Here is a 72,089-nt window from a genome sequence, read left to right on the forward strand (position 1 = left end):
ATTGACTTGTTTGCTAAAGGATTAGTAATAGTGAAAATGAACCTAATTATTTTAGTAACTAGTGAACATGAATAAATAAATCAGTGTGTGCAATTGTCTATGATTTTAAGATGTAATTTGTCTAAACCAATGTACCTAAAGATATTTGTCTTAGGTTAGTTTATCGAGATTTGATGTTTAGTCGATTGTTTGAGATTTAATTCAATAAATCCTTTCTTTACTGCTTTTGTGTGTTTTATGTAACCTATAATCAAACATTCTAAATTAATTCACCACCTTTCCCCTTGTGTTCGACATCCTTGCTTATCAAAGCTATACTATACTTGATCGGGTTCACTACCTGTAAGGTGTGGTTTAGATGCGATAAACTAGGAATTATAAATAAAAAACTAGTGCATTAAATATACACATCAACTATCATTGGAGGTGGTCATGAGATTAAAGGGGGAATAAGTTCATGCCTTGGGCATGTCAGTCAGGATTGTGGAAGAGTATTTCTTTGTTTTAGGTTGAGGACCATTATGGGCCGAGGCAGAGTCGACCCTGTTAGCTCTAGATGGGTGGGAGCCATGGGAGAGGCCGCTCCGTGGTATAGTTGGTTGGGACCCGTGGGCGAGGCTTGTGTGATTATGGAAATATAAATGGGACCTGGTGGAGACTATTCATTCAAGGTTTTGGATCTTGAGTTGTAGAATTAAGTGGGTGGTCAGTGTATGACGCATTAGGGTTTATAGGTCGGGTAGCCATGTTATTTACACTCTTGGGAACCTGGTGGTTTGACCAAGTGCGAGACTGGTAGTCTCAATGATGGTTTCGGAACCTTAATATCCCAGTCTAGTGAGGGGTTGTCGTGAATCAAAAGGTTTTGGGTGAAATGCAAGTGCAGATTCGTGGATCTTAGACTATGAGTTGAGTATCAGGTTGGTTTTTGGGTGAGATCTCGAGTTGGGAATCGTGAGTGTTTCTGTGCCAGATTTTATTTTCAGTGGGATAAGAATTGGGGTATCTATATGCCGAGGGAATCATTCAAAGGGTTCAAGGGTAAGGAATGGATTCAGTTTTGATGATAGATCAAGCCCTTGTGCTTGTGTCTTGGATTGGTTCTATCTGTAAAGGGAATCAAGATAATTCAAGGTGGTATTATTGATTGGAACTCATATATGGAGTCGCTTGTTATTCGGAGGATATGTTAGGTTACTTGTAGTTTGGATTAGATAATATCAGAGTAAATGATTTGACCCTGTTGCGTAGCTCTCGTCTGAGTCTAACTGTTGCAAGTATAAGTCTTCTACTTAAGGATTATTATTTGAGCCTTCTGTCAAGTATAAGTGTTCGGCATCAATAATTTGTACATGATTCTGTTTTCTAGTAGGAACCTCAAGTTATTAGATGTTGAGTAGTCAGTTGGGAGATAAGTGGAATGGATTTAGCAATGGTTCAGTATGGGCAGTTTGTCGGGGAGACAGACCATCATGAGACTTCAGATTTTAGGTTGAGTAGAGGTGTTTATTTTGCAAGGGATTATCTTCAGGTGGAGAAAGGATTCGTTCATCTTCGAATTGGAGAGCCCTGCTAGGGTTGGTTTCGGTTGCCTTGGGAAGGTTGTGTCCATGTTGCTCAGGTTGTCAAGCGTGTCGGGGATGGTAAGTAATGATTTTGAGGACGAAATCTAATTTAAGTGTGGGATAATTGTAACGCCCTGTTTCAAATCGTTTCCCATTTTGGGGTGGTGATAAAGGAGTGGGTATTAGCATACTTAGAACCCTTAAATAATTGATATTTAGACTCATTTGGTGGTGGATGATGTAATTTGGATGATTCGGGTTTCTGGTTTGTGTTTTGGAGCCAAAGGGTATTTTGGTAATATGTAAACTCGGGCTTTTATGGAAATTGGATGTTTGTTCGGGAAATTATAAGGCAGGTATGAGTTCATTAAAGCGTAGAGCTTATTGTTACCTTTTAATGGATATTAGGATTGTCGGAATCGAATTTATAACGAAGAAGTTATGGCCTTTGGAGTACTTTAGGGTTTAAAGGGAAACCCTTGTATCTGAGGCGTACTAGTGCAAAGAATAGTACACAAGGCGTAATTTTGTGTACGCTTAGTGTACTGCAAAGGAAGAATCAGGAGTGTGAGGCCTCATATGCTGGGCGTACAAGGAGTACGCGAGGCGTACGAAGTGTAAATGAAAACCCTAATTTAGGGTGTTATACCCTATATAAGCACTTTAAGTCTTTAGGGAAGGCCTCCTTACCAGCCTCCGAGTCCCCAAAACCCTAGAAATCGTCCCTTAGCCTCCATGGTGGTGTTTTTGAGCTCATTGTGTGCATCTTGGTGTGTTTTGGTTCATATTCAAGAATATGGAGTTTGGTGCAAGAATGTGGATCAAGGAAGAGCTTGTGGATCTTGATTCTCTACATCATTTCTAGCTTTTTTGAGGTAAAAAAAAGCTATGAACTTGTTCATGAATAGCTTAGATCTATTATATATGAGTTTCGGTTCCTTTTGGACCCCAAGAATGAGATCTAGTGGTTTCATACCACTCTAGGAGCTATGAGTTGCCACTCTTGATGTTTCAAAGGTTCAGGATTCATAAAGTTGTCTCCTTTAGGGTTTTTAATCCCCCATGCATGACTGTGTGCCCATTTGGTGGAAGTATAATGCAATATCTTGAATTTGAGTTCTTTTGGGCAAGCAAGGTCACCAAGTCAGTGGCTTTATGGTTCTAGACTCTTATTAGGACTCAGATCTATGGTTTGGACTTCTAGATTTATTCATTAAGAGCTTAATGAAGAGTTTGGCTTAATGGATGAGAACGTTGGGCATACAAGTTTGTATGCACATCGTACAACCCAAATAGCATGTACACTTAGCGTACAGGTGAGTACGCCCCACGTACTCAGTCAGGTGGAATTTTGAATTTTGGGCCTTGGTTAATTATTTGGCTTTTGGGCCTTTTAGATTGATAGTTTATGCCTTAGTCTTGGTCCAAACTAGATAAGGGGTAAACTGGTCATTTACCCTAGTAATGGTCTGATGGTTATTGATTGGAACCTAAATATTAATTGGGTGTTGTTTTGATATTGATAGTTCGGGGATCTGTCAGCCATCAACCATGGTTTTTCTGTGCGATTCGGTAGTGCGAGGTGAGTTTCCTGACTAGGTTTAGTGGGTCGAAGGAACCAATGTCGGCCCTTGGTTTATATGTTAAGATGCTAGACGCGTGCGTGACTCTTGCACGTGTTGTGTGATGGTATGCTTACCGGGCAAGGACCGATGCCAGGCGGAGCATGATGAGTAGATTGTATGCTAGTCATTAGTATATTTTTTTATGCTTACCGGGCGAGGCCCGATGCCGAGCGGGGATCGATGACTGTATGGTATGCTATAGTCTTTTTTATTATTCCATGTGATAGTAAGGTTATATGTTTATATGATTATATGGTTATATGACTATGTGTGTATCGAGTGGGACCCAATGTCAGGAGGGGCCTGGTGATTGACAAATCTGTAATCCGAGCGAGGCTCGATGTCAGGTAGGACCCGAGGCCAAGTATGACTCAAGACCGGGCGAGGCACGATGGAGAGCGGCAGGGGGGGAAGTATGTGATTTATGTATGTGTGGTATGTGGTATCTTAGGTAACTCACTAAGCTTTGTGCTTACGGCTATTAGTTTATGTTTTAGGTACTTAGGGTTTCAAATGGAAGAGCTCGGGACGATTGTAGAACATGCAACACATGTTTCCGGATTCTGTGATTTACTCTGATTTGATGATGTTTTGATAAATCTTGATTACCTTGGTTTTATGGAAATGATATGTATTAATGATTTATTAATTTAAAAACAAAAATTTTATGTCTTTATTTTTAGGACGTTACAAAAACCGAGATAGTGAACATAGATAACATAAAAACCAAAATAAAATCAAGAAAAATGAAAAACATAAGCACCCCTTACAATTTACATGTATCTAAAGGAACTAAAGAGAAATGGACATACAGTGTTTTGAATCAATTAGGGTTTCTTATGGTGAGAGAGATTGTAACATCCCAAAATCCAAGACAAAAAATTCCATTTTTAATTTAATAATTCATAAACCAGATTATTGAAAACATCATTAAGTTATCTCATATCATAAAAACCTATAAGTCATATGTCTAAAAACATATCATAAGATAATAATGTCAGAGTACAAATCCCAAGAACATCATAGTGCGGAAAATTGTGGTGTGATTTGTTGCTATCGTGTCGTCTCCTTTCGCTTCGAAGAAGAAGGACCTGAAACAAAAACTGAAAACCGTAAGCACAAAGCTTAGTGAGTTCCCCCGTCATACCACATAAACACATACTATCAGGCATATCTGGGTGCCCGACCTACCCTACTCAGCATACCTGGGTGCTCAACCTACCCATGTTGGGCATACCGGGGTGCCCAACCTACCCCTGTCAGACATACCGGGGTGTCCGACCTACCCCTATCAGGCATATTTGGGTGCCCGACCTACCCTTCGGTTTATCTCAACCCGGTTACGTGGATTATTTCACCCCCTACCACTACCACATAATAACATATGATAAACATATTGTTGGATAAGGTGTCTAAGTCCATTACTTATTTGGTATATACTTGACCCGACCGGCATGGTCCATTTGGGTTGCATCTCATCCAAACTATTATGGATAATTTTATGAGAGTTATACACATATGTTTATTAATATATTATAAGTTATAATATATTAATATGAAGTTATGTTATTTAATTAGTCTTAGTCTTAAATTAATTATGAATTAATTTAGAGATTAAAAGGAAGACTAATTAGATAATGGGCTATTGATTTTATATGGTGTGGGCTAATACTCATTTGTTAATGGGCTAGGCTTACATAGAAGTCCATGGATGATCCATGGAGCTTTTAACCCATGGATCCTTGGAAAGGAAAAGACATGGGTTATTAGGGTTTCACCCTAACCATGCACACTATATAAGCATGCTTATGGAGCATGAAATGGAAACTAGTGAACTAGTGTGTGAGCTTGTGTGTGGCCGAAATTATACAAGTGTGTATACTCTCTCAAAGTTTTCCAAGAGTTTGTGGTGTTTTGTGATTCCATTTGAGGCATTCACACTATTGGTGCTTGGCCCTCAAACTCCTTAGAACCAAACTCATCAAAAGGTATGTAATCTCTTCTAACTCTTTTATGTTGAAATGTTCCCCATGCCATGTTAGATAGGTTATAAACCTTGGAAAATTATTATTTTGCATGTATTTAGACAAACATAGATCCAAGGTTTATTAGGGTTGCATGCACACTTAGGAAGTGTTAGATTGCTCAAAACCCAACAGTGGTATCAGAGCCTAGGCTTGCTTGTTTGATACTTGATGCAAAATAGTTGAAAAAGTCGAAAAACTTGCTGTCTGACTGATGAACTCGCCGAGTCCATGGGGGGACTCGCCGAGTCCATGTGTATCTTCAACCTACTCGTCGAGTAGGTTCATGCACTCGACAAGTAGGATCGACAGAGTGCAGATTTTCGACTTTAGCTGTTGGAAATGGACTAGAAACATTACCCTAAATTGTTTTGGTGTTTTAAAACTTATTTTAGTTGGTGTAATGGTTGTTCTAATCCTTTTACAATAGCATATATCAAAATTACATGATTTTTATGTGTTCATATAATTCTTGAAATTTTGATGATCATGTTCATGTTCTTATGAATTTAGAAGATGATAGGAATTATTTGCTGAATTGTTTAGAATTAATTCTTGATCATTTATGTGTTTTAATGGAATCCATAATTTGTCCTCAAGTTATGGATATCCAAAGGTCACTTTCTTTAACACACACATTTAAACACATAAGTTACATGAAAGTGAAGAGTCTTCATTTTATGAACCTTTAATTCATAAGTTATGAAATGAAAAGTTTTGGATAGTTACAAAACTTGTCCTCAAGTTTTGGAATTTGTAAAGTTTCACACACTTTAATAAACTTTAATTCCTACCCTTAGAGTTTTAATAGTTAAAATTCAACCCTTATACTATTTATAACATTAATGGTTAATTATTATATATATGTATAAGAATAAGTCGTTCTACCGTTAGTAGGCCTCATTCACGAAGCCGGTCTATAAGGTGGGTATAAGGTTGTTGCCTATAAAATGGTGACTTAATGGGTGTCCATTCTCACCCACCGCTTGCTTGACTGGTGGAGGGTCGTTAGCCGAACGGGTAGGACAATGACTTTAAATCCTCATTAAAAGTATAATGATTATTATAAAGTAACTAAACCTTTTAATTCCCAATCTTAGTTATTTTAGGAAAAATATGAACATGGTGCTAGTCCATGGAATTCACACTTTGTACCTTACCAAGTCGTTGGTGGAGCGTGTGTGGTTAACCGGCACACTAACTTGGACTAGTAAGGATCACGAAGGGTGACTTAATGTTTGTCATAGATCAATGAAGCGTGTGTGGTTAACCGGCACATTGATTAGGTGATAATATTAAGGGTACAAGTGAATTAGCATGGTTATTCACACCTTGTTTTGTGATCCTCGGCATCCCAGTCACAAAACATGAAGGGCACAATCGAGATTGAAACATGCCATTGAAAAGTTCAATGAATCTCAAAGGAATCTAGGAATTTCAAATCCAATTAAAACCTAATAATACATTTTGTTTTTCATGGTGGAAATTGGTGAATCGTCATTCACCTACCTTTCAAATATATTATTACTTAGATTACGGCATCCCTCTTCTAAGTATAATATATTGTGATTGGGTCCTAGCCTTAATATTACATTTGGGTGTCTTATTAAGGATTCTATATATCTAATCTAAACTTGCTTTCTTCTTTCAGATGTCTTCCAACACTAATGCTTCAGGCTCTAACCCAACTGGTTCTTTCTCTCTCATGAATCTTTGTGGGAGGGTCATCTTTGATGGTTCCAACTTCATGGATTGGATTAGGAACATCAGGATGGTTACTCGTTATGAGGACAAGGAATATGTCCTCGATAAGGAGTTAAAAGAACTTGATGAGTCTACTGCTACTCCTGAGGAGATCGTTGAATTCAGGACACATGAGAGAGATGCTACTAAGGTGGCATGTATCATGATGGCCACGATGACAGCCAAGCTCCAAAAGTCTTATGAAGATTATTACCCTTTTGAGATGCACCAAGATCTGATGGAAAGGTACCATCAGAGTGCTCGTCAGGAGCGGTATGAAATAATCTCCTCCATAATAACTACCCGCATGAAGGACGGTGATTCCGTCACGGCTCACATGCAAAAGATGCAAAGGTATGTGAACCGTTTGCTGAAGCTGAATGTGAACATCCCTGAGGAGTTGGCAATTGACATCATTTTTCACTCCTTACCTTCTTGTTATGACCATTTTCGTATGACATATCATATGAACAAGGAGGAAGTTACCCTCAGCAAGCTTCAAGGACTCTTGAAGACCGCTGAATCCGGTCTTAAGGGCAAGGCGGTTGTTACCTCTCCTACTTCTACTCCAACATCTACCCCTGTTTTAGCTATCGGGCAAGGCAAAGGGAAAAAGAGGAAGCACCCTTCGAAGGGTACCAAGGGAAAGTCTCTTGAAGGCTCCTCATCGAAGACCAAGAGCGGTTCTGTCACTCCTTCTGCCATTCCCAAGGATGCTGAATGCTTTTATTGCCATGAAAAGGCACACTGGAAACGAAACTGCCCTAAGTACTTGCAGGATTTAAAGGATGGGAAAGTGAAACCCACCCATGCAGGTATTTACACTATATTGTCTAATTACTCAACATATTCTAACTCTTGGGTGCTTGATACAGGATGTGGTATTCACATATGTTCTGATTTGCAGGGCCTAAGAAGAAGTGAGGATGTGGAGCACGGGAAGATAAACTTGATCATGGGGAATAGGAAGGCTTCACCTGTTTCCAAGATTGGAGTTTATACTTTGTTGCTTAATAATGGGTTAAAATTATATTTGAATAAATGTGTGTACTCGTCTGATATGGCGAGGAATATTATTTCTTTTCATGCTTTGTACAAACAAGGTTTTACCTTTTCGTTTGATAATGAATGTGGTGGTATTAATGCTTTCTATAATAATGTGTTTTATTTTAAAGAGTTACCTTGTGATGGTGTGTATGAAACTGTGTCGATTGTAGACAACTTAGGAAATAATGTGTTGTATATTGATTCTTCTACTAGCCTAGATAAAGCATCATTGTGGCATTGTCGTCTTGGACATGTAAACAAGAAACGCATAGGCCAACTCCAAAAGAGTGGAGTATTGGAATCATTCGACCTTAAATCGGATGATAGTTGTGAATCTTGTCTACTTGGAAAGATGACAAAATCACCCTTCACTGGAACTTGTGAGAGGGGTGAGGGTTTTTTGGACCTGATACATACTAATGTATGTGGGCCATTCAAAACCGCCACAAGGGATGCTAATCGGTATTATGTGACTTTTATTGATGATTTTAGTAGATATGGGTATGTCTACTTAATCAAACATAAGTCGGAAACCTTTGAAAGGTTTAAGGAATTCAAACAGCAAGTAGAAAATCAATTGGGCAGGAACATTAAGATGCTTCGATCCGATCGAGGTGGTGAGTATCTTAGTACCGAATTCCTTGACTATCTTAAGGAGTGTGGGATTGTCTCACAATTGACTCCTCCCAGGACACCACAGCTGAATGGTGTAGCTGAGAGGCGTAATCGAACCTTGTTGGACATGGTTCACTCTATGATGAGTCGAGTTTCGCTACCAATCTCTTTTTGGGGGTATGCCTTAGAGACTGCCGCCCATATCCCTAATTTAGTCCCTACAAAGAAGGTTACCAAAACACCTCATGAGATGTGGACTGGGAAGGTTCCCAATTTAGACCACATCAAGATTTGGGGTTGCGAGGCTTTCGTGAGACGTGAGACTCATGATAAGCTCGAACCCCGAAGTGAAAGGTGTATTTTCATCGGCTACCCACAGAAATCCTTTAGTTACCTCTTCTACATACCCAGTGAGAATGTGGTCTTTGTAGCAAGAAGAGGGGTCTTTCGTGAGAGAGAATTTATAAGCCAAGGAGACAGTGTGAGGCAAATTGATCTTGAAGAAATTCAAGAAGCAATTGGTGAAGGAACCTCAGACACTAGCAATCAACCTGAGGAGGAAACTCCTATTGAGCAAGCTGACATGTCTGTACCTCCGAGGCGTTCCACACGGGTTAGGAACACACCTTCGTTTTATTATGGCTTTCATATTACTATGGAAGGTGATACGTTTATCAGTGATAGTACACTGGTAAATTTGGATGAACCTAGCAGTGTTAAGGAAGCCATGGCAGGCCCGGAATCTGCTAAATGGAAGGAGGCTATGGACAACGAGATACAGTCCATGTATGACAATCAAGTTTGGAACTTGGTTGATAATGTACCAGGTCGTAAAACAGTCGGGTGCAAATGGATCTTCAAGAAGAAGACCGACATGGAAGGAAAAGTGCATACTTATAAGGCTCGACTGGTTGCGAAGGGTTTTACTCAAACTCAAGGTATTGATTATGATGAAACTTTCTCGCCGATAGCAAAGATTAAGTCTATTATGGTTATGCTAGCCATTGCAGCATTTCATGATTATGAAATATGGCAAATGGATGTCAAAACCGCTTTCCTTAATGGAAAGTTGGCTGAAGATGTGTACATGAATCAGCCAGAGGGTTTTGTCAGTGCAGAGTACCCAAATAGAGTATGCAAGCTTGAGAAATCCATTTATGGATTAAAACAAGCATCTCGTAGCTGGAATCTTTGTTTTGATGAGAAGGTAAAAGAGTTTGGCTTCTCGAGAAGCGAAGATGAGTCTTGCGTGTATGTCAGAGCTAGTGGGAGTATAGTTAGCTTCTTGGTACTGTATGTGGATGACATACTACTTATAGGAAATGACATCCCAACCTTGCAGGAGGTTAAGTCCTGGCTTGGGAAGTGCTTTGCTATGAAGGACCTAGGGGAGGCTGCCTATATCCTAGGGATAAGGATATTAAGAGAAAGGAGTAAAAGACTAATTGGACTTAGTCAGAGTACGTACTTGGATAAGGTGTTGAAAAGGTTCAACATGGAGAATTCCAAGAAAGGAGATTTACCGATCCAAAGCAATACCAAACTGAGTAAGACTCAGAGTCCGAGTACAGAGGCAGAGATAGCTGAGATGAGCCAACTACCGTATGCTTCCGCTGTTGGCTCGATCATGTATGCTATGACTTGTACCCGCCCTGATGTGGCATTTGCTTTGAGCATGGTCAGCAGGTATCAGGGGAACCCTGGCAAGGCTCATTGGACCGCGGTAAAGAACATTCTCAAGTACCTGCTGAGGACTAAGGACTGGGTCCTTACCCTTGGTAGGAGTGATGACTTGAGAGTATTAGGGTATAGTGATGCTAGTTTTCAGACTGATAGGGATCATTTCCGCTCTCAGTCGGGCTGGATCTTTACCTTAAATGGAGGGGCAATTTCTTGGAAGAGTTCCAAGCAGGAGACGGTGGCTGATTCGACTTGTGAATCAGAGTATATAGCAACGAGTGAAGCGGCGAAGGAGGCGATATGGCTAAAGAACTTCATCGGAGACCTTGGAGTTGTACCAGCTATTAAGGAACCTATGGAGATTTTCTGTGACAACAATAGTGCGGTTGCCTTAGCCAAGGAACCAAGAGATCATGGCAGATCCCGACACATTGACAGAAAATATCACTTCATAAGACACAAGATTGAAGGACTCCTCGTGGCAAGGAGGATATCGTCGTATGAGAACCCTGCAGATCCCCTTACGAAGGGACTAACGAGGGTTAAGCATTTTCAGCATGCGAGGCGCATCGGGCTGAGGGACGATATTAGTTTTACAGATTAGATAGTTTTTCCTGGAACTTGTAAAATGTAATCAACGTTTGATGATGAATAAAATTTGTGATTTATTCATGAGTAAAGTGTTACTATCATTGTCAATTATTTACTATTGTTTCAGTTTTGCATGTTTTGACTTCCAGAATAATTAATTTATTCAAACCTCCACAATCGATCATACGTCGGAAGTAGGTATGAATCAAGATTGTCATGAATTGGGTTTGTAGATGGCTAAAGGTGTTTAGACATGGCAATGGTTGCTGCAACATTCATGAGTACTCATAAGTTATGAGTATTGGTATAAACCCACGCTCACTTGTATCACTTCATGGAATTTATCTCGAGTGATCGTGAGACGATAATATAATATAAATCTTTAAACCTAGAGATATGAGTTGTTTCCTATGAGTTGGTTGTGCATTGATTGCACGTAAACGCATCAGTAACTTGATGTTATAAAACGTGCCTTTGTGTACAATTCAACAAGTAGTAGAACAAGCATATGAGTCGAAGTTTATCTGTTCCTTCTAGAAATAGAAGCGATATCTGGGCCCCTCGATGATTTTGTGTTGATCCATGTACCGGGCCCGGTCAGAACTAAACTGATGTGTTCAACAAAGTTCTTTGTCAAACAAATCGGAAATCGAGAAACAACTGCCAGACAATAAGCAAGACGTAGTTCCATGTGTTTGTCCGGCTGATATCATGAGAGCAGAGGATTATATGATCACTTGTCTTAAAATGGCGCTTCATAGTTCGACGGAGTTTTCGAGAGCTACGATTGTTGGTTGGTTCCTGAACTTATATAGGCAAATAGAGTTATTAGACTTATCCAATTGGGAGTCTGTTGGATAAGGTGTCTAAGTCCATAACTTATTTGGTATATACTTGACCCGACCGGCATGGTCCATTTGGGTTGCATCTCATCCAAACTATTATGGATAATTTTATGAGAGTTATACACATATGTTTATTAATATATTATAAGTTATAATATATTAATATGAAGTTATGTTATTTAATTAGTCTTAGTCTTAAATTAATTATGAATTAATTTAGAGATTAAAAGGAAGACTAATTAGACAATGGGCTATTGATTTTATATGGTGTGGGCTAATACTCATTTGTTAATGGGCTAGGCTTACATGGAAGTCCATGGATGATCCATGGAGCTTTTAACCCATGGATCCTTGGAAAGGAAAAGACATGGGTTATTAGGGTTTCACCCTAACCATGCACACTATATAAGCATGCTTATGGAGCATGAAATGGAAACTAGTGAACTAGTGTGTGAGCTTGTGTGTGGCCGAAATTATACAAGTGTGTATACTCTCTCAAAGTTTTCCAAGAGTTTGTGGTGTTTTGTGATTCCATTTGAGGCATTCACACTATTGGTGCTTGGCCCTCAAACTCCTTAGAACCAAACTCATCAAAAGGTATGTAATCTCTTCTAACTCTTTTATGTTGAAATGTTCCCCATGCCATGTTAGATAGGTTATAAACCTTGGAAAATTATTATTTTGCATGTATTTAGACAAACATAGATCCAAGGTTTATTAGGGTTGCATGCACACTTAGGAAGTGTTAGATTGCTCAAAACCCAACACATATTGCTAGACATATATAGGTACTGTCTACTCCTTCGGTCTCTTTCAACCGGTAACCAGGGACTATTTCAACCCTGCTACCACTATCACATAATATGATAACATACTATCACATAAAACATAACAGATAGCGGCATACCAGACAATTATCACAAAGACAATCATCTCAAGTATAAACAACTAATAGTGGGCCGACATTCGTGCCTTCGACCCACTTCTACTGGAAGGTAACTCACCTCGATAACTGCGAATAGCTGCAAAAACTCTTGCTCTAAAATCAACCCCTCTCAAACTCCTACAAATAAACATTTCCTTTAATTACCCTTTTCATACTCACAACCCCCCCCCCCCCCCCCCTCTCCTTAAGGGTCAACTTTGGTCGAGGTCAAAGTCAAATTAAACATCCTGGTCAAAGTCAACATTCTGGTTGACTCAACTCGCCAAGTTAGTCCATCAACTCGTCGAGTTTCAAGAATCATAAAGCCTTGAAAATCGTGATCCAACTCGTCGAGTTTTTACATGAATTCATCGAGTTTCTCCCTATAACAGAATCGGGACTTCTCCAATCAACTCGTCGAGTTTTGCCCTTTACAGACTTGGGATACTTCGACCCAACTCGTCAAGTTCCTTTATGGACTCGACGAGTTCTCAGTCTGTTGAGCCATCTTAATAGATTAATCTCTTATCCTTCAGATCTAATCCCCATACTTCATCCACATACTGAAAGTTTCCTTTTAAGGGTAAAGTTTCCAACTTTACCTGTTAATATCCTTACTTAATGGGTTTATCCCAAACCCTAATTCTTTAAGACTAGATCTTCATCCAAAAGCCACAATACTTCAAACTAAAGCATAAAAACTGAGATCTAGACCCTAGATACCGTAAGAACATGTAAAGTCCCTGACTTTCTTTCCATGCATGGCCTTTTGGAGCATAAAAGGCCAAAATGGCATCCCAAAGCTTGCATGGGACTTCCGTGGCCATGATGTTTGCACCTTTATGCCATGAAAGTTCTTCTAGACCACAGATCTAAAAGAGTAATCACTTGGGACATCCAAATCTCAAAAGCTAGCAATCTTTGACCAAGACATAGGGAAATTGCTCCAAAACTAGATCTAAACATTGAATAGACAAGATAGGAGCTTTATACCTCCAATGAACCAGAAATGGAGCTCAACTTCTGAATCTACTCTTCTCCTTCACATCATTGCTCCTTCTTTAAGTCTCTTCTTCTTCCAAATCTTAAGAATGCACCAAAAATGGCTCAAAACTCTCAAAAACGTATTAGGGTTTCGTGGCTAGGGTTTGGGATGAGGAGATTGTAAATGAGGCCATCCTTTGGAGGTTAAGGTGTAACGCCCGTAGATCAGGGCTAGTCAATTTAGAAACAATAAGCGTCAAAAATGACTTTTTGATGGAAGGTTATCTAGAAGGATTAATCTTAACCAAGTTGTAGTATATGTCACAAGGTTTCCGTGCATATAAAGAACGCCAAAATCCGAGTTATAACGAAGAAGTTATGGCCCGTCGAAGTTTCGCGACAGAACCGGCACGACGCAATGCAACGTAAAAAGTGAATTTACGTTAGAGCGGTATTTAGCCGAAGCAATCTAAATGAGAATCGAAGATCTCATTGTTGGTATCGAAGCGATAAAAAGTTAGGCGAGAACGGACGTCAAACGAAGAAGTTATGAATTTATAACGAAAGTTTATGTCGCGGCCTATTAAAAATAATTAATAAAAATAAAGTCAAAATTAGCCGACGGAGTCTAAACGAAAGTTGTAGAGCGTAGTCTCACCTTCGCGTGGATATAAAGAACGTCGAAAACGGAGTTCGTATGAAGAAGATATGAATTTCCGAAGATTATTAAATAATTTGTATTTATTTTTAATCTTTAATTCGGAAGCATTATCCGAAGGAGTCACCGGTCTGATCCGAGGTACGCGCCGCGTACTCGAGTACGCCCCGCGTACTCCGAAGTGTCGACATTCGCAGCAAGTGGCTTCGGATGACGCACGCAGTGACGTTTTTCGGACCAGTACGCCCCGCGTACTGGCGTACGCCCCGCGTACGTGCGAGGCTCAGCCTCTATAAAAGGAATCCGAAGGCAGCCGATAGTTTTGCCAATTTCTCCTCTTCTTTCTCCCATTTTGCATCGGTTTGCGTGCCAGAAATACCCCGAAGCCCCGGTATTATTCTCTAGCCCCGAGGCGAGTCCCGAGATCCCGAAGATCCCGAGAAGTGCGGTTCCCGAGCCGAAGCTCTGCCCGCGAGAAGTTCGATTTTTGAAGAGATCTTCCAGATCTGCTGAGGAATACTACTTCTGCAAGTCGTAGTGCTGTCCGATCATCTTCTGATCAAGTGAGTGTATACTACCTTTCATAAACACGATAATAATACAAGTATGGTTTGAGTGTATTAAGTATATTGTTGTTTATATGTGTGGGTGTGTAGTTGCTTTCTTCTAACACATCAATATGAAGTATTTTATACGAAATACGTGTTATGTGTATAGTTTTGTTGTTATGTGTGTGAATGTATATTCACTTTCTTCTATCTCATAGATCTGATTTATTCTCTATGAAATACGTGTTATGTGGGTGTGCCTCATCTGTTATGTGGAATAGGTATTGAACGAGAATGTTATACAGGGTTCAAACTATGGATAAAAATATATATTTTTATCTACTAATATGTTGGGTAGAACATGGGGAGACAGTTGATGTGTGATAAACAGATGAGAGGCCCCGATGTTGTTGTTGTTGATCTAGTTAATCAGCGAGTATGGATTAGATCAAGAGGTTAGTTTAGATCCGTGAGTAGGGATCAAATCAAGAGGTTAGTTTAGATCCGTGAGTAGGGATCAAATCAAGAGGTCAGTTTAGATCCGTGAGTAGGGATCAGATTTAGAGGTTAGTTTTAGATCCGTGAGTATGGATCAGGTAAAGAGATAAACTTGCTATTAGTCCGGGAGTATGGATTAAGACTAAGTTAATTGTCCCTAGTCCGGGAGTATGGATTGGGCACAGTTATAGATCCGGGAGTATGGATCAGATATGGATTAAGATTAAGATAATTGTCCCTAGTCCGGGAGTATGGATTGGGCACAGTTATAGATCCGGGAGTATGGATCAGATCAGGATTAAGGTATAGTTAATTGTCCCTATTCCGGGAGTATGGATTGGGTACAATTATTGATCCGGGAGTATGGATCAGATCAGGAGGTAGTTTTAGATCCGTGAGTATGGATCAGGTAGTTTTAGATCCGTGGGTATGGATCGGGTAGTTTTAGATCCATGAGTAGGGATCAGGTAAAGAGGAAAAATATTAGATGTGAGAGTTTAGATCGTGTCATTGTGAGGATCAATGGGGTGGGTTAAGAGTTGTCTTTATGTGGTGAAATTGTGCAGGTTTGAATGTTCTATATTTATAAATATATGATGTAACATTGTGGGATGAAAACCCTATATGCTCACCAGGCTCCCAAGCCTGACCCACTCAGTTTTCTTTTCATTACAGGTAATGACACAAGAGTATAAGTCGGCGGACTTGACGAGAGATTTTGGATTATAGATCAGTAGTTGAATAACTATTGTAAGGTCTATATTATGTTGTTTATGCTTTTGGTCTGTAACGAACATGACATCCCGAGGTTTTATTATTTAATAAAAATACATTCTTTTCGAGAAATGTTTTGATAAAATGGTTATCATATTTTATTTTGGGAACAAATTCCGCAACCGTTTTCTTTAAACGATCACTCTGATTTTGAAAACAAAGCATAAACAAATCGGTCTTTTCTGGCCGTGAAATTGGGGATGTCACAGTTGGTATCAGAGCATTAGTTTAAGCGAACTAGGAATTTGTAGGAAATTTCTAGACTTAAACTTAGAATGCTAAGTAATGATTGTGAGGAGTGTGTCTAAAATATGTTAGGTAGTACACCTAAATTGACACAAGCACTAGTTCATTTTAGGAATGATGCCTAAAATGCTTTTATGTGCTAAATGTTTTGTGTGATAGCTATATTGACGCTATTATTTGTTCGGATCTATGGTCTATTGCCGACCAGATCTGGAAACCTTATGTGTTTAGGATTCTAAGCGTACGTCTACGATATTAGAACTAGCATGTAAACGTTTCGGAGTGATAAGGATGATTTGAATATCTATCGTGAATAAGGATCTAATTTCACCTTATTGGGTGTGTAGATCAAAAATGGTGAGAACAAGAAGTGGGGTTGGAAATGCTGATGAAAACAGGAATCAACCACCTGTGGTTGAGCAAGCACCTGTTGTAGCAGCAGCACCAGAGCCGATGACAATGGCTGGGGTGCAAGCGATGATACAGATGATGTTGGATCGCCAAATGGAGGAGACAAGGCGATTACTCCAACAGAATCGTGAGGAAGTGTCACTTCAAGTGGAGGAGCCTGAAGTGAATGGAGGGCATTCAGAGGGAGGTAACTACAGTGGGACGGTTGGACGAGCAGAACCCCCAGTAGTAGAAAGGAATGACCCAGAGAGGGAAAGAAACAGGGATGGGCGTATGTATAAAAATTTCTTGGGCGCCAAACCGCCAAGTCTTTCTGGAAGCCCAAAGCCTGTTGAGATTATGGACTGGATCTCCGAAATGGAGATGGTGTTTGAGAGTTGCGACTGTAGCAACAAACAGAAGACTGTCTTTGCAGTTAGACAACTAAAGACCGGAGTCTTGAGCTGGTGGAAGTTACTGGCAGATATGATGCCTCGAGGGGAAGCCCTGAAGATGTCTTGGGAATCATTCCTGGAGCAGTTAAAGATGCAGTACTGCTCAGAGATAGATCTGATTGATCTGAACAATGAATTCCAGAACATGAAGAAAGGTAAATTGAGCATTGATGATTATGCTACTGCATTTACCGAAAAGATGAAGTTATTTCCATACTTAGTGCCATCTGAACTCTCAAAAATTGAGAGGTTCGCAAATGGACTGCCTGCCGACTTTGGCCCAACGGTCAAGATGGCAACTACTTTGAAGACAGCAGTCCGAGCAGCTAAAAATATGGAGACCCAGTTAAAGGAAAGGGGTCTGGAGAGAAACGAGGTGGGTGAGAAAAGAAAGATGGAAGGATCTTCAAGGTCCGATGAGAAGAGAAAATTTTCGAAGTATGATTCGAAGAAGCTCGAGGGAGGAGCACAATGGTGTGACAAGTGCAAAAGGAAGCACATTGGTGAATGCTCTAAAGAAATGACCTGCTTTAAATGCGGGAAGACTGGTCATTACGCCAGCAAATGCCCAACCAAAAGAGAAGTCTGCTTTAAGTGTGGCGAAGAAGGGCACTTCAAGCAAAACTGCCCAAGAAGAGAAGAGGCTATAAGGCCAAATGCACCACCAAAACCAAAAGCATTCCGCATGATCCTTGATGAAGCAGATGGCAATGCAAGGAATCAGGAGTGAGGATTTTATATCCAAAGATCAAGATATAAAGTAGCGATATGAAAAGTAACATGTGGTGTAGCCTATTAGAGGCATGGTATAGGGTGAACTTGAACTTTTGTGTAACCGTTTCAAGGAAATAATATAAACCCTAGTTTTGCTATCTGATGTGTTGATTGATTATGTGATTTTCTTGTATGGTGACTTGGTCGACTGCGGGACAATACTTGGGACAAGTATGAGTAGGTGTGAAAGGTAGTAGATGCATATACTACCGGAAGCACAGGACTCGCACTTGGATCAGGGAGAGTCACAAGGTTACCAAGAAACTAGTGATTGATTCCATTTTATTCTGGTATGTCATTACCATTGTTTCGGTGATGACTAGTAAGATGGTTCTTGTTCCGACCCTAGTGGTCATGTTTAATTTGAGTTCGACGGCGAGGAGTATGTACGTGGTCTAGAGGACCGAGTTAGATGTAACATCTGACTTAAGTCAGAAGGTTGAAGTTAATGCGATTGATAGTGTCGCTCTCGTTGTTAAAAGAAGTTTGTAGGCAGAAATGTTACATGCTAAAATGTGATTATATCACATTAGAATATGAAGGAAGGTATATTCCATTCTGGAATTTAACTTTATTAAAAAAAAACCGAGTCTAAGCGTCGCATCGTGCGATGAGAGGTCGATAGAGCACGACCCATCGGTTTGTTACATTGGATAAAGGAATATATTTATCCTAAGAAGAAGAAAGAGTTCGCAATAAGGACTTATTTTGTAACTCGAAGGTTATGATTGAAAGTCCAAGATAGTACGAAGAGCAGATGCAGGATTGAGCATCAAGGTTATTACTTAGAATGGAAAGATAACTTATGGAGTCAGTATGCGAATCCTATTTCGTTGATGATTCCGGGACGTAATCATCCTAAGGGGGAGATAATTGTAACGCCCGTAGATCAGGGCTAGTCAATTTAGAAACAATAAGCGTCAAAAATGACTTTTTGATGGAAGGTTATCTAGAAGGATTAATCTTAACCAAGTTGTAGTATATGTCACAAGGTTTCCGTGCATATAAAGAACGCCAAAATCCGAGTTATAACGAAGAAGTTATGGCCCGTCGAAGTTTCGCGACAGAACCGGCACGACGCAATGCAACGTAAAAAGTGAATTTACGTTAGAGCGGTATTTAGCCGAAGCAATCTAAATGAGAATCGAAGATCTCATTGTTGGTATCGAAGCGATAAAAAGTTAGGCGAGAACGGACGTCAAACGAAGAAGTTATGAATTTATAACGAAAGTTTATGTCGCGGCCTATTAAAAATAATTAATAAAAATAAAGTCAAAATTAGCCGACGGAGTCTAAACGAAAGTTGTAGAGCGTAGTCTCACCTTCGCGTGGATATAAAGAACGTCGAAAACGGAGTTCGTATGAAGAAGATATGAATTTCCGAAGATTATTAAATAATTTGTATTTATTTTTAATCTTTAATTCGGAAGCATTATCCGAAGGAGTCACCGGTCTGATCCGAGGTACGCGCCGCGTACTCGAGTACGCCCCGCGTACTCCGAAGTGTCGACATTCGCAGCAAGTGGCTTCGGATGACGCACGCAGTGACGTTTTTCGGACCAGTACGCCCCGCGTACTGGCGTACGCCCCGCGTACGTGCGAGGCTCAGCCTCTATAAAAGGAATCCGAAGGCAGCCGATAGTTTTGCCAATTTCTCCTCTTCTTTCTCCCATTTTGCATCGGTTTGCGTGCCAGAAATACCCCGAAGCCCCGGTATTATTCTCTAGCCCCGAGGCGAGTCCCGAGATCCCGAAGATCCCGAGAAGTGCGGTTCCCGAGCCGAAGCTCTGCCCGCGAGAAGTTCGATTTTTGAAGAGATCTTCCAGATCTGCTGAGGAATACTACTTCTGCAAGTCGTAGTGCTGTCCGATCATCTTCTGATCAAGTGAGTGTATACTACCTTTCATAAACACGATAATAATACAAGTATGGTTTGAGTGTATTAAGTATATTGTTGTTTATATGTGTGGGTGTGTAGTTGCTTTCTTCTAACACATCAATATGAAGTATTTTATACGAAATACGTGTTATGTGTATAGTTTTGTTGTTATGTGTGTGAATGTATATTCACTTTCTTCTATCTCATAGATCTGATTTATTCTCTATGAAATACGTGTTATGTGGGTGTGCCTCATCTGTTATGTGGAATAGGTATTGAACGAGAATGTTATACAGGGTTCAAACTATGGATAAAAATATATATTTTTATCTACTAATATGTTGGGTAGAACATGGGGAGACAGTTGATGTGTGATAAACAGATGAGAGGCCCCGATGTTGTTGTTGTTGATCTAGTTAATCAGCGAGTATGGATTAGATCAAGAGGTTAGTTTAGATCCGTGAGTAGGGATCAAATCAAGAGGTTAGTTTAGATCCGTGAGTAGGGATCAAATCAAGAGGTCAGTTTAGATCCGTGAGTAGGGATCAGATTTAGAGGTTAGTTTTAGATCCGTGAGTATGGATCAGGTAAAGAGATAAACTTGCTATTAGTCCGGGAGTATGGATTAAGACTAAGTTAATTGTCCCTAGTCCGGGAGTATGGATTGGGCACAGTTATAGATCCGGGAGTATGGATCAGATATGGATTAAGATTAAGATAATTGTCCCTAGTCCGGGAGTATGGATTGGGCACAGTTATAGATCCGGGAGTATGGATCAGATCAGGATTAAGGTATAGTTAATTGTCCCTATTCCGGGAGTATGGATTGGGTACAATTATTGATCCGGGAGTATGGATCAGATCAGGAGGTAGTTTTAGATCCGTGAGTATGGATCAGGTAGTTTTAGATCCGTGGGTATGGATCGGGTAGTTTTAGATCCATGAGTAGGGATCAGGTAAAGAGGAAAAATATTAGATGTGAGAGTTTAGATCGTGTCATTGTGAGGATCAATGGGGTGGGTTAAGAGTTGTCTTTATGTGGTGAAATTGTGCAGGTTTGAATGTTCTATATTTATAAATATATGATGTAACATTGTGGGATGAAAACCCTATATGCTCACCAGGCTCCCAAGCCTGACCCACTCAGTTTTCTTTTCATTACAGGTAATGACACAAGAGTATAAGTCGGCGGACTTGACGAGAGATTTTGGATTATAGATCAGTAGTTGAATAACTATTGTAAGGTCTATATTATGTTGTTTATGCTTTTGGTCTGTAACGAACATGACATCCCGAGGTTTTATTATTTAATAAAAATACATTCTTTTCGAGAAATGTTTTGATAAAATGGTTATCATATTTTATTTTGGGAACAAATTCCGCAACCGTTTTCTTTAAACGATCACTCTGATTTTGAAAACAAAGCATAAACAAATCGGTCTTTTCTGGCCGTGAAATTGGGGATGTCACAGTTGGTATCAGAGCATTAGTTTAAGCGAACTAGGAATTTGTAGGAAATTTCTAGACTTAAACTTAGAATGCTAAGTAATGATTGTGAGGAGTGTGTCTAAAATATGTTAGGTAGTACACCTAAATTGACACAAGCACTAGTTCATTTTAGGAATGATGCCTAAAATGCTTTTATGTGCTAAATGTTTTGTGTGATAGCTATATTGACGCTATTATTTGTTCGGATCTATGGTCTATTGCCGACCAGATCTGGAAACCTTATGTGTTTAGGATTCTAAGCGTACGTCTACGATATTAGAACTAGCATGTAAACGTTTCGGAGTGATAAGGATGATTTGAATATCTATCGTGAATAAGGATCTAATTTCACCTTATTGGGTGTGTAGATCAAAAATGGTGAGAACAAGAAGTGGGGTTGGAAATGCTGATGAAAACAGGAATCAACCACCTGTGGTTGAGCAAGCACCTGTTGTAGCAGCAGCACCAGAGCCGATGACAATGGCTGGGGTGCAAGCGATGATACAGATGATGTTGGATCGCCAAATGGAGGAGACAAGGCGATTACTCCAACAGAATCGTGAGGAAGTGTCACTTCAAGTGGAGGAGCCTGAAGTGAATGGAGGGCATTCAGAGGGAGGTAACTACAGTGGGACGGTTGGACGAGCAGAACCCCCAGTAGTAGAAAGGAATGACCCAGAGAGGGAAAGAAACAGGGATGGGCGTATGTATAAAAATTTCTTGGGCGCCAAACCGCCAAGTCTTTCTGGAAGCCCAAAGCCTGTTGAGATTATGGACTGGATCTCCGAAATGGAGATGGTGTTTGAGAGTTGCGACTGTAGCAACAAACAGAAGACTGTCTTTGCAGTTAGACAACTAAAGACCGGAGTCTTGAGCTGGTGGAAGTTACTGGCAGATATGATGCCTCGAGGGGAAGCCCTGAAGATGTCTTGGGAATCATTCCTGGAGCAGTTAAAGATGCAGTACTGCTCAGAGATAGATCTGATTGATCTGAACAATGAATTCCAGAACATGAAGAAAGGTAAATTGAGCATTGATGATTATGCTACTGCATTTACCGAAAAGATGAAGTTATTTCCATACTTAGTGCCATCTGAACTCTCAAAAATTGAGAGGTTCGCAAATGGACTGCCTGCCGACTTTGGCCCAACGGTCAAGATGGCAACTACTTTGAAGACAGCAGTCCGAGCAGCTAAAAATATGGAGACCCAGTTAAAGGAAAGGGTTCTGGAGAGAAACGAGGTGGGTGAGAAAAGAAAGATGGAAGGATCTTCAAGGTCCGATGAGAAGAGAAAATTTTCGAAGTATGATTCGAAGAAGCTCGAGGGAGGAGCACAATGGTGTGACAAGTGCAAAAGGAAGCACATTGGTGAATGCTCTAAAGAAATGACCTGCTTTAAATGCGGGAAGACTGGTCATTACGCCAGCAAATGCCCAACCAAAAGAGAAGTCTGCTTTAAGTGTGGCGAAGAAGGGCACTTCAAGCAAAACTGCCCAAGAAGAGAAGAGGCTATAAGGCCAAATGCACCACCAAAACCAAAAGCATTCCGCATGATCCTTGATGAAGCAGATGGCAATGCAAGGAATCAGGAGTGAGGATTTTATATCCAAAGATCAAGATATAAAGTAGCGATATGAAAAGTAACATGTGGTGTAGCCTATTAGAGGCATGGTATAGGGTGAACTTGAACTTTTGTGTAACCGTTTCAAGGAAATAATATAAACCCTAGTTTTGCTATCTGATGTGTTGATTGATTATGTGATTTTCTTGTATGGTGACTTGGTCGACTGCGGGACAATACTTGGGACAAGTATGAGTAGGTGTGAAAGGTAGTAGATGCATATACTACCGGAAGCACAGGACTCGCACTTGGATCAGGGAGAGTCACAAGGTTACCAAGAAACTAGTGATTGATTCCATTTTATTCTGGTATGTCATTACCATTGTTTCGGTGATGACTAGTAAGATGGTTCTTGTTCCGACCCTAGTGGTCATGTTTAATTTGAGTTCGACGGCGAGGAGTATGTACGTGGTCTAGAGGACCGAGTTAGATGTAACATCTGACTTAAGTCAGAAGGTTGAAGTTAATGCGATTGATAGTGTCGCTCTCGTTGTTAAAAGAAGTTTGTAGGCAGAAATGATACATGCTAAAATGTGATTATATCACATTAGAATATGAAGGAAGGTATATTCCATTCTGGAATTTAACTTTATTAAAAAAAAACCGAGTCTAAGCGTCGCATCGTGCGATGAGAGGTCGATAGAGCACGACCCATCGGTTTGTTACATTGGATAAAGGAATATATTTATCCTAAGAAGAAGAAAGAGTTCGCAATAAGGACTTATTTTGTAACTCGAAGGTTATGATTGAAAGTCCAAGATAGTACGAAGAGCAGATGCAGGATTGAGCATCAAGGTTATTACTTAGAATGGAAAGATAACTTATGGAGTCAGTATGCGAATCCTATTTCGTTGATGATTCCGGGACGTAATCATCCTAAGGGGGAGATAATTGTAACGCCCGTAGATCAGGGCTAGTCAATTTAGAAACAATAAGCGTCAAAAATGACTTTTTGATGGAAGGTTATCTAGAAGGATTAATCTTAACCAAGTTGTAGTATATGTCACAAGGTTTCCGTGCATATAAAGAACGCCAAAATCCGAGTTATAACGAAGAAGTTATGGCCCGTCGAAGTTTCGCGACAGAACCGGCACGACGCAATGCAACGTAAAAAGTGAATTTACGTTAGAGCGGTATTTAGCCGAAGCAATCTAAATGAGAATCGAAGATCTCATTGTTGGTATCGAAGCGATAAAAAGTTAGGCGAGAACGGACGTCAAACGAAGAAGTTATGAATTTATAACGAAAGTTTATGTCGCGGCCTATTAAAAATAATTAATAAAAATAAAGTCAAAATTAGCCGACGGAGTCTAAACGAAAGTTGTAGAGCGTAGTCTCACCTTCGCGTGGATATAAAGAACGTCGAAAACGGAGTTCGTATGAAGAAGATATGAATTTCCGAAGATTATTAAATAATTTGTATTTATTTTTAATCTTTAATTCGGAAGCATTATCCGAAGGAGTCACCGGTCTGATCCGAGGTACGCGCCGCGTACTCGAGTACGCCCCGCGTACTCCGAAGTGTCGACATTCGCAGCAAGTGGCTTCGGATGACGCACGCAGTGACGTTTTTCGGACCAGTACGCCCCGCGTACTGGCGTACGCCCCGCGTACGTGCGAGGCTCAGCCTCTATAAAAGGAATCCGAAGGCAGCCGATAGTTTTGCCAATTTCTCCTCTTCTTTCTCCCATTTTGCATCGGTTTGCGTGCCAGAAATACCCCGAAGCCCCGGTATTATTCTCTAGCCCCGAGGCGAGTCCCGAGATCCCGAAGATCCCGAGAAGTGCGGTTCCCGAGCCGAAGCTCTGCCCGCGAGAAGTTCGATTTTTGAAGAGATCTTCCAGATCTGCTGAGGAATACTACTTCTGCAAGTCGTAGTGCTGTCCGATCATCTTCTGATCAAGTGAGTGTATACTACCTTTCATAAACACGATAATAATACAAGTATGGTTTGAGTGTATTAAGTATATTGTTGTTTATATGTGTGGGTGTGTAGTTGCTTTCTTCTAACACATCAATATGAAGTATTTTATACGAAATACGTGTTATGTGTATAGTTTTGTTGTTATGTGTGTGAATGTATATTCACTTTCTTCTATCTCATAGATCTGATTTATTCTCTATGAAATACGTGTTATGTGGGTGTGCCTCATCTGTTATGTGGAATAGGTATTGAACGAGAATGTTATACAGGGTTCAAACTATGGATAAAAATATATATTTTTATCTACTAATATGTTGGGTAGAACATGGGGAGACAGTTGATGTGTGATAAACAGATGAGAGGCCCCGATGTTGTTGTTGTTGATCTAGTTAATCAGCGAGTATGGATTAGATCAAGAGGTTAGTTTAGATCCGTGAGTAGGGATCAAATCAAGAGGTTAGTTTAGATCCGTGAGTAGGGATCAAATCAAGAGGTCAGTTTAGATCCGTGAGTAGGGATCAGATTTAGAGGTTAGTTTTAGATCCGTGAGTATGGATCAGGTAAAGAGATAAACTTGCTATTAGTCCGGGAGTATGGATTAAGACTAAGTTAATTGTCCCTAGTCCGGGAGTATGGATTGGGCACAGTTATAGATCCGGGAGTATGGATCAGATATGGATTAAGATTAAGATAATTGTCCCTAGTCCGGGAGTATGGATTGGGCACAGTTATAGATCCGGGAGTATGGATCAGATCAGGATTAAGGTATAGTTAATTGTCCCTATTCCGGGAGTATGGATTGGGTACAATTATTGATCCGGGAGTATGGATCAGATCAGGAGGTAGTTTTAGATCCGTGAGTATGGATCAGGTAGTTTTAGATCTGTGGGTATGGATCGGGTAGTTTTAGATCCATGAGTAGGGATCAGGTAAAGAGGAAAAATATTAGATGTGAGAGTTTAGATCGTGTCATTGTGAGGATCAATGGGGTGGGTTAAGAGTTGTCTTTATGTGGTGAAATTGTGCAGGTTTGAATGTTCTATATTTATAAATATATGATGTAACATTGTGGGATGAAAACCCTATATGCTCACCAGGCTCCCAAGCCTGACCCACTCAGTTTTCTTTTCATTACAGGTAATGACACAAGAGTATAAGTCGGCGGACTTGACGAGAGATTTTGGATTATAGATCAGTAGTTGAATAACTATTGTAAGGTCTATATTATGTTGTTTATGCTTTTGGTCTGTAACGAACATGACATCCCGAGGTTTTATTATTTAATAAAAATACATTCTTTTCGAGAAATGTTTTGATAAAATGGTTATCATATTTTATTTTGGGAACAAATTCCGCAACCGTTTTCTTTAAACGATCACTCTGATTTTGAAAACAAAGCATAAACAAATCGGTCTTTTCTGGCCGTGAAATTGGGGATGTCACATAAGGTGTTTAAATAGGATGCTAAACCCTGAAAATTAGGGTTTCATTGTGGCAGCCCTACTCGTCGAGTTGAGTCCCTCAACTCGTCGATTAGAATTTAAGTTCCATGTCCAAAATCCATTCCTACTCGACAAGTTTGGGGCCTCCAACTCATCGAGTTCCTGTACAAAAATCAATAAATTGATTTAAAATACATACCGGGAACCGGGCGTAACAGAGATAGATCAAACCTGAAGAGATGGACCATGGATGAAAATGAAATTCCTTGTTCTTGAAGATGCACAACAAACAAACATACAAATGTCAGATTTGTAAAATAAGAACGAAGCCACATACAACACAATCAAGCCTCTTGGTTCTTTTGTAGCGGCAAATATGGGTGGAAGAAGGTGACTTTATTGAGTATTTCCACTTGACCAATTCCATTGGCAAAACTTGAGGAATACTGGTTCATCTTTGACTATTTACCAGTTCAATTTGAAGATGAGAGCCAACACATATTCAAAACGTGCGTAATTCAATAACCTGTTGGCCAGATAAGATTCAGTTTTTTGTTAATGCATAAATTCATTGTAGAAATCGCATTATGGCTTGTACCTCTTAAAATTCAGCATTTGACCAAAGATGCATATTAAGGTATAATATATATATATATATATATATATATATATATATATATATATATATATATATATATATATATATATATATATATATGCAAAAGTTCAATAAGGAACCATTTTAAGACATGGAACTAAGGAACCAATCTTGACCCTTAGAAAGAAAATGATCAAGGGCTAAAATAATAGACACACATTAAGCGGTTGAATGCACTTGCACCAGATCATACCAAAAAACTCACTTCTTTTTTCCGTTTTTTATTACAATTTTTTATGGAAAAACAAACCTAAATATACTAAAATTCAGAATTTTTTATCATCTTTCCTTACACATTCATACTGATATACAAAAAATAAATTTTTTTTTCAAAAAAAACCCATTCATTTTGTTAGTTTTTTTTAACATTTAAGCTTGTTTTTTATCGAAAAAAAAGTAAAATAAATATATCAAAACTCATAATTTTTGCTACTTTTTAAATAGACATTAATATGTGAATAATGGTAAATCAAATTAACATTGTGAATGCTGAAATCTAAACTATATATATACAATTCAAATTCAAAGTGTCAATAATAGTATATCAAATTAACATTGTGAATTTTTGAAAATTTAATTATATACAGTCTAGATTCATAGTGTGAATAAATTCACTTATGAATTTTACAAAACCAATTTATGAGTAATTAAAACGTTAAAATATTATAAAACTATAAGAAAATATACTTCGATTCACATTTAAATTTCACTAAATTAATTTGTGAATGATAAAACGTGTTAAAATAGTAAGTCAGATTCACGTTGTGAATGCCAAAAAAATTATATACTATTATTCTGATCTGCAACATGAAATTACATTGATGATTGTCTATTTAAAAAATAAAAATATCTATAAATTTAGATATATTTACTTTATTTTTTTAAAATAAGTGTAAATATTAAAAAAATAAAGTGCATTAAAAAATTCATTTTTATATATTAGAGTAAATTATTAAAATCATCCCTATGGTTTGGTTAAAATTACATGTTTGGTCCCTAACTTTTCTTTTGCACTCAGATCGTCCCTATGGTTTGATTTTGTTGCGTTTTTCGTCCCTTAGATACATAAAGTAATGTGCAATTTCAACCAAACCACAGGGACGAAAAATGCAACAAACTCAAACCATAGGGACGATCCGAGTGTAAAATAAAAGTTAGGGACCAAATATGCAATTTTAACCAAACCACAGGGACGATTTTAGTAATTTACTCTATATATTGTTATGAATGTCTGTTAAAAGTAGATAAAATTTTATGAATTTTGGTATATTTGGTTTTTTTGAGTAAAAAATAAATCATAAAAATATAAAAAACAAAAAATTGTGGATTTTCTACTATGATCCGGTGCGTCTAACCTTTGAATATACAACCACTTTTTTAGCTTTTCATAAATTGTTCTCTAAAGGCCAAGATTGATTGCTTGGTTTTATGATCTAAAATTGTTCTCATTGAACTCAATCATATATATATATATATATATATATATATATATATATATATATATATATATATATATATATATATATATATATATATATATATATATATATATATATATATATGGTTAGGTTCATTTGTTCCTAACATCTATTGTGTGATCGTAAACACAAATTTGGACCAACGGATGGAATATATTCAATGGTCATAATATGAGAGTCTATGATATTACAATTATGTAACATTTTCCACATAAACATACAAATTTCAGCATAAGGGTATTTTGGTCAATTTACCTATATTAGAAAAGGAAATTTCCGGATTTTAAGGGATAATTAATTCCCTTATTTTTAAAATTCTGAATTTTTTAAATTAATTCAAATTTTAAAGTCCGATTTTATTCTGTCAGAATGATAGAATGTCAACTAAAAAACTAATAAAGATATTTTCAATATTGATCTTGCAGAATATAGTTCCAATTTAGATATTTTTAATAATTAATCTGATATTTTTAATTTAAGTTTTTCAGAATATGGTTCCATGCAAGATATTTTTTTTATAACTAACATTCTTAAAGAATTATACAACATATTATGAAGAATAATATTTTGTAAAGAATACATATTTTGTTCTTATAGAATTAATTACATTAATTCATAAAGAATAAGACTATAAATCATTGTTACATTTTTTGAAAAAATATGACTAATAATGATTTAAGAATTACATTTATTTTTAAAGATTAAAACTAAGAATGGTTAAAAAAAAGAACATCAAAATCTAACAAAAACACTAATTTATTCTGAAAAAATATTATTGTTAAGAAACACTTTGTACATTCTGCTAGAACACTCTCGTTCTCCATATTTTTCTTTCTTTTCCACATCAATGATAGCCTCTTCAAAAACTAAATCCACAAAGAAAACATAATTAACTTTCAAAATTTATAAAATTTAGTGTATTCTAAGAATATCATTGCTAATAATCGTTTTATACATTCTGGCTGAATACATGCTGCTAGAATAAACGTTTGTTCTCCATGTTCCAAACAACTTTGTTGTATTTTGAGTGAAAGGATCCTGAAGTAAAACACGAACCAAATCAAAACTCAAAAATGATAAAGTAGCAACAATATTGAAACCTAAAATAAAGATTGTAACAACATAATTAAAACTAAAGGCCTAACCCTAATATCCTTTAACCAAAATCAAAATGCAAATCTTACGAGATTCTATTTATGTGGTGTGTTTTGTAATTCACTGCTGAAGTTAACTTGGAATTTACTATTCTATTCTGACATAATTGGAATTCAATATTCCATTCTAACATAATGCATTTATACAATTAAATTTTGACAGAATACACTATATAGTGCACTTAAATCATAGTTTTTTCTTCTAATTTGCCCAGCTATGTAAGAATAACATGCCTATTGGATTGGTTGTTGACCTGTTCGAACTCCAGATGGGCACAACCGCTAATAAATTACAAATACAGAATAAACAAGAAAACTAGTTTATTTATACTCATTGATCATATTAGTACTTAATTGTTGCCCTTTTTACAATTATGACATAATTCATAACCTAAGTGGAAAACCAACATATCACCCCACCCAACATATCACCCCACCCCTTCATTTTCATGGTCAAAGATTTAGCCCCAATTTTGAATAAAAAACAAAAAAATGTGGAAAGAAGCTTTAAATATTTTAGAAATAAATAAAAAAATCTACCATAAAAATAAGTCTTTTGTTTGTTTAATTATTCAGGAAAGATTAGAACACAAGAAATAATTAAAAACTTACCATGATGAGTGGATTATAACTTCATAGTGATTGTGAGATCGAGATGTCTGAATCGTCATTGTATATTCCATATCAGCACATATTCTTCTTCTGAGTGAATTTGTAGGCAGTTATTGTAATCAGTAAGAATTCAACAACCACAATGCATCGATGGAGTTAAAAAAAGATTGTGATCAATGACATGAAAACGATTAAGGAAAACAGAAAAATTCAAGTTGAAAGTAATAGAAAAATTGAGAGAAGGGAATCAACCACACAAGAAAAGAGACTATAGGAAAAAAAAGTAATCAACGTCGTTCTAGGTTACATGAATCAAAACTTAATCGTTCATCCAGGGAAAGAACACATAGTGCCAGTAGGAAGAAGGATGGTGATAGCGGTGATGGGGAATGAAGGGATAGGCCATTGGTTTGGTGCTTGATAACATACGTGTAAGGGTATTACATAATATGCTTGCTGAAGTGAAAACTCGAAAATCAATAAAGTTAAATCCATAGAAAATGAAATAAGATGAAGAAACTGCAAATGAATAAAAAGTAAGGAAAGTAGACATACCGATAGACAGAGGATAGCCGACACCGAGGAGCTTATTGTGATCGCTGGAAACTTGCTGTTAAGGATGGCTAAAGACAGAGAAGGAGACACACCTATTGGAGACGTTCTTTGTTTTAGGCCCACAAAGGGGAAACAAAGATGTGTTGTCTGGTGACTATTTTAGGTTTATTCAGAGGCACTGTATTTAAGGGAAATTGACTCATTATTTTAGGGATTATAATTTTAAAATATAATTAATTGTATACATATATTGACTAAACTACCATTTATTATTTAATTAATGATTTTCTTTTTTCCTAAATTTTGATTGGAGCATTCATACACACAATAGATGCATAAAACATTTGAACCTCTCTCTTTATCTCTCTCTCTCTCTCTTTATATATATATATACATATATATATATATATATATATATATATATATATAAGTAGGTTCCATTGAGATTTCAAAAAAAAATATAGATATTTAGATTCAACATCAACCACATATTTTTCATTAGCCATTTTAGCACTCTGGTGTATCGGCGCGACGGGACAGTTATAATCATAAATGGTTATTCAGCACAACCCGTTCATTTTTCCTCCGCCATCTTCTCCTGACCAACAATCTGTAATGCCTGTGTTTCGAGACTAAGCATTAGTATGATGATGTAATAGTCAAGGTCAACCATTGTAACATATTTTGAAGTAATAAAGAGGAATTACTTGAATATTATGTGAATTACGTGAATTATGTGCTTATATACTTGTTTATAAAGATATAATAAATGAAGAATGAAAATAAGCGTCAAAAATCAAATGTAAGATAAACCCGATATCTATGAAGAAAATTCTAGTAGTCGTGACAAGGATTCCGGAGATATAAAGAACGTCGAAATCCGAGTTATAAAGAAGAAGTTTTGGCTCATCGAAATTTCACGACTGAACCGGCACGACACTACGTGACGCAAAAGGTGAGTTTACGATAAAGTGCTTTTTAGCCTTATGTAACATCCCAAAAATATGGTCCAAAAATTTCGTTTTCAAAATCAGTTAATAAACATAAACATCATCACCATAATATCAAATCATAACTCATGTGTCTAAAATGTCATAATATCTGTCAGCATATCACAATCTCATATGAAATATCAAAGTAACCTCCCATACTAAAGAACTGTGGTGTGTGCCATGCCATCAACCCGAGCCCTTCCCCTTGCTAGCTGAAGTACCTGAAACCAAAACTGAAACTGTAAGCACGAAGCTTAGTGAGCTCCCTCAAACTACCACATACCATACACTTAGCATATAACAAATAACATAACTCTGGTACTACTCCCAGCTGCATCGGGACAAATCATGGCATCGGCTTACCCGACATCGAACTCTTGTCCGACATCGGGCTCACCCCCGGCATCTGACCGCATCGGGCTCATCCCGACATCGGACTTACCCCAGCACATATACAGCATAACATGTTGTGACATCCCCATTTTCACGGCCAGAAAAGACCGATTTTGTTTATGCTTTATAAAAATCAGAGTACCTCTTTTAATAAAAATGTTGCGGAATTTGTTCCCAGAAAACACGATAAATACGTTATCAAAACATTTTCGAAGAAACGTATTTTATTCATTTTAAAACGTTTGGGATGTCATTGTCAATACAGAAACATAAGCATAAACAGAACTTACATTCATTTACACTAGTGATCTACATCTCTTTTAAATCTCTCAGTGTAATGTGACTTCATATCAACACCTGTGATATTAATAAACTGAGTGGGTCAGGTTGGGAAACCTGGTGAGTACATAGGGTTTTCAACCCACAATAATATAATTATTATATTTAAACATCAAATAATCAACCCAATTTCCCATTCCCCTTATCTTCTTAAGGATTTACCCTAAGGATCAGCTAACCCTCGTTCATTCATTCCTAAGGATCATCCTAAGGAAACAACATGAAGTCCATTGTTGCCAATGACACAGTGGTCAAGCACAGCTGCTAATGTTATCACTTGGGCGCAGCTGCCAAAATTGGGACTTTTTCTATGAGGCGCTTCTGCCGGTATTGACCTTTAAACGCTACTGTCATGGTCATAAGGCTCCCTATTAGGCGCAGCTGCCGATACTATCCTTAGAGCGCAGCTGCTAGGATGTTTACCGTAGATCTAAATCATCTACGGGTTGTGGCGCAATTGTCAGTGCTCATCTATGGGGTACTAGGTCCACTGCTGTCAATGTATACCTATAGGGCACTAGGTCCGTACTACTAATGTTCCTCTATTTCAGCTTTTATCTCTCATTATTCATCTACCCATTTTTACCCAACATATTTTGTAGATATAAAATACTTTATACAGCTTACATCATTTAAAACATGTATAAAATTCTTTCATCAGCATAGACAACAAGTATTCAGACAATATGCACACATAGCACGTAATTTATATTAAAATACTTCATATCTATGTGTAAGATGAAAGGGACTATGCACTCACTTGAAAGGTGGTGATTCAGAACTCGGACAGCGCTTCGATACTCTCAAAACTTTCCTTCGATAAAACCTAGTATCAATACCACTAGGGTTTAGTCTAACGTCAATTGTGACATTAAGGAATAGAGTATAGTATTCACTTAGAGTACAAGCTTTTACAACGGATGATGTTTACATGGGAATAGAATTTCCTAGCAAAATGCAAGTTGTGACAGTTTTGTTCATGTCCGTCGTTATCATCGTTTCGGTAATGACTAAGAATATGATTGTTATTCTAAACCTAGTGGTCATATCAAATTGAGTCCGACTAAGATGAGTATGTTACGTGGTTCAGAGAACCAAGTTCGATGTAGCATCTGATTTAAGCCAGAAGATTGAAGTGAAAGATAATTGAAACAATCAATAGAGGTTGTCACAACGATTGTGGAAAGCATCAAGAAAGCTCAGGAGGAAGCTTTAGATAAGAATGACCGAAAGGAAGAACGTTTAGGCAAAACATTGGTGTTCGGTATGAATAATCAAGGATTGAAGGTATTCCAAGATGGGCGAAGTAAGAGAGAGAGAGAGAGAGAGAGAGAGAGGGAGAGTTAGGTTCAAATGTTTTCACTATCTATTGTGTGCCTGTATGATTGATTCTGGACCAATCATTTTAGTTATTTTAAGAAAGTAATTAATGCATGTTAAATGTTGAAGATGTAATTAATACCTATTATATCTTCAACATGTAATATGCATTAATTATTTTTTTAAAATAACTAAAATGATTGGTCCTTGTGTATAATTTTATGATTAAATAATTAAGAATGTGGGCTATTTTTTTTTTTAAATTTATTTTGTTCATTATATTCCAACTTGACATAATCTTATAGTTGAACTTAGCATTCCAACTCATTCACCACCTCTATAAGTTCTATTGAACCATATATTGTGCATGGTCATACTCTCATACATAATTTCATTCCCTGACCACTAGAATTCAATCACATGATGGTTTCATCTATACATTATGCGTAAAATTGAATTGCGAGTGATGGGGACTGAGAATAAGATTAGAAGATTACGTTATGAGTTGAAGATGCTTAAACGCAAGTCGTCATTAGTGACGAACAATTTGAAATCCTACTTCTATTGGCAGAACTAAATTTTAAAAAAGAAAAAAAAAAGTCAAAAACTTTATTTTAATTCATGACACCACACCTTACTTATCATACAACGCTTCACATGCTAACCTTATTTCCCGTTTCCTTATATATTTGACACGAATATAAATACACCGAGTCCCCTCCTACTTACCTTAAACTTCGATTTGTCCTCTGTCCCTGTTTCTCTCACACCTGACACCTTCAAAATTCGTCCGTCAATATGAGTAAACAGAGCACAGAGACAAAGAAGAAGGTCAGAAATGGATCATTCCGATCGATTTTTATGCATGCTGACGGTGCCGACATGTTTTTGATGACCCTTGGGTTTTTAGGCGCCGTCGGCGATGGAATTTCGATGCCGACGATGTTACTTATCACCAGCAAAATCATGAACAATATTGGAGATTCTTCATCTTCATCCATGACTGCGTTCACTGACAAAATCAACCAGGTCAATATTATAAATTACAAACACGTACATATATACAATACAATCAAACAAATCAAGTTTATACGGATTAAGCTGCAGAAATCTAATCCGGCTTCCACTTTTCGGTTGCAGAATGCAGTGAATCTTTGTTACATGGCTATTGGGATTTGGGTTTCGTGTTTTCTTGGTAGGTTTCAGTCTTTCAGATAATATTTTCAATTTCACTCATGTCTTTCTCAATAAAAACGTGGGATTTATAATATTATCTGATGAATTACGGCGCAAGTAACATGCTTCAAGCATTTTATCGACTTGATAATCTAGCCCTGTAAAAAAAATTAAGAATTTGCATTCCTCAACATGGCTTCGATCATTCAAGAAAACCCATGATTTTAACCATTTAAACAAGCGAGAGGTTTCTTTATATTGTTCAGATCATGAAATGATTTTTGTTGCAGAGGGATATTGTTGGGCAAGAACAGCAGAGAGACAAGCATCAAGATTAAGGGCGGCTTATTTGAAAGCAGTTTTAAGGCAAGAAGTGGCGTATTTCGACTTGAATGTAACAAGCACAGCAGAGATCATTACAAGTGTTTCCAGTGATAGTCTCGTGATTCAAGAAGTCATCAGCGAAAAGGTGCGTTCATGACCATGACTCCATGAGTCTAAAATCATTACAAGTATTTGACTTTTTAAGTGGAAATAAAAATGCAGGTACCTGTGTTCTTGATGAACATGTCAATTTTTGGAGGGGCGTATGTTGTGGCGTTTATATTACTATGGAGGCTAGCGATTGTTGGGCTTCCGTTTATTATAATTTTAGTTATACCTGGTTTGATTTACGGAAGGGTTCTTATGAGTTTGTCGAGAAAGATCAGGGAGGAGTACAATAAGGCTGGTACAGTGGCGGAGCAGGCGATTTCATCCGTGAGGACTGTTTATTCTTTTGTGGGTGAAAGCAAGACGATAACAGAGTACTCTGCTGCTCTTCAAGGTACTGTGAAATTAGGTTTAAAGCAAGGTTTGGCTAAAGGAATAGCGATTGGCAGCAACGGCGTCGTTTTTGCAGTTTGGTCTTTTTTGTCTTGGTATGGTAGTAGGATGGTGATGTACAATGGAGCTAGCGGAGGAACTGTATTTGCTGTTGGAGCTGCCATCGCCATTGGTGGACTGTAAGTTTCTTTCTGCTTCGATTATTTCATCAAACGGGTTACTTGTGTGTATTGTTTGGACTTTTAACGTTTCATAAAGGAATAATTTAGTTTCTATGATAGCAGCCTTTCTGTTATCTACATTTATTGTGTCTATCCATGTGAAAAGAAAACTCTAATAATGGTAATGTTTGACTTTTTTCCATTTTTTATTGATTTGATAGCCCATTCAATTGCTTATTTACTTTGCACTTGCATATCGTGTCGTTTTCAATGATGGATTTTGAGAATATCTTTAATAAATCCGATGACGACAGATCATTGGGCTCTGGACTGTCGAACGTGAAGTACTTTTCCGATGCCATGGCTGCCAGTGAACGTATAAAGGAAGTTATTAAAAGAGTCCCGGAGATCGATTCAGATAACATGGAAGGGGAGATATTACAACAAGTCTCTGGGGAAGTCGAATTCAAGAATGTGAAGTTTGCGTACCCTTCGAGACCGGAATCTGTGATCTTCAAAGACTTCAACTTAAAAGTTCCGGCGGGGAAGACGGTGGCGTTGGTAGGTGGGAGTGGGTCTGGTAAATCGACTGTAATTGCATTGTTGCAGAGGTTTTATGATCCTCAAGGAGGAGAGATTTGTGTAGATGGGGTGAGTATTGATAAGCTTCAAATAAAATGGCTAAGATCACAAATGGGGTTGGTTAGTCAGGAGCCTGCTTTATTTGCGACATCCATAAAAGAGAACATACTTTTTGGCAAGGAAGATGCCTCCATGGATGAAGTCATTGAAGCTGCCAAAGCTTCAAACGCTCATAACTTCATCACCCAGTTGCCTCAGACATATGACACCCAGGTTCTTTTTCCATCTTTCTCTTTTCTAGTATATATTAATAATCACAAATATTTTGATGTTTCCATAATCAAATATTATTTAAAATAAAGTAAAAAACTGGACTTAGAAAAATGAAACTTGAGCAAGTAACATAAAAGAGATGCCGACAAAAAGTAAGAAAAAGCTATGGACGTGTTTCTTGCCTTGGTTCGTTTAATATCATAAAAATGAATTGGCTAAAGATCATCACTAGTTTCTTGGTAGTTTCTAAGTACTTGTGAGAAAGTGAATTGGGGTTTAGAAAGAGTCCCTATGAAGATAAGTTAGGCTCTATTTTAGTCATTCATGATCGTATCTTTTGATTTTTTTTCGTCAAAGATCCCTGCTTTAAGCATAAATTAATCCAAAGGGGAACAAGCTCCAAGCGGTGTAGTGGCAAAACTTGACACAAACTCTGAATCAAGACATCCATATATCTTATTATAACTATGACTATAATATAATAATACGATGAATTTTGTGTACACCTTTCACTTCCATAGATTTTTAACTCCACACGTTACAATTTGTCAACTCTAAACTATAAAATATGCTTCTCCAAAAATTCCATAAATATCATAATTTATTCAAACTTTGTTGGAAAAATCAATAATAGGTTGGTGAAAGGGGAGTTCAAATGTCAGGTGGACAAAAACAAAGAATCGCAATTGCGCGTGCAATAATCAAGTCCCCACGTATCCTTCTTTTAGACGAGGCAACAAGTGCACTCGACACTGAATCAGAACGAGTGGTTCAAGAGGCACTTGATCAAGCGGCGGTTGGTCGAACCACCATTGTTATAGCTCACCGCCTGTCTACAATCCGAAACGCCGACGTGATAGTGGTGGTTCAAGAGGGCCGGGTGGTGGAGTCCGGGTCCCATGATGATCTCATTCAAATCGAAGATGGTTTATACACATCCCTCATCCGCCTTCAAGAAACCAAACAAAACGATGAACAAACCCCTAATGATCTTTTCCCACTACCTGGGCCTTCATCGGTTTCTTCAAGATTCGATGTCCACAACACAAGTAGTCGTAGAAGGTCAGTTAACGTGAGCCGGTCAAGCTCAGCAAACTCAGTCAACCATGGTGGAGGTGAAAACATTACGATGCGAGCAGACCAAGAAATTCCAGTGCCTTCCTTTAAGAGGCTCTTAGCGATGAACCTTCCTGAATGGAGGCAAGCTTTGTTCGGAAGTATTGGCGCGATTCTGTTTGGTGCAATTCAGCCAATTTATGCTTTTGCAATGGGGTCGGTGATATCGGTGTATTTCTTGGCTGATCATGATGAGATCAAGCGCAAAACGGCTATTTATTCACTTTGTTTCGCTGGTTTGGCGGTTTTCTCTATGGTAATAAACATCATTCAGCATTATAATTTTGCAGCCATGGGTGAGTACTTGACTAAAAGAGTCCGGGAAAGGATGTTGTCAAAGATACTCACCTTTGAAATCGGGTGGTTCGATCGGGATGAAAATTCAAGTGGGGCTATATGTTCAAGGCTCGCTAAAGATGCCAATGTGGTATGGATTTTTATGTTCATTTGTCATTTTCTTTTTTAAAAAATATCGGTTTCTAGGACAAGTGATAAACCAATATGTCAACAATGATTTTACAGGTGAGATCATTGGTAGGTGATCGATGCGCTCTTCTGATTCAAACAATCTCCGCTGTGTTGATTGCTTGCACAATGGGATTGGTGATTGCATGGAGATTGGCATTGGTTATGATTGCGGTTCAGCCATTGATTATCGTATGCTTTTATTGCAAACGAGTTTTATTAAAGAACATGTCACATAAAGCCATGAAATCACAAGAAGAGAGCAGCAAGCTCGCAGCCGAAGCTGTCTCAAATCTACGTACAGTCACTGCCTTTTCATCTCAAGCACGAATCCTCAAAATGCTCGAAGAGACGCAAAAAGCACCAATGCGTGAAAGCATCCGGCAAGCTTGGTATGCTGGATTCGGGCTTGGGTTTTCTCAAAGCCTTATGGCTTGTACTTGGGCTCTAGACTTTTGGTATGGTGGGAAGTTGATTAGCGATGGTCATCTTGGTTCAAAAGCACTTTTCCAAACATTTATGATATTAGTAAGCACCGGCAGGGTGATTGCGGATGCTGGAACCATGACAAATGATTTAGCCAAAGGGTCTGATGCGGTGCAATCTGTATTCGCGGTATTGGACCGTTACACCCTCATTGAGCCCGAGGACGCTGATGGTAAAAAGCCTGAGATCATTAAAGGTCACGTAGAGATACGCGATGTTGACTTCGCGTACCCTGCGCGGCCTGACGTCATGATCTTTAAAGGATTCTCAATCGATATTGAAGCTGGGAAATCAACTGCATTGGTGGGACAAAGTGGGTCTGGGAAATCAACCATTATCGGGCTCATCGAACGTTTTTACGACCCAATGAAAGGAGTTGTGAAAATTGATGGAAGAGATATAAGGTCGTACCATTTAAGAACTTTGAGGAAATATATCGCACTTGTGAGCCAAGAACCCGCGTTATTCGCCGGTACCATACGTGAAAACATCATCTACGGGGCTTCTGGGGAAGTTAGTGAATCAGAGATCATTGAGGCTGCTAAAGCAGCCAATGCTCATGATTTCATTTCAGTTTTGAAAGATGGGTATGACACGTGGTGCGGTGACCGAGGGATACAACTCTCTGGAGGACAAAAACAACGCGTTGCTATAGCCCGCGCAATATTAAAAAACCCAGCGGTTTTGTTACTAGACGAAGCTACAAGTGCATTAGATAGTCAATCAGAGAAAGTAGTACAAGATGCATTGGAGAGAATGATGGTGGGGAGGACTAATGTGGTGGTGGCCCACCGTTTGAGTACCATACAAAGTTGCAACACGATCGCGGTTTTGGAGAAAGGGAAGGTGGTCGAGAAAGGTAATCATAGTTCGTTGTTAGCGAAAGGGCCGACCGGAGCTTACTACTCGTTAGTTAGTCTTCAAAAGCCTAATTCTGCTCAACATTATGATTAACTAAAACTTGGTGGAAAATTGGAGGGGTTTTACATAGAAGATTGCAAGTGTTGAAGTGTAAAACGATTTTTACACATTATATGTATGCATCTGAGGATGATGGTATATAGGTTTTGTTCAGCATATCATTTTCTAACAGGAAACTGATTCTGAAATAGTTGATATATACGATATAATTGTAACCAGTAAGTACATTAAATAATCAAAGTTATATAGCGTACACAAGATGTTTTCGAAAGAAATTAAATCTGTTAAAGAAATTGGAATTTGTTAAACATTTTGGTGTGGACGGGTGTTTCATAAAACATGATATAATTTTAACAATAAATAACGGTTATCTTTGTATTTTTATAATTTCTCCAGAGTGTAACGATTTTATCTTTCGACATATGTAAAAGAAGGACCAAAACACTCACTTATGTTTATGTTTATTATTTTATTGTTATTGTATATGTGGTTGTTATGATACTCTGCAGCCATAACCATTAGCGAAGTTTGTTAGAGACAAAACCCAAAATGGTATTTGTAAACAAGTTATATTCCATATTGCATGGTTTTAGTTTGTAAGATTGTTAAGTTAGAAGGGATTTCCCATAGATCTTCAATCTTTGTTCTATTTGTGATCTTCAATCTTTGTTCTATTTGTGACTATATTTTGGGTGGTTAAGCAAAATCCTCTGCTTGTTGTAACACTTGTAATTTTATAAGTTAATAATGTTTGGAAAATATTAGTAGTTGATATGTGTTTACATGTTACATATGGTATGTTGGTGAACTTGATAAGACTTTAACATGTACAAAGTACAATGCTCAATTAGAAAGAATAAAGTTAGACCTTATGTGATGTTTAGAATGAAGGTATGAGTCTATTAACATCTATCATTATGTAGACTTAAAAAGTTTTATAAAGCAATTCACATGACATGCTATATTGATTTGAGGGATGTACCAGATATTTTTTCTAAAATGTTTCGTGTTTTGGTACTTTAAGGACAATACAGAGGACATGTTATGAAACTTAGAGGTGTTACTATGTTAGCATATGCAAATTACAAGTTTTGATTCGACAATACCCGCAAGTTGATAAAGGTGAAAACTGGATCAATGAGTTGCCAATTAAAGACGCATAATATGATATAATATTGAACGGTTAAACTCTCACTATATTTTGATATAGTGACATGGACATAATGCGTAGATAACTAGATGGCATAATGAATTTTTTAAGTTTATTATAAGACAAAATTTCAAAAATTGGTCCCATGACTACCGAAAAGTGGCAAGGTGATGAAATCTTTCAAAAACGTGTCAAATGTTGTCCTGTGGTTTCGGAAAGTTGTAACTTTGTTATTTTAACATTGCTTTAGTGAAGTTGGATTAAATATACGTTAAACGACAAATTTACCCCTTTTATAAAAGTCATCACACCCTCGCCCCTTGCCATTTTTCTATCACATAAGGATAATTTTTAAAATTTTGTCACAAATGAAGTATAATATAAATTTATAAATGAATAATAACAAGCTTAGTTATTAATAAATTAATATAAATAAACTAAAAAAGCAGATAAAAAATACATTAACTAAAATTACATCACATATTACATAAATCAATAACTATAATTTATAATTTTTGGTATTAGACAAAATTTCACAAATAGTCTTTAGACTCAAGGGAGTGGTGCGGTTTCTATCGCACTCCTTACCACATAGGCAGGGGAACACCCCCCCCCCCCCCCCCCATGCGGTTTCGAGTGCAGTTAGGCCGCACCTCACCTTTTTTTGGCCGCAAATTTTGATTGGCTGGTGGTGTTAATAACCGTTGAACGGTCAAATATGTTAACATTTATTTATTTTTTTTCCTTTTCTTTCCTATAATTATACCATATACTTCATTGTTTTTCAAACCAAAACCAAACTTTTACATTTCTCTATTGCTTTATCTCTTAAAATTAATAGAAAATGTCATCCTCTTCATCTTTTAAAGAATTTCAATTTATTTTTTATGCTGCTATTGCTTGTGCTCAAATGACGGAACAGACATATGATACTTTATGTAATAACGCAGCCGAAAGTTCTCAATGGAGAACACGAAGACATATTTGTAGAAATCGTGAAAAAGCCAACCAACGTTTGACACAAGACTACTTTCAAGAGAATGCCACTTATCAAGGGTACTATTTTTGTAGGTGCTTCAGAATGTTCAAACGTTTATACGAACGTATAGTTGAAGATGTAACAAGGGAGTGTAGTTTTTTTCAACAATGTTACGATACTAGAGGTACACCCGGTTTCACTCCCTTACAAAAATATATGGCCGCACTTCGTCAGTTGGCATATGGCATTATGCCTGATGCGTTGGACGAGAGTTTTAGGATGTCTGCTACGACTGCACGAGATAGTCTTCACTATTTTTGCAAAACTGTGATTCAGTTTTATGGTCCAAAATATTTATGTAAGCCTACAAGTAATGACATCTTACAATTGCAAGCTCATCATGCTAGTGTGCATGGGTTTCCTTGAATGTTAGGAAGTTTAGATTGTTTGTATTGGACATGGGTAAATTGCCCTACCTCACACCATGGACAATTTACCCGAGGTGATCATGGTCACCTAACGGTCATACTTGAAGCAGTTGCATCATAAGATCTGTGGATTTGACATGCTTTTTTTGGTTCTCCCGGTTCGAGTAACAACATCAACGTTCTTAATCGTTCACCTATATTTAACAACATATATGATGGATCTGCACCAGATTCTTCTTTTAAAGTGCATGAAACGCCATATAAATATGGTTATTATATAGTTGATAGGATCTATCATGAGTGTGTTGTGTTTGTTAAATCGTTTATGTGTTCACATGGTTCTAGACGAAAAGAATTCAAGAGAGCTCAAAAAAGACTTAGGAAGGATATCGAGCGTACTTTTGGAGCTTTTAAGAAAAGTTGGTTCATATTGAAAAAACCAACAATTTATTTCGGCAAGGAAAAACTTCAAAAAATCATGTATACATGTCTCATATTGCATAACATGATTATTGAAGACGAAGGAAGAGCGATATGTGCGTTTGACGAGGAAGAAACTATACCCGATACACAACTAATAGAAATTGGTGGCGAAGAATATATGAACAAGAGAGTAGAGATACGTTGCACTAAAACATTTCACAATCTTCGCACGGACTTGGTGGAACACATTTACGGGATTCAACACATTAACCTTAAGTTTGATCTACCGGATGACTCGGAAGACGAGTTCTCGGAGAACGACTTTATGTAGTATGGTTTAGTTGTTTTATTTGTGTTTTTTTAAGTTATTTTAATCATTTGATGTGTGTTTCTAAAGTTTGTAGGATTTTTTTAATGGTATATGTTTTTTTTTTAATTTTTAATAATGCAATGTAATGTTTTTTTATTTTGAAGTATTGATTATGTTTTTTTTATTAAAAATGAAGTTTTATTTAACTAAATTATTAAAAAAAAAAGTGTGACACCACTTTTTGGGTGTGGCAAGAAACCACACTTGTGTGGTAAAAAGTGATGTAGTGTACATGTGGCAGTGAAGGAAGTACGGTTTTAATGGCATCACTCCTAGCCTTATGATGAATTTATTGCATAGATAGATGGTGCTAAAGTTTGAAAAACATTGCACCACAAGTCCACATGGATAACACCGTTAAAAATAAAAGCTACGTTTTTTGTAAAATTACCGATTAATACAACGTTACTGATATTTTATATTTTCTTTTAAATGGTTTATGATCAAATAAAAGAAAATAAGCTCAACTTACCCCACCATAGTGTGTAATTGTGTATGTATGTGTGTTCTTTGTCTGTCAATCTCTAGGTTTGTGTTGTGTTTCCTTTAGGTCGAGGAGTACAATACAAGTAAAGAAAACATCATATTTCCCATTCAAATCTCGAGTTGCATGTCTAAAAGCAGAAGGAAAAAAGTTTGTGCCCAACTGTTCCTTTGATTCTGTTGTAGGCGTGGTCAAAAAAGCAAAATAGAACGAGAACAAGGGTTGAGATGGTGAACATGTGAAGTGTGAAGATATTGAATTATGTTTCTTATCCTTGTTGGCGATGGTGTTGGGTTGTTGCGATCAAGGGTGTTGATGATATGGAGTAGATGATAAAGGGCTCTAATCTACTGTGTTTCTTTAGTAAACCACGTGAGGAGATAACCCAAATGGTCATACAACATCTCCTGTTTTTTAGGTCCATTTTGTAGTCCATATATCCATTTTGTTGATAATACCTACCGAATCTTGGAAAACCTTAGGATGATTAGCCCAATTTGTTTTTTTCTTTACAAATTATAACTTATTTGATTTAGCTTGATATGTTTTGCTATCATAATATCCTTTCTAATAAATTAAATTTTTTTTTTATTATTTGTCGCACTCTTATTCAATTTGTCAAATACATTTTATGGTTATTTTGAATTAATTTTTTTTCCACATGTCAAGTTTTTCTATTTTATTTAATTCCACATAATATTTTAATGTAATAATTGCAATAAATATAGTAATAAATAGATATTAATTTCACTAATAAACTTACCTTTTAATTTCAAATTTTCCAAATTAAAGCTCACTAATCTTTTTTTCTTTATTTAAATTATTTGTTTAAATTTAAAAGATAAAAAAAATTCTATTATAATAAATAATTATTTTTTTATTTTCTTATAAATTCAAAGTTTCAAATATTTTGACATTTATATTTAATTTTTTTATAAATTAACCCATGTACCATCGGGTCAAGTACACACCAAAACAGTTATGGACTTAGACACTAATCCAATAGTCTCCCACTTGGAAAGTCTAACAACTATTCTGTGTATGACTTCAGATCCTGATCTGCAATCGTAGCTTTCAAAAGCCGTTGTCAACTCTGATCTTATCAGATACGCTTGTCCTTTAGATAAGGGATCATATATTCCTCCATTCTAGATATCGTATGGATATAAGACATGAATTCTAATCATTCTCTCTATACTATTTCTCGACTTCCGATTTATGACGACTAACAACAGACTACAATTGAACACATCAAATTAGTCCCGGCTTGGCCAAGCGCTTATGTGCCATCACTAAATCATCAAGGGACCCAAAGATATCGCTTTTATCCTACTTTGGATAAAAGGAACGGATAAACTTTGATTCAATTCTTGCTTGCACTCACTTACCGAATCACACACAACAATATGTTTTATAACACCAAGTTACTGGTGCGTTTACATATTATCCATGTGCAACCGACTCGCAAGATACAACTCACACATCTCGGTTTCAAGAATATAAGATGTTATCTACTCACCAATCACTCGTGATACGATTCATGAAATGATCCAAGTGAGCATGCGTTTAATCCAATGCTCAAATCATATTCATAAGCACTCATGAACGTTGCAGCAAACATTTGCTTATGTCTAATACACTTTAGACAATCCACACACCAATTCATGACAGTCTTCATTCATATCTACTTCCAACATATGAATGACTATGGTCCGTTCGAGTAATTTGATTATTCTGAAATAATTTAATTATTCAGGAAGTCAAAACATGCAAAGTGAAACACAAGAATACTGCTAATCCCATATGGCCCCGAACTCTGGGTATAAATAAAACATTTTACTTAATCACCATATTGATTACTCATTATTTGTTGTTTCGGGTAATCAACTTTTTACTTGAATTATAACTACACTTGTCCCATGCTCTTAGCATGCACATAATGTTCACCTATGGTCCTTACTTTGTGAAATAGATCAAATGAATACATTTCCAATCATACTCATTTCACAATTCCCAATCCTTTTCACAAGTGAAAGAACATCAAATTCTTGCCACTTATAGAATATGCGAGATTCTAACATTTTATGCAATGATCCTTTCGTAATGTCATAGCACAAAAATCACAATGACTATTGCCAATGAAATTACAAAGTTCTCTATTTGAGATTGTTACAATACAATTCCATAGACGTGATGTCTCTCACTCAAAGTACATTCCTTTGAACATCCTTTTGCATAACATTTTCTAATCTAGACATAGACTCTTAATATCCAACTCCCAATATGGAAACATTTCCATATTTGTCATATGACAACTCATTCTGAATAGAATCTTATCTATTCATAATAATGTCGATATGATCCATCCAATAACATACTTCCAACTACTCACAAGAGACTAATCCTCAGCGAACTTTGGATCGTCCTTTGATAGTTGTTTAATCATCTTAGTCAAAACCGATTTTTGTCCTTTTTCCCTCTAAATGCGCTAGAAATTTGGAAAATTTTAGAATGGTCAAATATTATAGCATTTGCAATCGATCCTTTACCTGAAGCGTATGAGACACGATGCATAATGTCTTACAAAAAACTGATACTTTATCAATCTTGTGTCATAATATTTTATGTGTCACATTCTCATAATTCGAACTATGAAGAGGGATGCCATAATCATAATCGAAATTTGAGAACGCACTATATATCCTTGACTTAATTTATTAACATTCCACAACCTAAGCCTTTAGATTTGAAATGAAGCATAATATTCTCTCCCTTAATTATAGCAAAACAACTTTTCAACCCTTTGGACTTTGCAAAGTATAACTCTTGTTTTCTATAATTAATATTGCTAACTTGCAACACTTGCCTTAATAATCATACAAGCACAACAATTATGCTCTCACTATCATGATGATTATTATCATATAAGCATAACATTTATGCCCCCACTAGCTTTGACATGTATTTAGAAAACAGCTTAACTTTCAGAAAAACAATACCTATTGAATTTCTTAAGTTCATATTTCTAATACTTAATGCTTTGATAATATTTTATCTAAGCTTCTTAGTCTTATACACCTTTTCCTTAGATAGCTCATATGTGTGTCTAAACAATTCAGACTAATTGTCAAATCTCACAGTTCGAATCATGGAAAGAGATACCGTAACCATAATCGAATTCGAGAATATAATTTCACAATCACTATCTTCTTAAAATCTCTCATAGTGAAAGCATTTCCTCACATTCATTTTCATGGAGGAGGGAATCTTATGACACTTAGATTTTAATGGTGTATGTGTTCCTATCCATGCGAATTTTTCAAAACCAAAGTTTGTGACAAATCCAAACTCATATGGACCGAACTTTCTCAATCTTGATTTCTTGCCTTATGGTAACACAAGTGCCCACCATGTCTTCCAAGTAGTTAAGCAGCTCACCCTTTCCTATCAATGTACTTTTCATTGATCAAGGTGCTTGCCTTTTATGCGTTCAAATGAGAACTCATAGAACTCACATGCATAATTAACTCAATTGGAACGGCACAGAAACAAAATAGTGTCAACACGATAGGTTGTAAACCTCAAGTTGTGTGCTAGTGATGATCAATAAGGTTTATTCTTGATTAGTTCTTGAAACTTTTCAAGACCATTAAGACTCCCACTGACTCCTTGACATGTAAGATACTCTTGTCAAGAAACATTTCTCAACAAACAAATATTCAAGAGTTAGTGTAGCTTTTATCAAGACAAAACACTTCACAAAATTGGTCCTAGTTGGTCTTTGTCTTATCCAAGACATCACAACTTTCCAATTTCAAATATACAAGAATAAGAAAAACCATTTTCCAAATTCCATATTTGATGAATGTTATAAACCTTCTTAAGACTTGTCACTCAATGTCATAATCTTAACTCTAAGACTTGTTTTGGAACGAAGTATGATTGACTTCTTGATTTAACCATTTCTTTAATTCTTGATTCCTCTTCTCAGACATACAGTTGTACTAAGAATTACTTAGAGGATCAATTGAGATATGGTTCTCAATCATTAAGACCTATCATAAAACATAATAAAAGGTACTCTCCCTTCTTCTTAGAATAGAGAAACTTTTATCTTTCTGTCTACTTGATTCTTTTTATCCGTTCTGCTATTGATTTAAACTCTTTCAATCAATTCAGAATTACACTTAATCTTATAAGTATAATCATATTTACTAAATCTTTAGTAAATCATGACGAATATCTTTGTTACTCTTGTGGTGGACTTGATCAACACACAACTTTTTGTACTTGATCTCTTAGTCCTTCACTTGACACTTTGTCAACGAATTAGTCTAATTTCCAAATATGAAATTTCTCATTCATCATGCAACCAAGTTGCATGATTCCAAGTTTCTATCCAATTGAAACTTGGGCGATGAGAAACTTTCCCTATTTGGTAAATTCTTGACCTTTCCACAAATAACATAATTAAGAATCAAATCCATTATTGCTAATAATAGAAACTTACAAACATCAATTTTTCATACACGTCATTGCAAGAATAAATAAATAATATAAAATCAAATTTTATTTTATTGCGTAAAAAATTGTCCTTACAATGCAATTCAATGAAAAACTATGTTAACACATATTTCTTAGCAATCTATTCTAACTCTTAGTAGTAGCTCAAGAATCCAATCTTCAAGTAATGCGATCGAAATCCATTTCTTCACGATTAGATTCCGCTCACTTCTTCCCTTAAGCTTCCTTTCTTTTCTTCGATCCTACAAAAACATCAATTGTAATCTTATCACATCATGTATTAAGAATCTATAATAGGAACTCAAAAGAGTTAGTTAATGAATTTACCTAAAGTAGAGCCACACGTTTTGACTCTCCCATCTCTTAGATCTCTTAGGTAAATAGGACAGCTTCGTCTCCAATGCCCCTTCTCTTGGCAATAAAAGCAAGTTGACTCTTTTGGAATAGCACATGGAACTACTTCAGACTTTGCCTTTCTCTTATGATCAAACTTTTCGATCATGGCATGCCATTCGTTTCCATTGCCTATATCCATAGAGGTCTGGAAGGCAGATTCACCAATCAACTTTGCTTTTCCAGTGTGCCAAATCATTGCTGATTCAGCAGCAATAAGCATATAGGTGAGATCGATGAGGGTTATGTCGTGGCTCATCATATGGTACTCTCTTACGAACTCACTATATGAATCAGGAAGTGACTGAAGAATCCAGTCAATAGCCAGATCCTCACATACAACAGATCCCAACATTCTTAACCTATCAATGTGTGACTTCATCTCTAGGACGTGTGCACACACTGACTTTCCTTCTTCATGTTTACTTTCTAAAAGGGCTTGAATGAGTTTGAACTATTCAATCTTTTGAACTTGTGGGTTAGGGAGAACAATAGAAGGAGGTGGAGGAAGTGAAGCATGATCTCGTGTTCCTCGATCAAATCGTGGAATATCATCTTTATGTGAAAAGCTTGTTCCATGGGATTTGGGAAGACCATAGTTGTCATACTTTGACATCTACAAAACGAGAGAAAATAAATTCAAGTTAGTTGATTGATTGAGTCCTTAATAAATCACCCAAATGAGATACTAAGGCTAGGACCCAACACAATATTCTACAACTTGGGAGAGGGATACCGTAACCCAAATTGCAGAACATTTGAAGGTAAGTGAATGACGATTCACTAATTTTCCACCATGAAAAACGAAAAACAGATTAAGTTTTAAATGCTTTGAAAACTCCTAGATCCTTTGAGATTCATTGAACTTTTCAATGGCATGTATAAATCTCGATATGCCCCTCGATTTGTGACTGGGATGCCGAGGATCACAAAACCGGGTGCGAATAACCATGCAAACTTACATGGTGCCCCCACATGTTACAGTCACCTATTCGATGTGTCGGTTAACCACACACGCTCCACCGAAATATGACAAACATTGAGTCACCCTTTGCTACCTTTGCTTAGAACCATTTAGTGTGTCGGTTAACCACACACACTCCATTAACGTCTTCGCAAGGGCACAAAGTGTAATTTCATGGAAGTGCATCAATTCACTTTTGCCTAAAGTAACTAAGATTGGGAATTTGTAAAAGCATGTGGTTACTTTAGTACTTCATTATACTTATAATGGAAGGTTTATGTCCTATCCTACCCGTTCGGCTAACGACCCTCCACTAGTCAAGAGTGCGGTGGGTAAGAGTGGATACCCATTCAATCGCCATTTTATTTGCAATTTCCTTAAACACCCCTTATAGACCAGCTTCGCGAATGAGGTCTACTAACGGTAAGACTGACTTTTACTCATACATATATATAATATTAGACTTTTAATGTTATATAAAGTATAGGGTGTATTTTACACTTTTAAAACACTGGGTGGTCAAATTTAATAATTATACTTTTAATTTAATTAAATTGTAGACCAAAACTTTATGGATTTATTAAATCTCTTTTAATTATACACTTTAATTAATTAATAAAACCATAAGGATGTGATTTGAACTTTTCAAAAACAATACTAGGGTTTTAGAATTTTAACATTTCTAAATTAAACTTTTAATCAACTTTTAAATTCCAAAACTTGAGGGCAAGTTTTGAAACATTTCAAAACATTAGGGTTTCAACTATTTAAATTTCAAAACAAAACCTTTAAGTTCAAATTTAAACCATAAAACTTACATGGGCACAATTGAAACTTTTTCACAACACAAGGATCAAATAACAAATAATAGAAATTAAACAATTAATTTGTCATTATCTATATTTGACCTAATTTCAATTTCTTGCAAGATAAATTACCCAATTAATACAAATAATCAATCTTTAATCATATAAGGAAGTTATTATCTAATCAATTGGTAATTATCTTGTGTCTTGGCAAGGATAATCTTTTAGAAACATTAAAAATCGTATTTTATAAGTTTAAAACGAATATGGTAATTATCTTTAAGCAAAACAGCAATAAAATCTGAAATTCCCTCTGTCTGACGCTCCGACTCGCCAAGTCACACATTGGACCTCGCCGAGTCAGTCCGAACAGAAGGCCAAAATTCGATTTTCAGTTAATAATTCAACATAGCATCACATACAACAGAAACCAATCAAGACTCTAATACCACTGAAGGGTTTTAGCCATAAGAACATCCTATGTGCTCATGCAAACCCTAATGCTTGGATCTAGGTTTCTCTATTGTACATGCAATGTATCCAAGACTTACAATCTTAGATCTAACATATTATAAACTGAAATTAGGGTTTAGAGAATCACCTTTGATTGTTATGTAGCAATAACAATCTCAAATCCTCCTTGTAATGACTTTAAAAAGCTTAGAGTCACAATTGTCACTCCTCTAATGGCTCACAAACACCAAGAGCAAGAGGATGAAGAATAAGGAGAGAGGAGGCTGCCCAAAACGTCCAGAAACCCTAGTAGAACTCTTAGCCACGTTTTTGGGGCTTAAGGGTACTATATATACATTTAGGCTATTAGGGTTTTTAACTAGGAAACCCTAATCTGACTGCTTAAGCCCTAAGCAGCCCATGGACCCTTTTAGAATATCCCCTGGACGATTTCTAATGGGTTTCCCCATAGAATTCGCCCAACCTATTATTCCAAGGTGATCCATAGCCCAAATGCAATTATCTTATAATTACAGTTCCAGTCCCTTAAGTTTAATTAATCTCTATGAGCTACAAAATTAATTATCAATTAATTCTTGACTAATATTAATTAAACAATATGATTTCTCCTTTAATATATTATTCTCATAATATATTAATAAATTATAATTAATCCTTTCTCTCCATAATTCATCCTATCAAGTTGCTTTGGTGAAGGCAACCCAAAAGGACCATGCACCATCGGGTCAAGTACTCTATTAGGCGTGACCAATACAAGATTTGATAATATTTATTAATACACAATCAATAAGTCTACTTGCTATTAAGCATGATGCTATATGATCACGTGTTATTAGAAAATATCATTACACGAACCAGGGGCGGATTTAGGGGGGTTCCAGGGTGAAACCGGCAACCCCTAAATTTTCTGGCCGCATTGGAAAAACTTTCGAATTTTTTTTAAATTTTTATTTTTTCTACTATCGTGCAACCCCTAATCTTCTCGTGCAACCACTACTATGAAATCCTGCGTCCGCCCCTGACACGAACATATAGATCTTTCATTATGTTCTTTAACTTAACTACCACCTAACCTCCAAACATTACCCGGTAACAACCATAAAATTACACAAATCTATCGAGAGTGAAAAGTAAACTTTTAATGACAATTTAAGTAGATAATAACCATTCACTTGTTTCCATATAAATTATCATTGACGGTTCACTTTTCACATTTTATAGATGTGTGTTGGCCGATGGTTGTTAACATGTAAGGTATGAATGTTGGTTGGTAGTTACATTAAACAACATAAGAGGAACACCAACATTAGAGGAATGCTAATTAAGTTAATCTCACCATTATACCCACAACAATGCACAGGAAGAACGTAGAGAGTTTGAGTGGCCAAGACGCAATAGAATACTTAGACCACCAATTTATTCCTAGAATAATTGTTGGAAAAGTCCCAAAATTTTGAGCAAACTAACGAAAAATGACAAAATGCCGGCAAAATTTACGAAACCGCTCGAAAAAGGTTTTTTCAAAGTTTTAACCGGTATTCTGTGCTTTTCTGTAAATAAAATTTAGTTTGGGACTTTTTCATAAATTGGACTAAAATTTTAGAACTTTTCTGGAGATTTCCCTTAAATTTCTAACAAAAAAAAAAGATATATATACACTAAAGTCCTAATATTTTCGACGATTTGACAAGGAAGTCCGAAACTTTATTTTTTTGATAGTAAAGTCCTATTTGTTGATTCGACAAAAAAATCATAAACTTTATTTTTTTTTACAGTAAAGTCCTAATTACCGGCTAACCGGAAAAAATCTTAAACGTGTAAAAAACCGTCGGCAGTTAAGACTTTACTATAAAAAAAATAAAGTTTAGAACTATCTTGTCAAATCGATGAAAATATTGGAACTTTAGTGTATATCTATCCCTTTACAAAGTAGCCAACTTGCAACAACCCAAAAATACGGATAAGAATTTTTTTTTTAATTTCATTCAAATCACATGATACTAATATCAAAATAGTCAAAAGAGTATCATAGCTACATGTTATAAAAATACAAATTCTCAAAATCTCTAAATGCGGAAACCATAGGGTGATGTGGTGCGATCAGGTCGGGCCCTTCCCCTTCGAAATGGAAGTACCTGAAACATAAACTGAAAACTATATGTACAAATCTTAGTGAGTTCCCGACCCCAAAATACCATATACTAAACAAACATACAACCAAGCATATATGGGTGCTTGGCTACCCCTTTGGTCTATTTCAGCTGGATACTCTCAAGCATATATGGGTGCTTGCAATCCTCTTCGGTCTATTTCAGTCGGATACTGTCAAGCATATGTGGGTGTTTACAATCCCCTTCGGCCTATTTCAATCGGATACCTGGTCTATTTCACCCCCAGTGGCGAATCTAGAACCAAAAACCACGTGGTTCCTTATGTAATGAAACTAAAAAAAAATACTAATGGTGTCGGGTCGGGCCGTATGCCTTTAAATAGTTAAACATAACTTCAATATTTATAATAAAATTTTACATTTAAACTCTACTAGGTTTATACCTTGAAATGTATTCATAATTATATCGTTATTGATATTTTCTAAAACAGTTTTTTTCAATATACGACCTTAAATTATCATTCAAAAATTGAAAAATATAAAATATGGGCACGAGTCAGTGACGCATGGTAGAGGGGAGACGGTGGCAGGTGGCCTGGCCAAACGGTGGACAATGGGATCAATTGACCGATCAGGCAGGCGAGAACATGATGAGGCGTCAAACGTTAAGATATGTCGATCGGTGATCACGTTTCGTGAGTTTTTTAAAAAATAAAATAAATGAATTGGGCTATTGGCTAATGAATAAATTTTAAATGGATTGAAAGTGTGAACTATTTTAAGTGGATTACAAGGTATGTCCTATAAAAATAATAAGCTAAATCTCCAATTTTTTCATATATATATATATATATATATATATATATATATATATATATATATATATATATATATATATATATATATATCTTACACTAAATATTAATATTAAGAAAAATAGGTAGGTCCTAGGACCTACCAACCTTCAACTTAGCTACACCCCTGTTCACCTTTACTACTACCACATAATATCATAACAAGAGTCACAGAGTCATCAAGAAAATATAGGCATAACTGACAATTGTCACAAAGACATTCATCACACTACATCATAAACTAATGGGCCGACATTGGTGCCTTCGACCCATGGATACATTGAAAGAAAATTCACCTCAGACTGAAGGTATTGAATCACTGTAACGACCCAAAATTTTTTGTTTTAATATTACTACAAATCACAACATCAAACGTTGTAACATCCCAAAAATACAGTCTGAAAATTTCGTTTTAAAGTAGTAATAAAACCTTGTTCATCAATCGTCATATAAGAATCATAAAGAATGTATCTCAAAATATCTTAACAATTGTCAAATATATCAGAGTATAAACATCCCAGGCTGAACAAATGGTGTGTGCACTGCAATCTTCCCGAACTCCTCTTTTAAAAACTGAGTACCTGAAACCAAAATTGAAAACCATAAGCACGAAGCTTAGTAAGCTCCCCCAAACTACCACATACCATACAATAACATATAAAGCATCTACTGGGCCTTGCCCACTGCATCGGACCGAAGTCCGGAAACTAACCAGGGCCTTGCCCTCTGCATCGAACCGAAGTCCGGAAACTGCATCGGACCGGAGTCCGGAACTAACCAGGACCTTGCCCTCTGCATCGGACCGAAGTCCGGAAACTGCATCGGACCAGAGTCCGGAACTAACCAGGGCCTTGCCCTCTGCATCAGACCGAAGTCCGGAACTAACTGCATCGGACCGAAGTCCAGAACTAACTGCATCGGACCGAAGTCCGGAACTGATTGGGACCTTGTCCCCTGCATCGGACCGAAGTCCGGAACTGACTGAACATAACATAGCATAAACATATCACTAGCATGAATACATATACTGCATACTGCATCGGAACAGAGTCCGGAACACATAACACAAAACATGCTTGAATCACAAAGACATCAAGCACTCTAACTACTGCATCGGACCGAGGTCCAAAACTAACTGAACATAGCATAACATAATCATAGCATATAATCTAAACACATATACCGCATACTGCATCGGACCATAGTCAGGAACACATAACTCATACCCTGTCTGTATCACAAAGACACCAAGCATACTGAACTATTGCATCGGACTGAAGTCCGGAACTACTACTACTAACTAAACGGGCCGGAATTGTGGCCGTAGACCCGTTCCTACTGGAAGGAAACTCACCTCACACTGCTGAAGTCCTGTAGACACAATCCCACACTGCTGAAGTCCCGCAGAGTCCACCCCAGCTACTGGTTGACAGGTTCCCGAACTGTCAACACCAAATAACACCCAATTAATAATTGGGTTCTAACGCATAACTATAAATACATGCTTTGGATAATTACTACATTACCCCTAGCTTGGCTTACCCAAGCCCACGGCCCAATCCATAGGCCCAAAGTCAACTAGGGATCAAAGCCCAACATATGGCCCAATTTTCCAAATTGGGCCCAAACCTCTACATGGACTTCTCTTGAGGCCCAAATGTCCAGTCTAGTCCAACATGTCCCATTCTAAGGGCCCAATATCATACAATCCTCTCGGCCCCAACTATGGCCCATCTATGGCCCAATTTTCCAAATTGGGCCCAATCTTTCATATGGGCCTTACCTTAAAGCCTAACTAATTACTCTAGTCCATTTGATTTTTCTCGGATGGCCCAACACAAAGCCCAAGTGAAATTAGGGTTTCACATCAAATGATAACTAGGGTTAAGTGTTGCTTACTTAACCCGCTAAGGACTTAACACACTAGGGACTTAATCCATTAAGGACTTAATCCATTAAGTCCATTATTGCTTAGATTAATTTCTGCCAATGATTATTATTTAATATTCACTTATTAAATAATTCTCGTGTGCGTGCTGATAATCTCTCAAATATTAGTATTTTCTCAGTCAGCTCATTAAGGACTTAGTCCATTAAGTTCTTTACTCTACTAGATAAATGAGATGGAGTGATTGGGCTTAATACATAATCCCATCTCAATGGCCCAAAATTGGGCCCAATAAGTCTAAGGCCCAATTACTCACAATTAGGGTTTTCACTCAAACATGGCCCAATAGGCCCAAACCAATCTCTAAGCCCATTAGGGTTTGCTAGCGGGGCACCACCCACTACCACCTCGGGTAGTGGTGGTCGATGGCGGCTCACGGCGACGGCCACCACCTTACGGTGGTGGTTTCAATTATTATTATTATTAACCAATTTAATTACAGTTACAATGTTTGATCAAAACATAACCACACACGCTAACACACTAACTAATACACACACACTGCCACACCATGGTGGCCGGCGGTGGCGCTGGGCGGCAGCCACCACCTCACGGTGGTGGTAGTGGCTTCCTTGCTATTTCCGGCTAGACTAAACACCCAAACACCACTAAAATGAAATTAAACACACACACACATACGATTTCTATTGCACAAAGGTCCAGCCACCCTCCCTTGGTGGCTCACGGTGGCGGCAGCAACACTAAAAAGCAACAGCAGCGGCGGTTGTGACGCTAGCCACCACCCAATGGTGGTGGCGGTCCACATGAAATGACGCAAGAACCAAGCTCTAAACAGCCGACTAGGAGGCTGTTATCGCCGGAGCAATCTGAAACGGTGGTTCACGGCTCACTGGTGACCACCGCCGCCATACATGGCGTCAAACCAACAAAAGGAACGAGAGGGAAAAAGAGAAGAATCGACTGAAGGTTTCTCGGCAGCCCAATACTTGCACAGCGACAGAATAACGGCAGCCAGCGCCTCCGGCAATCAGCGTCGCAATGGCGATGTTCGTCCGACACGGCAGCAGCGACCACAGCGACGGAAGGTTCTTCCCGGTCTTCGACGGTCTCTTGGTGACTCACGTTTTTGCCGGCAGCTCATCTCGATGGTGGCAGTTCCATGGCATGGCGGCGACCAATGGAAAGGAAGCAACTATGCTAGACGACCTCGACGGTAGCAGCGGAGGCCGGGCTTGTCGTCGTCAACGGGAATGGAGGCGGCAATTCGACGATTGGGAACGGCAGTAGGTGGCAGTCGTCGGAACTCCATCTGGTCGGAGCACAATGGGGAAAGCCGGTGATGGCGGCTGGAGGAGAGCTTGGGTTAGGGTTTTGGGAGTGATGAACTTATGACGGGAATGATATACCACCGGGTTCAATCCCGTGTTCATTCAAACTTCAAGCGAAATTGACACTTCCAGTCCCTCCTTCTCATAGCTCTTCAAAACAAATCTTTAATTTACACTTCAGCCCCCAACACTCCTAATTCCTTTCAATTTAGATCCTAAAAATTACCAAGCAGCCCCCAATTCTAAAACCCTTTTCAAATTACATCCGAAACTTACTCTTTTAACCCCCGACTTCTAAAATTCTTCACAAATTAGTCCGGGACTTACATTTACTAATTATTTAAATAAACGGGACGTTACAAACGTTATGTATAACAAAACCATGGAACGAGTAACCCAAAGTCATAGTAACAGTATTCAAAACAAGGACTGTATCAATCATATAAAAATATCAGAGTAAATGCCCAGGCTAAACTGAAATTGTGGTGTGTGTCATGTCATCATCCTGAGCTCTTCCCCTTACTGGCAAAAGTACCTGAAACCAAAATTGAAACTTGTAAGCACAAAGCTTAGTGAGCTCCCCCAAACTACCACATACCATATAATAACATATAAAGCACATACTGGGCCTTGCCCACTGCATCGAACCGAAGTCTGGAAACTGCATCAGACCGAATTCCAGAAACTAACCAGGGCCTTGCCCTTTGCATCGGACCGAAGTCCGGAAACTGCATCGGACCAAAGTCTCGAACTAACTGCATCGGACCGAAGTCCGGAACTGACTGGGACCTTGTCCCCTGCATCGGACCGAAGTCCGGAACTAACTGCATCGGACCGAAGTCCAGAACTGACTGAATCATAACATAGCATAGACATATCAACTAGCATGAACACATATACTACATACTGCATCGGACCCGAGTCCGGAACACATAACACAAAACATGCTTGAATCACAAAGACATCAAGCAATCTAACTACTACCTCGGACCGAGTTCCGAAACTACTGCTAACTAAACGGGCTGGCATTGTGGCCGTAGACCCGTTCCTACTGGAAGGAAACTCACCTCAGAAAGTTGACTGCTGAAAACCCGAGTGAAACATCCTTGACTGCTGTCCCGGCTGCTCTCCAACTATTATGACAATCAAACACTTAATCAAAAAGGGGATCTTTCAACGGGTAAAATGACTATTTTACCCCTACTATGGTGTGGGTCATAATCATGGCCTAAACCCTTTAATTCTTTCTAAGTCCTCCACTGGGCCATTAAAGGCCCACTAATGGCCCAGTTATACTAAATTGGGCCTACTTCACACATGGCCCTTCATAAGCCGAAAACTGCCCTTGGCCCATAATTTAACTCCTACTGGCCCACTAAGGCCCTAGGTCCAAAATACAGCCCACACCGAGGCCCAAAACTCAACGTCCAATTGACTGTGTTACGCGGGGCGTACTCCAGAGTACGCTTAGCGTAACGGCTTGATGGCAAGTACGTTGGGCGTGCCTACACGTATGCTCAGCGTAATACCCTGATAAGCTCTTTCTCTATTAAGTACTTAATACTCCGAGTCAGAAGCTACAATCTTAGATCCAGGTCTTATCCCACGTCTTAAACCATAAAGTTGCTTACTTGATGGCTTACAAGACTCCCATAAGCTCAAACTTCTAAAAACAACCATCTATTTCCAAGAAGATGGCTAGATCTCATGCATGGCTTCATGAAAGCCTCAAAGATCGAAACTTTACTGCTATGGGGACACTTTGAGCTTCAAGGATAGCAATCCCAAGCTCCAAAACGAAGTTGCATGATAAAGGTCCTACCTTTGGACCTAAAAGTTCCAAACTTCCAAAAACTCCTAGATCAAAGCTTACAAGAGGAAAGTTGGAAGCTTTATACCTCTTTTGGATGCCAAAAGAAGAAATGATCCCAGATCCTTGAGCTCAAGGTACTCAAGTTCTCCTTCTTCCAATCTTCTTCTCTTCTTCCAAGCTTTTCTTCACAAAAATGAACCCAAAAGATCCACCACACACAAACAAAGGGGTAAGGGACGAACTAGGGTTTTCTGAGAGTAAAGGATATGTGAGGAGGCCAAATGAGAGGCTATAATGGGGTTTAAATACGTCTCAAACCCTAAAATTAGGATTTGTCATCTGGTCGCGTACGCTGAGCGTACCTTAGGGTACGTTACGCGTACGCCTTCCATAACCCGCGCATCCTAGGGACACTATGCCCCGCGTACAACAGGTTACGCCCCGCGTACGGCTTATGGGCAGCCTACAACTCGGCCCAAGAATCAAGAAGGCCCAATCCAATCCAAGATGTCCAATTCCAAACATAGCCCAACTAAAACTCAAGAAATAAAATTAATTAATACCTCTAAAGTTGATTGTTACAATCACACTCAGCGGGTGACTCACGAAATCCTCTCCTTAAGACACAAACATAAAACCCTCATTAGAAATTAGGACAACACTCTCACCCGACAATCCAAACACTAATTCTTGACTTAAGGCAAAAAGGGCTTCTTTACCCTTGCCTCATTGGGCCTCCCTCCCTCCAAGGCCCAAATCCATATAAAGTCCAAAAAGGCATCCAAGCCCAACTACAAGGCCACTAAGGCCCAATATGGACTAAGATCACCCAACATGGCCTTAAGCCCAAAAATGTCCTGCTACAAAAGGTGGGTCCGAGGCCCAACCTAAATAAGTCCAAAAAGCCTAACAATAATCGAGCCCAAAATTTTTCTAAGTCCACAGACTGCATACGCGCAACATACATGCCTCGTACGCCCAATGTATGCTGATAACAATCTGAAATTGGGGCACTGGCCCAGTACGTGCAACGTACTGTAGAGTACGCCCAACGTACTGGTTAGTCAGCCCATACTTGCTCCCATGACTTAATCCCTTAAGCCCTAACATCTAAAACTTAGATCCAAGCTCATAATAATGTCTTAAGCCATAAAGTTGCAAACTTTATGCTTTTACATGCCTTGTTGGGGGTCAAACTATGAATTAAGCCCTTTAACACACTTAGGTGGTCACTAACACATGCATGGTTGAGTATAAACCTCCAAGATACGATTTCTATGACTCCAAAGACTTCCAAGAGTCCAAAAGTACAGTTCAAATGCCCTGGAGTAGCTCATACACCAAGAAACCAAGTTATGTAACCAAAAGATGCTAAAATCTACCCTAAACTTAGATGTAAGCTTAGAATGATCAAGGTTTGGTCATGCTAGGTTTCATCAATGATTGTGGATGGTGATTCATGCTAAAATCCCACCGTGACACCATCCCCAGATGATGGGTTACAAAAGAGTAAGAAGAAGGATTTGGGTTTGGTCATGCTAGGTTTCATCGATGATTGCGGATGGTGATTCAATTGAAGAAGATGGTGGATCTTGAACAATGACTTTGTTTTTTACATATGAAATCTTCAAAAGTCTGGGGTTATTGTGGTTTCATCTGGGTGCATTTTATGTGTGAGAGATCTTGTGTTTGAATTTGTAGATACGAAGGTGGTGATGAGTTTTTACAGGTTGTTTGGTGATGGAGCTCTAATGTTGAAGAGGAGAAGAAGACGAAGGTCTTCAATGGAACTCAAAAATCAAAATTAAGTGGTGGTGTTGGAAGAATGACATCAAAGAGAGAGAGAGAGAGAGAGAGAGAGGGGGGGGGGGGGAGGGAAGGAGGGAGGTCAGATATTTAAACAGTTTTTTTAATTTGAAGAGGGACTAGTACAAAAATGAAACTAACAATCATTCAATTTTTTCAAAGTTTGAATGTGTATTTAAAAAAATATAAATCATAAAAACCATTTTTACAGTTTTATTTAATTTATAATTAGATTTCCGAATAATATAATATTTGAAATTCATATGATCATTAATCATGTTATTAAAATAAGTAATAATAATAGTAAAAAGAAGAAGAATGATATGTCTATATATCAAATTCAATATGTTACACTTTAAAACTTAAATGAATCAAAGATAGTTTATCTCCAAGACATTTATAAAATCCTACTTCTCAAATACCCTATTTATATAAATAAATAAACTCCACGTGCGAAACCTATCACAAATTAATACATGCATTAAAAATAAATGCACAGTCCATCTCACTTCCCTTTAAAAGTCCGATTCGTCCTTTGTTCCTGTGCCTCTCGGGCTCTTACTCTTCACACCTGTCGATACTCAATATGAGTAAACACAACACCCAGACCAGCAGGAAAGTCAGCAATGGATCATTCCGATCGATTTTCATGCATGCCGACGGTGCCGACATGTTTTTGATGACCTTTGGGTTTTTAGGTGCCGTCGGCGACGGAATTTCGACGCCGACCATGTTTTATTTTACCAGCACCATCATGAACAGCATTGGAGACTTCTCTTCTCTATCCAACGATGTTTTCATCGACAAAATCAACAAGGTCAGTTAATCATAAATCAATATATTAATAAATCATCGTCAACAAATCTAACTGGGTTTTACTTTCATGTTTACAGAATGCAGAATATCTTTGTTTCTTAGCTATTGGGAAATTTATAGCATGTTTTCTTGGTAGGTTTTGCTCGATTTCCATTGTTTTAAATCGTTCCTATATATCAGAAAAAAATATATATATATTTCGTGATTTTTGCAGAGGGGTATTGCTGGGCAAGAACAGCAGAGAGGCAAGCATCAAGATTGAGGTCGGATTATTTGAAAGCGGTTTTAAGGCAAGAAGTGGCGTATTTCGACTTGAATGTAACAAGCACAGCAGAGATCATTACAAGTGTTTCCAGTGATAGTCTCGTGATTCAAGAAGTCATCAGCGAAAAGGTGCCTGTGTTCGTGATGTATGTATCTCTTTTTTGTGGGGCATATGCTGCGGCGTTTATATTGCTATGGAGGCTAGCAATTGTTGCGCTTCCATTTATTATAGTTTTAGTTATACCTGGTTTGATTTATGGAAGAGTTCTGATGAGGTTATCAAGAAAGATGAGGGAGGAGTACAATAAGGCTGGTGCGGTGGCGGAACAGGCGATTTCTTCCGTGAGGACTGTTTATTCATTTGTTGGTGAAAATAAGAGCTTAACAGAGTACTCAGCTGCTCTTGAAGGAAGCTTTAAATTGGGTTTAAAACAGGGTTTAGCCAAAGGATTAGCGATTGGCAGCAATAGTGTGTCTTATATCGTCTGGTCTTTCTTGATTTGGTATGGTAGTAGGCTGGTGATGTATCATGGAGCTAGAGGTGGAACTGTGTTTGCTGTTGGAGCTGTCATCACCTTTGGTGGAGTGTAAGTTTTTTTCCATCTGTTATTTCATCAAACAGGTTGTCTGCATTATACTTGCATATCTTTTTTTTAAATGGATTTTAAGGATATCTTAATAATGAATCCAATAACGACAGATCACTGGGATCTGCATTATCGAACGTGAGGTACTTTTCCGATGCAATGGCTGCTAGTGAACGTATAAGGGAAGTGATCAAAAGAGTTCCGGAGATCGATTCAGATAACATGGAAGGGGAGATATTACAACAAGTATCCGGAGAAGTGGAATTCAAGAACGTGAAGTTTGCGTACCCATCAAGGCCGGAATCGGTGATATTCAAAGACTTTAACTTAAAAGTTCCGGCAGGGAAGACGGTGGCGTTGGTAGGTGGGAGTGGATCTGGTAAATCGACTGTGATTGCATTGTTGCAGAGGTTTTATGATCCTCAAGGAGGAGAGATTTGTGTTGATGGGTTGAGAATTGAAAAGCTTCAATTAAAATGGCTAAGATCACAAATGGGTTTGGTGAGTCAGGAGCCCGCTCTATTTGCGACAACGGTAAAAGAGAATATACTTTTTGGCAAGGAAGATGCCTCCATGGATGAAATCATTGAAGCTTCCAAAGCTTCAAACGCTCATAACTTCATCTCCCAGTTGCCTCAGGCCTATGACACACAGGTTCTTTTTCATACTTCCATCAAAACACACACACACAATTATACAAATATTAAACTAATTTGAGCACTAATTTGTAAATAATTTAAATTTTAAACTTAATATTCGATTTTTATGTCATTATTGTGACAGACGTCAACAAACTGATAAAAATAATATTAAAAAAAATTAACATGTTTCTAATTGATTTACAAAATATTTACATCATTTATGAAATGTAATATCTCGGTTTACAAAATAATTTATTTAGATGGGATTCTATCCTGATTCTCTGGATCGAATGGCGTCCTTTAACGATAAACTAATAAGGCAAACATGTGACGCAAACACTTTGTTTAAGAAATATACGCATATCTTCTATCATTGTTACAAATGTCAACTCTACCGTCTAATATTATATGAGTATGTTTAAAAAAAAAAAAAAAAAAAAAAAAAAAAAAAAAAAAAAAAAAAGAAAAAGTTCAATAGAGGGTTTAATGGGAAGTTTAATATCATTAAGTTCAATCCCCATTGAACTCTATATTCTCTCTCCTCTTTCTCTCTCTCTCACATACACATATATATATATATATATATATATATATATATATATATATATATATATATATATATATATATATATATATATATATATATCATTTTTTATTTTAATTTTTTAATTAGTGTTAATTTTAATTGTAGTTTTTAATTTTTAATTTCATGTTAATTAATTTTTTAAAAATAATAATAAATAAAAAAAATGATAAATGATGTGACAATCCATTAAATTGTATAGAGTTTAATGAAGTGTAGAGTTTAATGGGTAAAGTTGTATAGTGAGTGGAATGTATATGTGTCAATCCATTGAACTCATATGAGTTCAATGCATTGGAGATGGTCTATGCAGAATGCATACGAACATTATTGTAATATAAAAAATTCGATAAAAATAGCTTAAATGAAAACGCTCTTGCACATGATCCACAAGGAAAATAGTATACTGGGGAAAAATCGCATGAGAACACCGGGTGAATATTTTACAGATTTATATGTTTTGGGTCTCATAAAGTAACAACCTATGTTTTGCATAATTTCATACATTGAAGAAGGTTTTTTAATATAATAAAAAACATTAATTACTTATTTATACAATAACATGTAATCAGTTATGAGTACATTGTGATGCAATTTATAAAACAAATTGGATATGTCATCTGCTACTTACTACTTAAATGCATTTTAGCTACTAAAACAAAAAATATATAAATAAATAAATAAATTGTAAACGGTATGATCCAATTTGGCTAATCTTTCTCAGATAATGGCACTTACACCCTAATGGTTTTGTTGGTGACAACCTGTGTATTACTTTTTTTTTATTAGTTAGATTACAACTAATCTTCTGTTTTTTATTTATATTTGTTCGAATAAAACTAAGCAGCAGCCAGTGGCGGATCCAGACCAGAAGTGAATTGGGGTCCATTTTATACTTTCCAGACGATTCATAACATCTTTATTTGTAGCCTCATAAATTTATTCTCCTTTAACCATGCAAATTATACAATCATTCCTGAACTCATCCGAAATTTGATTACACGGTTTAACCATCTTTTTTTCATTTCAAAACTAACAAAACTAATATTTTTTTTTGTTGTTTTTCCATTATTTAATATCTAACACATTGAGTTTTCCATCAACAACTCATAAAACTAAATAAAAGTAACTTAATCAATTTCAGAAATTAGAAATTAACTGGATGCATACCAATATACAGAGGGTTATTAACTTGAAATAAATTTATATATACATATAAATACGGTGGGAATTACAGCCAAGTGGGGTGCATGGACCCCACTCCATACACACTACATCCGCCACTGGCAGCAGCTAACATGTCAAAAAAAAAAATTAAAAACATTTGTCAAGTTATACTCATACGTGGTTTCTTGTTTACAAGTTGCATAAACCGGTTGTAGTTGCATTATATATGAACATAAACACTAGTGAGTAAATTAAAATTAAATAAAAAGTTGTTGCATGGACAAGTAATTTGGTTAAACGTTTACAATTGATTATCTTTTTATAATATTTTTTTTATAAATGAAAATGTTAGTTCATTACCCATTTATATAACTAATATACGTATCTGTTGTAAATAATAGGTTGGAGAAAGAGGAATTCAGATGTCAGGCGGACAAAAGCAAAGAATTGCTATTGCCCGTGCAATAATCAAGTCGCCTCGTATTCTTCTTTTGGACGAGGCGACAAGCGCACTAGACTCTGAATCAGAACGAGTCGTTCAGGACGCACTTGATCGTGCGTCTGTTGGTCGAACGACAATCATCATAGCTCATCGCCTTTCTACAATTAGAAACGCCAACATGATAGTGGTGGTCCAGGATGGCCAGGTGGTCGAGTCTGGCCACCATGACCACCTCATTCAACTTGAAAATGGTCTCTACACATCCCTCATTCGCCTCCAAGAAACCAAACAAAATGATGAACCCATTACTCATTCCCCACTTGGACCTTCATCGGTCTCCTCCACATATGATGTCCACAACACGAGCAGTCGTCGAAGGTCAATTAATGTGAGTCGGTCAAATTCGGTCAACCATGGTGCAGAAGACAAATTTGCTTCACAGACAAACCAAGTATTTCCGGTACCTTCTTTCAAGAGACTTTTAGCAATGAATATTCCTGAATTTAGGCAAGCATTGTATGGGAGCTTGGGTGCTATTTTATTTGGTGCAGTTCAACCAGTTTATTCTTTTGGAATGGGGTCTATGATATCAGTGTATTTCTTGGTTGATCATGATGAGATCAAACACAAAACGACGATGTATTCACTATGGTTTGCTGGTCTAGCAATTTTCACGATGGTAATAAACATCATTCAGCATTATAATTTTGCAGCCATGGGTGAGCACTTGACCAAGAGGGTCCGCGAAAAGATGTTGTCAAAGATACTCTCTTTTGAAATCGGGTGGTTCGATCAGGATGAAAATTCAACCGGAGCCCTCTGTTCCAGGCTAGCTAAAGATGCCAATGTGGTATGAAATTTATGATTTGTTTCACGTTACTAACAGAACCTTACATATTAACAATAATTTTATAAAATTATTTGTTACTTGATTATAGGTTTATCAATATTTATAAATTAAAAGTATGTCAACAATGATTTTGCAGGTGCGATCTTTGGTGGGTGATCGATGTTCACTTCTAATTCAAACATTCTCTGCCGTGACGGTTGCTTTCATATTAGGGTTGGTGATTGCATGGAGATTGGCATTAGTTATGATTGCTGTTCAGCCACTTGTAATTATAGGCTTCTATAGCAAACGTGTTTTGTTAAAAACTATGTCACAAAAAGCCATGAAAGCACAAGAAGAAAGTAGTAAGCTAGCAGTGGAAGCCGTCTCAAATTTGCGCACAGTCACTGCCTTTTCTTCTCAACCACGAATCCTGAAGATGCTCCAAGAAACCCAAAAAGCACCAATGCGTGAAAGCATCCGACAAGCATGGTATGCTGGATTCGGGCTCGCGCTTACTCAAAGTCTTATGCCTTGTACTTGGGCTCTGGACTTTTGGTATGCTGGGAAATTGATTAGCGCTGGTCAACTTGGAGCTAAAGCGCTTTTCCAGACGTATTTGATATTAGTAAGCACAGGCAGGACAATTGCGGATGCAGGGACCATGACAAATGATTTAGCCAAAGGGTCTGATGCGGTGCAGTCTGTGTTTGCGGTTTTGGACCGTCACACCTTAATAGAGCCCGATGATGCTGCTGGTAAAAAGTCGGATATCATTACAGGCCACATAGAGATACGTGATGTGGACTTCGCTTACCCTGCTCGGCCTAATGTCATGGTATTTAAAGGATTCTCGATCGATATTGAAGCTGGGAAATCAACTGCATTGGTGGGACAAAGTGGGTCTGGGAAATCGACCATTATCGGGCTTATTGAGCGTTTTTACGACCCAATGAAAGGAGTTGTGAAGATCGATGGAAGAGATATAAGGGCATACCATTTAAGAACTTTGAGGAAATATATCGCACTTGTGAGCCAAGAGCCAGCGTTATTCGCTGGTACTATACGTGAAAACATCATATACGGGGCATCCGAGACGGTTAGTGAATCGGAGGTCATTGAGGCTGCTAAAGCAGCCAATGCTCATGATTTCATAGCAGTTTTGAAAGACGGATATGACACACAGTGTGGTGACCGAGGGATACAACTCTCTGGAGGACAAAAACAACGTGTTGCTATAGCCCGTGCCATATTAAAAAATCCATCAGTGTTGTTACTAGATGAAGCCACGAGTGCATTAGATAGTCAATCAGAGAAAGTAGTACAAGATGCATTAGAGCGAATGATGGTCGGGAGGACTAGTGTGGTGGTGGCCCACCGCTTGAGTACCATACAAAGTTGCAACACAATTGCGGTTTTGGAGAAAGGGAAGGTGGTCGAGAAAGGTAACCATAGTTCATTGTTAGCGAAAGGGCCTAGTGGAGCTTACTACATGTTGGTTAGTCTTCAAAAGCCTAATTCTGGTTAAGATAAAAATTAGCTAAAACTTGGTGAAAATTTGAAAGGGTTTTATTTAAAAGATTGAAAGTGTCGAAGTAAAACGATTTTTACACATTATATATGGCATTTGAGGATGGTATATAGGTTTTGTTCAACGTATCATTTTCTAACAAAAAAATGATTCTTAGATATTTGATATGTGTGATATATTTGTAACAGTAAATACATTAAATAATCTAAGTTGTCCTTGACCATTAAATGATATAGTGAACACAAGATATTTCTGAAAGGAATGAAATTTTATTTATAATTATTAGTATATTATTGTTATTGTACTTGTGGTTGTTATGATATCTGCAGCCATAATTATCAGCGAAGTTTGTTAAGAGACAGTACCCAAAACAATTTTTGTAAACGAGTTATATTCCATGTTGCATGGTTTTTGTTTGTAGGATTATTAACTTAGATGGAATTTCACATAGATCTTGAATCTTTATTCCATTTGTGACTACTTTTTGGTTGTGGGTAACCATTGGAAAATTAGGTGACTACTTGTTGTAACCTTTGTAATTTTATAAGTTAATGTTTCGACAATACTAGTAGTTGATGTGGTGATTACATGTTGTTACATATAGTATGTTGATGCGCTTGATGAGACTTTCACTTATACAAAGTACAATGTTCAATTATAAAAAAATAAAAGAATAGAGCTTATGTGATGTTTATAGTGAAGGTATGAGTCTATAAACATCTGTCGATATGTAGACTTCAAAAGTTTTATAAAGCAATTCACATGACATGCTACATTAGTTTAAGGGATGTACATATACTTTTTTCTAGAATATTTCATGTTCTTGGTACTTAAAAGACAATTAAGAGGACATGCATGTTATGAAACTTATAGGTGTTGGCATATGCAAATTGGAAGTTTTGATTCGATTGTAACACCCTGTTTCAAATCGTTACCCATTTGGGCGTGGGTGGTGAAACGTGGATGATTCAGGCATTCAGAGTTAGTTTTGGAGCCAAGGATATTTCGGTAAATTGGCAGCGGGTTTTTATGGAAATTGGAATATGTGTTCGGTGAACTTTATGTCAAGTATGAATTGATAATAGTGTGGAGCTTCTCGATACCTTTTCATGGATATAAGGATGGTCAGAATCGGAGTTGTATCAAAGAAGTTATGGCATTCAGAATAGATTAGGGTTTGAGGGAAGACCGCCATGCGTAATGGAGCGTACGCTTAGCGTACTTTGGAGATGGGAGCGGGGTGGTAGACCTCGTACACTGGGCGTACGAGGGTTAGTGAGAAACCCGAGTTTTATGTGTTGCACCCTATATAAGCTTAATGTTAACCCATTTCCCTCATTTCTAAGTCAGCCTCCACCCTCTAAAACCCCTAAATCGACCTTGTAGCCTCTTGAAGGTGTTCTTGAGCTATTGGGAGGATTTGATGCTCATGTTTGCCCTTGGGAAGGAAATAAGAGAAGCTTGGAGTTGTTTTGCTTGTTGGGAAAGCTTTGGATCCCAAATCATCACCTTGTGGGGGAGCTTTTTGAGGTAACAAGTTTGCATCTTGGTTTATGTATGATTAGATCTCTTTATGGCTAGCTTATTATGATTTTGGTCTTATTTTTGAGATTATGGATGAGTTAGGTTGTTTAAGGATTCATCCTTTCATATATGAGTTTGTTTTGGTATCCTTAAGCATAAAGGTGCAAGCTTTATGTGTATTTTGGTATCATGCATGAATTATGTCAACCATTAAGTCCTTTTTTTAGCTTAAGAGATTCATTTAGCCATGTATGGACATAAAGTTGGCAACTTTATGTCATAATCCAACTTATGGAGGTCAGATCTATTGTTTGGAAGCTTCGTCTTAATGGATTAAGTGAAAATCGATTTTGGATTGAATGAGGGTGAGTACGTTGGGCGTACAAGCAGGTACGCACATCGTACAAGCCTCCAAGCGAGTACGCTTATAACGACCCACTTTTTCAAAGAATATTTTCATTTTTAATTAATCAAACACATTTCCATAAATCATGAAATTCTGAAACGATTGTCTTCAATTCCATATTCATTACAACTTTATATTCAAAAACATCAGAGTGTCCACATATCACATATCATATTAGTTATAAAGCTATCTCTACCACATATCCCTACGTAAGGATGCCATGGGATCCCCCACATGGTCTTACACCCAAGTGCCATGGGCTTCCCCCATGGTCTTTCCCCGTCGGACAACCATGGGCTCCCCCATATGGTCTTTCCCCGTCGGACAACCATGGGCTCCCCCATATGGTCTTACATCCAAGTGTCATGGGCTCCCCCCATGGTCTTTCATGCAAATATCACAAACTCACTAGCATACAACTTAACATAAAGTTAACTATCATACCACATATCTCTACTACAGCTAGTGTACCACATATCATAAAATGGGCCGGTCTTGGTACCTTAGACCTATTGGTATGGTGAGAAGACTCACCTTTGGAATGCTGAACTGGTAAGCTGAAGTCAGATAGGCCCCATGCTGCTTCTTTGCAACTGCCTATAATCATTAAGTGATTAACTTAACACCAACCCATAAATACCCTCAGAGTCAAACCATAGTCAAGGTCAAAGTCAAGGTCAACGGTCCATGTTGACCTCAACTCGTTGAGTAGAACCTGCCACTCGTCGAGTTCCGTGCATAACTCGTCAACTCGCCGAGTCACTTGAATGACTCATCGAGTTCCCTAATATTTGTGGCCGTAAACTCTCAACCATAAACTCCTGACCGCAAACCCATCTAGTCGAAAACCCCTTGAGCGTGAACTCCTTGGTCGACTCGTCGGGTTTATAGGGGAACTTGTCGAGTCCCCCTCCATGTTTGATTGTTGTGATCATACAGGGATTCCAGGGATTAGATCTGAAGCCCTAAGGTACCTAGAAGGATAAAGTTTCCAACTTTATCTTCTAGAACCGTTCCAAATGCTCTAAGGTATTTAATAAAGGTTAGAAAGCTCTAAAGCTTTGCTATTTTATCCAAAACTCTAGGAATCTAAAATCCCTCCTTTCTAAAGAGGTTTCCTAGTCCTCAAAACGTCCCAAAGATGGAAGCTTTATGGACATGCATGTCCAGTACATGTCCTTAAGTCAAAATGGCTAAAAATAGAGAAATATGCCCTAAAACCTTTACATGGTTTCCTTACTCAACCAAAAGCCAGATCTAGCCCACCTTGGGACCATTTTTCCCTAGAGATTCATAAAGTTGCAAACTTTTCGAATCCCATGCATGCATTCAACAAGAAGGGTAGGAAATGAAGAGTAAACTCAAGATATAGCCTTATACTTTGATAAAAATTGAGTCGTGAAGACTTACAATAGTGCACAAGATGATTAAGCTCAATGATGGGTGCTTGGTTTGCTGGATCTCCTCACTATCTCCTTCTTCTTAAGCTTTTAACTTCTAAGGTTACCCTAGCTCACAAAATGGAAGAGAATGGGTATTAGGGTTAACACCGACGTTCTTAGTGTTGGGAGGCTGATGGGAGGTCATCCTCAAGGCTCATAAGGAGATTATATAGGGTGCAAACCCTAAAATTAGGGTTTTGTCTTAACAACGCCTACTCGCCGAGTCGGACTTCCAACTCGTCGAGTAGGGTGTAGATTCCGCGTCCCTAAAATGACTTATACTCGACGAGTTGGACTCCTAACTCGCCGAGTCCATACACCAAAACCCTAATCTTACATAAATTAAGTAATACCTGGAATAGGTATTACAAGTCTCCCCCACTTGAACTAGACTTCGTCCTCGAAGTCAGCTGATCCAAACAATTTTAGGTAGTGCTCTCGCATCTCCTCTTCCGGCTCCCAAGTCCATTCAGAGCCCCTTCGGTGCTGCCATTGCACCTTTACCATTCTTATTTCCTTATTTCGAAGACCCTTGGTATTCCTATCAAGAATCGTAACCGGTTTCTCGATATAGTTCAGACTCTCATCCACCTAAATGTCGTCCAACGAAATGACTACGGACTCGTCTGTGACACACTTCTGAAGTTGAGACACGTGGAAGGTGTTGTGAATCTGGCTAAGCTCCTCTGGCAGATCCAAACGATATGCCACCTTGCCCACCCGGGTCGTAATCCTAAACGGGCCTATATACCGAGTTCCTATCTTTCCCCTCTTCCGAAACCTGATCACCCCCTTCCAGGGCGACACCTTCAGCAACACAAATTCCCCTACCTGGAACTCAAGATCCGACCGCCGCCGGTCAGTGTAACTTTTCTGGCGGCTCTACGCGACTCGCAGACGGTCGTGCACCTTCTGAATCAATCTGGTAGTCTTGAGCACCACCTCAATGCTCTCCATGACCCGGTACCCAACTTCGTCCCAACAAACTAGAGTCCTGCACCTCCAACCATATAACATCTCAAATGGAGCTCGGTCGATACTGGCATGATAACTGTTATTGTACGAAAAACTGCCAATGGGAGGTACGTGTCCCAACTCCCTCCAAAGTCCAACACGCATGCTCGAAGCATGACCTCCAGTGTCAGGATCGTCCTCTCGCTCTGAACGTCAGTCTGGGGATGTTACGTTGTGCTA

The 72,089-nt window shown here is 37.7% G+C and overlaps 2 protein-coding genes across 2 annotated transcripts; both read left to right on the forward strand.

Annotated features, from left to right (window-relative positions):
• Nucleotides 1–34,511: 34,511 nt before the first annotated feature.
• Nucleotides 34,512–40,166, forward strand: LOC111891909 (ABC transporter B family member 15). Its single transcript, XM_023887970.3, has 7 exons — nucleotides 34,512–34,872; nucleotides 34,984–35,038; nucleotides 35,310–35,488; nucleotides 35,566–36,023; nucleotides 36,320–36,860; nucleotides 37,495–38,403; nucleotides 38,499–40,166. Exons 1-7 carry the CDS (start codon nucleotides 34,642–34,644, stop codon nucleotides 39,879–39,881), a joined length of 3,756 nt encoding a protein of 1,251 aa, XP_023743738.1. The 5' UTR covers nucleotides 34,512–34,641; the 3' UTR covers nucleotides 39,882–40,166.
• A 21,054-nt stretch (nucleotides 40,167–61,220) lies between these two features.
• LOC111891924 (ABC transporter B family member 15) lies at nucleotides 61,221–67,739 on the forward strand. The gene is made up of 6 exons (XM_023887989.3): nucleotides 61,221–61,480; nucleotides 61,557–61,611; nucleotides 61,694–62,330; nucleotides 62,444–62,984; nucleotides 65,123–66,013; nucleotides 66,150–67,739. The coding sequence occupies exons 1-6, from the start codon at nucleotides 61,250–61,252 to the stop codon at nucleotides 67,518–67,520; spliced, it is 3,726 nt and encodes a 1,241-aa protein (XP_023743757.1). The 5' UTR covers nucleotides 61,221–61,249; the 3' UTR covers nucleotides 67,521–67,739.
• Nucleotides 67,740–72,089: the final 4,350 nt, after the last annotated feature.

Source organism: Lactuca sativa, chromosome 2 (assembly GCF_002870075.4).
Source record: "Lactuca sativa cultivar Salinas chromosome 2, Lsat_Salinas_v11, whole genome shotgun sequence".
In the NCBI taxonomy this organism is placed as follows: domain Eukaryota; kingdom Viridiplantae; phylum Streptophyta; class Magnoliopsida; order Asterales; family Asteraceae; genus Lactuca; species Lactuca sativa.

What these genes read in the sequence shown, in the direction of transcription:
- LOC111891924 (XM_023887989.3), top strand. Translation starts at nt 61,250, where the DNA reads ATGAGTAAACACAACACCCAGACCAGCAGGAAAGTCAGCAATGGATCA. An exon ending in TCATCGACAAAATCAACAAG is followed by an intron (nt 61,481 to 61,556) that starts GTCAGTTAATCA and finishes TCATGTTTACAG; the next exon opens with AATGCAGAATATCTTTGTTT. An exon ending in GTCATCACCTTTGGTGGAGT is followed by an intron (nt 62,331 to 62,443) that starts GTAAGTTTTTTT and finishes CAATAACGACAG; the next exon opens with ATCACTGGGATCTGCATTAT.
- LOC111891909 (XM_023887970.3), top strand. Translation starts at nt 34,642, where the DNA reads ATGAGTAAACAGAGCACAGAGACAAAGAAGAAGGTCAGAAATGGATCA. An exon ending in AAGAAGTCATCAGCGAAAAG is followed by an intron (nt 35,489 to 35,565) that starts GTGCGTTCATGA and finishes ATAAAAATGCAG; the next exon opens with GTACCTGTGTTCTTGATGAA. An exon ending in GCCATCGCCATTGGTGGACT is followed by an intron (nt 36,024 to 36,319) that starts GTAAGTTTCTTT and finishes CGATGACGACAG; the next exon opens with ATCATTGGGCTCTGGACTGT.